Source organism: Simochromis diagramma, unplaced genomic scaffold, assembly GCF_900408965.1.
Source record: "Simochromis diagramma unplaced genomic scaffold, fSimDia1.1 OVJJ01000299.1, whole genome shotgun sequence".
Taxonomy (NCBI): Eukaryota; Metazoa; Chordata; class Actinopteri; order Cichliformes; family Cichlidae; genus Simochromis; species Simochromis diagramma.
In genome coordinates, this window is record NW_024386795.1 from 1 (window position 1) to 56488 (window position 56488).

General features: G+C 40.2%; 1 protein-coding gene across 3 annotated transcripts; it reads right to left on the minus strand.

Moving 5' to 3' along the window:
- Nucleotides 1-7214: 7214 nt before the first annotated feature.
- samd4a (sterile alpha motif domain containing 4A) lies at nucleotides 7215-55563 on the minus strand. Of its 3 annotated transcripts, XM_040024795.1 has the most exons (11): nucleotides 55379-55562; nucleotides 53728-54341; nucleotides 19578-20153; nucleotides 15026-15313; nucleotides 13585-13694; nucleotides 12717-12803; nucleotides 11308-11554; nucleotides 11124-11209; nucleotides 10495-10613; nucleotides 9716-9917; nucleotides 7215-7487 (listed from the first exon to the last, which is right to left on the minus strand). In XM_040024795.1, exons 2-11 carry the CDS (start codon nucleotides 53921-53923, stop codon nucleotides 7353-7355), a joined length of 2046 nt encoding a protein of 681 aa, XP_039880729.1. In that variant the 5' UTR covers nucleotides 53924-54341; nucleotides 55379-55562; the 3' UTR covers nucleotides 7215-7352. The 3 variants fall into 3 exon arrangements, with proteins under 3 accessions (XP_039880729.1, XP_039880731.1, XP_039880730.1); XM_040024797.1 differs by lacking the exon at nucleotides 15026-15313 and having other exon boundaries at nucleotides 55379-55563; XM_040024796.1 differs by lacking the exon at nucleotides 53728-54341.
- Nucleotides 55564-56488: the final 925 nt, after the last annotated feature.

Genomic DNA, 56488 nt, shown 5'->3' on the forward strand with positions numbered 1-56488 from the left:
TTTAAAAGGGTTATATGCTAAAAAAAATAAATAAATAAATAAATTAGGCGAGGATAAAATCTACTTACTTTTTCTGTGTTCCAGTCTCAGTAACTTTGACACAGTAATATCTGCTTCAATATTTACACCTCTGATGAAATTTCACAAGTGTTAGCTTTATTTTGATACCAAGATTATAAGCACAGAGTTTGTAATTGCAGAGAAATAATCAATTAAATTTGGGCATTGCATTTTCGAGCAGGAAGCTCAGAAACCCCTTGGGGCTTAAGAGGCTAGCTGAGTCTCCAACACAGACTGGGCAGTAAAAATCTCTTGTGGAAAGAGAGACAGAGTTAGGCCCAGTAGTCTGCACTGGGCTATTTATAGGGTCCAAATCCCTACCATCACCCCTTCTTCCCCCACACCCCACCAACCCCCCTGTGTACAAACTTACAGCTACACAAACACACGCTGGAAACAAGAAAAAATAAAAACATCCAATCATCTAACATACACTTGTTTCCTTATCCTCCACCACTTTTTTGTCATTTAATGAGGAACCTTATTCAAATGTCGGTAAAGAGAAAGGCACATCAGACAGTGTGTGGTTGGAGGGGTGAGGGACGTATAGCCTTTCACATCAGTTACCCTGGCCAGACACAGCTTTAATCACCCTTGAGAGCAACTTATGTGTGCATGACTCTGCAGAGTTGTCAAAGATGGAGAGAAGGGGGGAGGAGGGGAAAACAGAGAGAGGGGAAAAGAAAGAAATCTAAGAAAGAAAGTGAATGAGTGAGAGAGGGATGGAAAGCAGGCCAGGGAGCCCCGGACTCACTGCACAAAGAGCCTCATTGTGAGACTCCTTTGACTCTTTCCTCCCTCCCAGCCTCCATCTCTTCCTCTCTCACATAGCCTCAACTTCTCCCTCCACCTAATTTCGCTCCTCTCCTTTGGTCTTTTTAAGATCTGTTTTTCCTCTTCATTCTAAAATAGGGATATTTCTGTCACAGCTTGTCCATAGAAATGGTAAATACTCTGTACTTGGATAGTGCTTTTAAAGCTTAGCCATGGCCCTTCCTTTTACTGTCCACTGTTAGTGACAAGTAGCAATCAGCAGAGGCTACTACAGGTCACTTTGCTTGGCTCCCGTGGTTACAGTGACTGGTGCACACATGGACATTACAGGCGGGCCTTCAGGTCCCAGCTCAGATTGTTAACTTAGGTTAAAGCAGTGCTGGGGTACGACACACAGCTGAGGGGCACTGAGGGTTTGAGGTGTTAGGAGCATCATTTTATTGGATGAATTTGGAGTTGAACAAAATACCCTCTTTGTCTCACTCAGGAGTTTCTTGATGTGTTTGGTAACCCAGGGATAGTTCAGAAAACAGCGGATAGTTTGTACAACGACAGAGGTGTCCACAAGAAGATGGCATACACTAGGGGTCGGCAACCTTTTTGATGATTTTTGATTTTTGATTAGTGCCATCTAAAATTTTTGATGAGTGCCATCTAAAATTTCCTCAGAAGTCATATTAATTTATTGCTAATATGACTGTATTAGCAATAAATTTAATAACACTCTAAATTAACAGTTACACACTAAATAGAACAACTTTGTAGAATTATATTTGTTCGCAGATGTTGGCAGCTATCAGTGAATAGTTATCAGCTATTTTGAAACAAAAAAGACACTTTTCATCCATAACAAGAACTCCATAACAGCAAATTAACTGTACAACAAAAAATGCAAATGCTATTTATGGTCTCCTCACAACAATGATAAGAAAAATGAACTGGGCCAATATGGCATGTTTGTTAATACAGCGATACACATGTTAATGTGATCTCTGGTCTCCCACTCAGAGACACAGGTCTCTGAGTGTCCAGCATTCAGACGGCTACCTGAGGACACTCTTCGTGTGAGAGAAAATATGTAGAGATATGTAGAGCCAAATACTGTCAATAAGGCCTCTGCAATTTTCTGAAGACAGTTAAACTTGTCAGGTAGTGATGTCCAGCAGGTGAAAATGCAAGCACCATGAACACGCACAGCTGTGGATTCCAGCTGCGTTCTTAGTTCTGCAAACTTTGACCCCCACAGAGTCGAGGTTTTCATTTCTATCAGCTGCATTTCAATGTCGCATTAACTCAGCCAGTTAATGCGAGACAAATCCAGCTGCTCATTAAAGCTTTCTGGTTTGATCAGAAAAGAAAACATTGGTCCATACACCTGAAAGTCCCAAAAACGCATTGTGAATTCTGTCTTGAGTCTACGGATGTATCCATGTATTTCCGCGGTGCTGATGCTGCACTGAGCGGAGAGCTCCTGAAGCATTTGAAGTGTCGGAATGTGGAAAATTCAACATTGCTTGAAATAACTGCCAGCTAGCAATGTCGCTCTCACCGGTAGGCTAAGTGATTTTTAGCCAATTACAAGTTGAATCTGGTAGTTGGGGTTGTTAGCTAAGATACCGTCATTAAGAAGCGGCACAACTAATGTGTCTATGCGAGCTCATTTGCAATGTGCACCGCTGGCTCGGCCATTTATTTTTTAATGCACCCTCTCAGATTAACTCATTGCGTGTTGTGCCCAGGGCTGGACTGGGACAAAAAAATTGGCCCGGGCATTTTGACTAGAGACCGCCCCACCAGGTATTATAGGAAAAGCCATAAAGCCTTTGAATGAAAACAAACGCTGTTGTGACAGTGATGTACACTGTCTTGTTGGTATATGTATGAAATCATACATATACCAACATTTTACATCAGATAAAAACTTTGGTTGTAAGATTCAGATAATTATTTATTAAAAGCAAGACATTTTAAATGAGAATAAGAAAGTTATTCTCATGTTAATGCCCTACCTGGCCCCCTGGCCGCCCCTGCACAGTTACCAGCTGTCAGCTGCTTAGAAAAGGATCCTGGTGTTATTCGTCTCTCAGAAACAGTTCATAACTTCCCTTCAACTCATTCATGTCACCTAACAGGTAAACCTGTTTCTCCATCACCTGTTCAGCTCTGATGATTCAGTAAGGACATCTCCTGGTTTCATCTTCATGTTTCCCTCTCACTAGATATCCAAACCGGTATCATGACCAGCAGCTTTTACAGCTGTGGCTCCAGCAAACATCAGCTGATACTAGAAATTAATATTAAATAAATTCTAACAACAGCTGATCAAGCTTAAACGTGCTGCTGTTGTTTAACGCGGCATCTGCTGGTTTCCTCTTTCTGGCACAAAGTGGGCGATAAACAAACAAGAGAGAAAAGCCGATCAGCTGATCATTGATCAGTTTCATGATTGAAGTAGCAACAGGAGAGGGAGGGGGAGAGAATGAGAGAAGAAGAGGCAGCTGCAGTGTAAAGACACAGAATAACTCCAGCTTTGTGTCTTTTTTCATTCTAGCTGAAGTCCGGGACAAACTGTTTCTTTTCAGCTCAATACGAAACGCGTAATATTTTCTCTGAATATGGGACGATTCAGTTTTTTAACGGGACAGTTGGCAACTCTACTATCTAACCTTATGAATAAAATAAAGTTCACTATCAGTAACATCATAGCACCCACCCAGCTGTAGAAACTCCATCATGCTAGCTAGTACGCAGTACGAATTACTGTAACTGACTGTAAAAAGTCAGCACAACGAAAATAAACTACAACTAAACTTGGTTTATATCTGACCCAGATAGACTGCAGGTCATAACTTCTTACCTGAAGTTCAGTTCACCTGACACTCGGACTGGCGGCCGCCTCGGGTCTCTCCTCCTCCTGCCTCCCCTTCCCTCATCCACCTGCTGGCCTCTGTGGAAGCTCCGCCATAGCCACCACCAAACAACTGAGTTATTTTTACACATCGGCCAGCATCTGGCCAATCCACCACCTTTCATTGTTTATACCGTTACATGAAAGAAAATAAATAAATCATCGGCCCATAAAACTAAAAAAAAATAAATAAAATAAATCACCATCGACCCAGCGGGCAAATTCCCGGTACGCCCGATGGCCAGTCCAGCTATGGTCGTGCATTAAAAACAATTTTGCCAAAGAAACATATGGGCCTTCAGAGCACTTCTTCACAGTCTCAGCTGTGCCAAGTGAAAGCATTTACACTGGTCTGTGCCTGGGCTGATGGCGGACCAGGTTTTGCCTTGAGAGCTGCAAGCCTTAATGTCAGCACAGAGCAGGGACCCGTGTCCCTTGGTAGCGAAGTCCACAAACTGAGTGAAATTGGAACAAAGTCACTTCATTTCAGTCCCCAGAAGTCATGAGGAAAGTGCACAGGTGCAGAGAGTAGTCTTACAGTAACAGACTTGATGATATAAGCCATGTTTGACAAGCATGTGAAAGGAGAAATGTAATCAACCAGCAAAATAGCATACAAACTGCTTGGGTATGTAATATAATGCAACTCTGCTACTAACACTTCAATAAGTGGGCTGCAGAAATGATCCTTCATGGTAATGTGACCAGGGTGGCACCATTTGCTGTTAATAAATGCAGCAAGTGCTGCCCCTCCTTCCTTGCCCCTCTTAAATTTGGTTCTGTTTGCCAGGAAGCATCTGAAAACAGTGAGTGGTAATGATGAAATCCAGGGTCTTTCATGCAGCAGTGTTTTTGTGAAACCCATAATATTCGATGCTCAAGGAAAAAAATTACTTAGTTTCTCACTCAGTTTTATATTCTAGTAACCTCTGATACCCCATGAGGGAAAAACAAGAGATGCGTGTCCCCTCTTCAACAGCCTATGAGGTCTGGAGTCAGACAAATGCCTATACAGAGGAACCTGCCCGAACTTCTGCTGAGATGTTAGCTCTTGTTCTGCTCATACATATAATCTGCTGGTTTGTGGCATAAATAACTGAGTGTTGATTTGCTTGGCAACAGTATGATGTTTAAATGAAGACGGTAATAGCATCATTTAAAAAAACAAAAAAAACAAAAAACAAACAGCATAGGCATAGATGGCAAAGTTCCAGAAAGTCCTGAGCAGCAGCAACACTGTGGGGGAAAAAATAAATAAAAAGTAGGAAATGGCTAGGAAAAAAAAAAAATCTAACAGGCTGCATGTTCAGCTGTTTGGATCTACGACTGCATAAAGGCCAACATTCACCACTTAGCTGGCATGTTCAAAGCCTGAAGATGGTTATGTAGCTTCCCATATGGAAAAGAAATAGTAAAAACTTATATGTGATTACTCATGAAAGTGGCCACTTTCTCATTACTTTCATACATTGTTTTAGTAAGTATCCAAAACATACAAGTTTCATTATATAATTTTTCAAGGGATCTTATATCTGTTTTCACTCTTATATGCTTTTCATACAAGTTTCACACAAGACAGATACAAACTTTATAAGATTTATATATATCTTTTCCATATGGGTTTGTCTTGTTCTAACACACATATAATTTAGTTGGGGGATTCTACTTTATTCAGCCCGTCCCTGAAGTGTGACTTCTAGCTGCCCCACTGTCAGCAGATACCACGCTGATGTCAGCACCATCAATGCAGATGAATTAATGAGCCGGCATTCCTGCCAGTTCCAAGGTGTTAAAGCAAATGTTAGTGTTGTCAGGGCTTGCAAAATCGCTAGCCCGACGTCCCGGGGCTAGCGATTTTTCCAGTCGGGCTACCAAAAATCTATCTCTGCCCTCCCCGTCGGGCTATTGTAGGAAGGAAAAATATCTGTCAATGCTTTTGCATTCTTTCGGAAATGTAGCTGGGTAATTATGTCATTGGCATCGGTGAGCCACTGTCAATATGTGACATATTGAAATCGCGTTTGAATTTGCGCTTGTTTTTTGCTTTCACTTTGCAATTGCGCAAACTGTGTATAGAGAGCCACAGCACTGATTGGTGAGTGATGATAATTTGCGCACCAATTCCTCTGACATCGTCTCATCAGTTGTTAGCTTACTATGCAAACATGACAAGTGAAATCTCCCGCAGCAAGCTTAAACATGTGAGAGGTTGATCGCGCAGAGAATCGCTGAGCGTTATGTGTGCGTGTGTAAAAGCAGCAGGATATATATTTTAGTTCTGCTGAGCCAAATAAGACAGGTCAGGGTGAAGAAGTGACAGCCAAAGAAAAGCTTAACACAAAATGGAAAAGTTATGACAAATCAGACTATAAGGCAAAAAGAAAGTGCAGCTTTATGGTTTCATGGACAAAAGAATTTCTGTGGCTGCAATATGACGAGCTAAATAACCAGGGCTGCACATAAGTGGTCCGCAGGTGCGCATTCGCTGTCAAAATAAAAAACGCGCACAAGATAAGAAGTTGCAACGCGTGTTTGCATACATAAGATTTTCTGGAGGAGGACAGACATTTGTTTAGAACTCTTAAAGATGTCGAAGAAGCAAGCTCCTTTAAGCAATTACTTTGGTGTTCCTCCACCTCCAAAGAAATGTCAGGAGTCCGAACCACAAAAGAAGCGCGTATTCTCGGAAAAGTGGTTGCAGGAGGTGAGCTGGCTTCAAACAAATGATGAACGCACAGAGATGTGGTGCGGAATGTGCCGTGAAAATCCCACTCTAGCGGACAAAAACAGTGCTTTTTATATGGACACAAACGCGCGTTGCAACTTCTTATCTGGTGCGCGTCTTTTATTTTGACAGCGAATGCGCACATGCGGACCACTTATGTGCACCCGTGTAAATAACATAATGTTCTGCCAGGTGTGTTGTTGGTTTTCTCTCGATTTCTGAGTCGACAAGCGCCTTTGTTACTGGGACCAGTCATTTTAAGAAAGGCCCCAATTAGAACCCATGAGAAATGCAAGAAATGCATTATTGCTCAGTCTGCAATATCTTTCCCAGAACAAACACCTATTGCAAATAACATACTAAAAATAAACCTGAAAAATCTGTTTAGAACAGCGTACTATGTTGCAAAGAGTGATATACCACTGGCAAAATTTAGCAGTCTTTGCAAACTTCAAAAAGCAAATGGCCTAGATCTTGGTTCCACTTGCCTCTGACCCATGACTTCAGTGGAAATTTCAAATTCAGGATCTGACACAGACTGATTCATGTCCTACACAGTTCTTACAAGTTCACAGAAATTTCTGTTCAATTAGAACCAAGTATTTGAGTTGATGATTGTAATTTTTATACAATGTTGTAATTTGTTTTTCAACAATTTTTTGATTAATGTTTTGTTTCCTTTACAATATTATACTTTAATGTATAATATTGTAAAGGAAACAAAACATCAATCAAAAAATTGCTCTCTTTTTTTATTCGGGCTACTTAAATTTATTTTGGGCTACCAAAAACTGAAGAGTCCCTGCCCGAAGGGCTACCAGGGATTTTGAAATTTTGAGAGCCCTGGTTGTAATTAGTTAAAGTAAATGTAAGTGTGTCCCGGCATTACTTACCAGCTTGTTGGAACGTGACCACGGTTTGTGGTGTGGTGTGAACTGGTAGGGAACGTGTCCTCTGCACGGAACTGTGGGTACGACTGGGCATGCTGTTACTTCCTCCAGGATTAGCAAACCATGGACCCTGAGGAGGACATTTCAAGATTACATAGCAGAGAATGTGCAATGATATCCAAAGTCTCAGTCTTGGTGGAAATGGGTTTAAAATTTGTACAAAAGTTTTTGTTTCTGCTCTCAAAATGTAGTAAACTGAAATGTTCACCAAAACTCTGCTTGATCACTATCAGGACATTGCCAGAAAAAAAAAAAAAAAGGGGGAAAAAAATTTTTTTATAACTTCACATTATTACGAATGAATGTGGATCTGGGGTGCACGACAAATGTTTGTTGTTCTTTTTTTTCTTTTTGTGATACAAGGAAAGTTAATTTTGAGAAATTCCTGCTTTATTTGAAGTTAACAGTACCAGACCATAAGCATGGACTTCAGAACTCACACTGGCCTGTGGATTACGTAGTTAAGATTAAATAGAGAAATGTAATAGACAAAATCCCATTTCTTCATTATGATTCAATGCACAAATTACAAGACCAAAGATTCTGCTCCAACTTCCCTACCGTTCCCCACATCAGCGCTTTGGCTAAAACCTTCACTGACCAAAAACATGAATGCATGAAATGTGCAAGCTTGAAAAAACTCATGTAAGACCACAACTTCTTAAATACTTTCATTCCCCACACTCCTGTCTGAATGTCTAGCCCACACCTAATGACAGTCTCAGACGCTCACCACGTGAATTCCTCACTGTAACCTGCCCATTATACCCCCAACAGCACTGCCACATGCCCCTCCCCTCACCAATCCACCCCACCCACCCCCACCCCTCCAGCGCCGCAGGCCAGGGAAAAACAGGAAATGCCTGTGCACTGTTCTCACTGCCTCTGACTGGCCCCCTCTCTCTTACATATATATAGACACACACTTAAACACTCCCTCTCTCGCTTGTTGTCCCTCCTCCTTCAACGGCACGGCTACCTCTCCCAAAATATGACTCACACATTTCCCCACCCGCCCTCCTTCTCCTCTCACTGCACATTCACACACAAGAAGGTCCAGCGTGACGAGGAGGAACTGAGGTATTTCCTCCCATTGTAAAGGATGAGAGAGCGAGAGAGAAGGAGGGAAAGAGAAGGAGGGACAGAAAGTTTTCCAGTGAACTGGGTCAGCCCAGACACAAGCGTGCCAGGATGGGCCTGAAACAGCTCCACAGCTCCTCCTGTTTCAATGTTCTGCACTGACGCAGAGCCTCTGGTATGTGGGGTGACCTGCCTATGAGTTCCATCCACCTCACTTCATTTGCCAGACACCACCACCACTGTTACTCTTCCTCACCCTGCATTTCTTTGTCATGGAATAAAAAGACTATTTCAGGCAGAATACATGCTGAAGAAGGAATTCTGCTGCCCGAGGTACTGTAAACATCCTGGAATGTATTATTATGCACTACAAAATGTTCCTTTGTACAGTCACATACACCACTGCCATTCACCACAGTCCCTTTAAACACACAATTTAACTCCCATTTAGTACTTATTGAAGTCAGACTTAAGGAATCAGTACATGCTGTAGTATATTGTAAACATAAATATGACTGAATCTATATAAACCAAGTCTGCTAAAAAGAGGGAACACTGCGAGGGGCTGTGGGTCAGGTGGTAGTGCATGCTGAGGTTAGCGACTCAATCCCCTGTTGTTCAGTCCATGTCAAAGTATGCTTGGGCAAGATTGTCGCCCATCTATTGGAGTGGGAGTTTGTGTGAATGTTAGACAAAAAGGGCTTAGGAATACATAAAAGCATTGTAGGTGTTATATTGGGTGAATAAGAAGTGTAGTAGAAAGCGCTGTGATTGCTCAGAATAAGTAGAATAGTGCTATTTAAGTACCTCTCAGTTCAACAAAACATCCTCAACATGCCCAGTGTGTGGAAGTAATAAAAAAAAAAATTGCTTTGAAGAGTTTAGGGATAAGACAACTGATTAATATTTTGTTTAGTTTTTGAAACAAAAACATTAAACCTGCATTTTCTACATTTATAAAGAAAAAAAGCTTTCAAATATTTTAAACTGTAATAGCTAATCCACAATATAAGGACAGATTAACTGAAGATGATCAATACCCACAAATTAGCTGATAACCTTGCAGATTATACAATACTGGTAATACAAGTTGGTTATTATATGCTGGTCTTTCTGTATGTGTCCTTGTTATCCACTGGACATTCAAGCGTCCTGCTCTTCCTATGTGACGACTCATATCTGCTAACTGGTTCAAACAATCTGCTTATTTGAACTCACATGTCTTCCTTGCTTGGGACCGGTGGGTGTGCTGCTGGAGCTACGAGGTGTGGGTCCCAGCAGCCCCCCGCTGCCCAACAGGCCCAGCCTGGCACCCGGCAAACTCCGGGAGGGCATCTGGAACTGGTGAAGGCTCCTCCTGGCTGACACACTGCCCCCAACACAGCCAGTGGTAGGGAGAGAGTTGGACTGGCCAAAGCGGCTGCGACAGGACAAAACAAAAGTTGTACAGAGGCGAGCATTGTCTAAGGTGTTTGGATGTTAAAAAGAACAGCAGCTGTGCATTTAAATAATATGAAGCACAGAAGAATCTTTTTGTAAAATAATTATGCCAACTTTAATTTTCTTCCATTTTCAGGAAGCTGTGCTGCTGGATAGATAGAAAAAAACATATGCAAATTTCACTTGACTAAAGTAGTTTTAAATTGACATTTAATGCATATGCTAGTTTGAAAGTAATTTAGTCCAGTAGAGTATAATCATCCCAAAGCTACAACACTGCACATGAATACAGAACAGTTTTTCCTCAAACCTAACTGGCTTCTTTGTTGTCTAAATTAATTCTTTAACTGTTAGACGTAAATAAAGTAGTTTGTGTAAAAATTAGCCACTAAATTTTAACACATTTAACTTTTGCTTCCCACTTATTTAATAATTTTCACATAGAAGTCTGTCTTTTTAAAAAATTGTTTTAACAAAGTTCGTCAAACTTTTTCAACTGTCTTTATTACAGGAAATACCACTGGAAAATTAAGACTATTGCTCATCTGTGTGCGTACCTCCTCTGCGGCCGGTACCCTGCAATGTCAAGCAGGTTTTTCCTCGGAATGGACCGGAACAGCCTCTGGACCTGTTGTTTCCATGACAACAGTCTCTTCTTCTGCGTCTCAGTGAAGGACTGAGAACAAGGGAGAATGGGGATTATAAAATCTGGGGTGAAGTGAAGCATTACTGCTGAAGAACATGGCTCAGTGTGGCTCATGTCACACTGCACATTTACACCAAAGCACAATGATGCTAGGCAAAAACACAAGACATTTAACAGACAAAGAAAAAGAGTGGCTAGAAATGATCTGTTATTTATGGTAAGTAAATAACAGATCAGGGACTAATTGGACAACTGCATTTCATTTAATTAGACATATTATTACTAGTTAAACTGTCCTAAATTTCAAATGTATTAATATCAAATATATAATATCCTGTGCTGCTAATCCCTTTAAACAACATTAATATTGGTAATACACAAAATTAACTTCCATTATTTTAACTATCTGTGAACAACTATAAAATCTATTTGCTGATATATTTCATTGACTGACAATTTATTTGGTATTTGGGGGAAAAATGAATTGCATTGAACTGATACTACTATCAGATATAAACATCAAAAGGAGGGGGTGGCTACCTCATGGATAAGGCACTTGTCAATGAGTTGTAGGTAGGAGCTGATGTTGTCCTCGTCTGACCTTGACACCAGCAGCTGTGTGCAAACTGTGGACAGCACAGATATGAAAACACAGACATTAAATCCAACTCATCCCTTGGCCCCAGAAATCAATCTCAATTGCATGTTGTTGTGAGGAGCTCACCTTTGCCCATAACACGAGTGAACTGACCAGGTATATCCCCCTCAGCGATCACACTGGTGCCAGACTCAGCCTCTCCTCCACTTCCCCCACTCAGGTGGGAGCCAGGTGCGGCGCTTTTGCCTTCCGGGGTCAGCAGAGGGCGATGCAAAGAGGCCTCTTCGCCACCACTGAAAGCCTTAATAGGAGTCATGATCATTTGGTGGAGCTCCTGGAGTGGGGCACGAAGGTTACCGCCCTCCAACACATCCTGGTGGCAGCAAATGACATCAGGTAAAGATGGTTTTTACTTTACAGATGAGATCCTAAAATCTAATGAAGTGACAGAAGAATTGTATCATTGCGGGGACCACATCTATGTAAAAACATTTATGTAAAAGTGTGCCAATTCTAACCTAGATAATGAATATTTAAGGTGTAATGTGTGAAATTCAGAATCACAAGATGTTGCACAAGCAGATGAGCATCTCAAGCAAAAACAAAGAGACACACCTCCCTCCACGTTTCATTTAAGCTATTATCAGAACGCTTCTGACACGCTGGTCAGACCCAAGCACGCTGAAGAGATCACATCTCTCAGCTGAAGCCAGCTGAGAGAAGACAAGCTGGTGGAGATTGAGCAAACAGGGAGGTGCTGCTTAAAATCCTACCTACCCCAATGACCTAGATTTGGATAAATCAATTGACTAATAAGTGCTCTTCTTCTTCAGGAGCACTGACCAAATGCTCCAGATTGCACCCTGCCATTTCAGTTTTACTTTCACTTTCACTCTCTTCTTTTTAATGATAATTAGCCAACCGTTTCAAACAGAAGGACTCACATGCAACAACACGCACGCAAGGCGTGTCTGGCTTCAAATCACAGAAGCTCAGATTACAACACAGATAGAGGGAGTGTGACTTTATTCTCTGATAAGTATGCTTTACTCCACCATATCATCACACAACAAATTGTTCAAAATTGTACAAAAAAGGGAAAAATACAGCTTAATTTCCTTCACTTATGTCCACACACGTCATATCAGCCTACCTCCCACACTACACACTTCAAAGCAGTAGACAAGTCTGTGTGAACTCAAAATACCGAGCAGCAGGTGTCTTGTTTCCCAAGCTCTTCAAATGCACAGTAACATGCTTTTAAAATGATTCGTCATTGATGAAATCATTAATGGAAAGGTTAAGCCTGAATTTAGCTGCCTCAAGAAGTTGTGGCGTGCCCTTGAGCGTCATTGTCTTGCTCTGAAGGCTGAATGAAAGAGTGCAGGGGTGGGGGAGGCAGACTGGTTTAAATTAGGAGCCCAAAAGTCTCTTTCCTGGATTAGGTGTTCCCTTAGCTGTCATCTCAGATACATAACACCAACACCACAAACAAGCTTTGAGGTGGACTGGATGCAACATGTAGTCCTTCTGACCTTTTCCAGGCTCCGGAGTAGGTTCTGCCTCTCTTTGAGCTTCTGAATGCTGATAACAATCTTGTGCCGTGCTCCTTTAGTGACTTTCTGTTGGAGGAAACAGTTTGGCATCAAACATCTCTTCTCATTGACAATACAGGCCTAATGCAAATGATAGCTCTCTTACAAACACAGTGTGATAAGGTTTTTCCAAATGGAAAGAGGTTTTGTGCTTATTTTTTAAATAAACATGAGTTAGGCCTGTCTTTTTAGGACAGATTCTCATTACTTAAAACGCTCTGTTGGTTTAGACTACATTAGACTTTCATTTGGAGATTGGAAATTTTTGTTGATGATGACTCCTCTTGGACATTTTGTTCACAACATCTCAGTGAAAATGTGCACTTCATTAGGTTCAGCCTAAAAACGAATTAGCAGCACCTGGAGGAAGTACGCAACTTCCCAGTGGACGGAGTTGTGTTAATTTTAGCTACATCCGCTGTTTCAGAATAGCCTATCCATGTCCTTACACACAAGCATCAAGAACTAAATGTCTTGTACCATTTAATACAACATTATCAGGTTTCAACTTGAGTAGATCTGACGTAGACTACACTGATTTTGTAGTCCAGGATATTAACATGTTTCTCTTTTTGCAATTCTGGGCCCTATGTCCCAGAGGTACATGCTCATCTACGATTTGTTTTTTTGTTTGTTTTTAAACACAGACTTATTGCCTTGCATACAAATAGCAATTTCTGAATTACTGTGCAAATATAAAGTTGGTATCTGTATAAAATTTGTCCAGAATAAAATCTATACTAATTGTAGAAATTATTACTACATCAGCTCACTTTGTCTACAAGTACGTGGGTGCACATGTGTTTACCTGTGCTTCTAGTTGCTCTTCAGTCAGTGCCATCATCTCATCGTAGGTCATTGTGGAGAAGAGAGCGGCGTACTTATGGAGACGGAGACTCTTCAGCCAAGCAGGAACATCTGAGGGACAAAGACATATCACATAATCACTGCTGCAGACAACCAAACAAATGGGTCAAACTACAGAGGATGTTAAGCTTATTGCTGACACATCTTTGTACTAACGTAGAATAATAAGGGCTGCTGGCTTAGCTTTTTTTCTTTTCTAAAATATGCAATACTTTTTGCCTGTTTTGAGGACTGATTTGCAGAAGTTCAGAGACCAAAAAGGCACATCGAAAACCCACCCTCAATCTCCACCTACTCTGCCTGGTGTGATGTGGCTTGTGATTACACAAAGTTTGATGGTCTTTGAGAGCATTTGATCACTGGCACTTTTCGATTTAGCTGGATCATGAATAATGTGATAAAAGAGTCCAAAACCAAGTCTGTAATGCAGTATTTCATTGTTAGACTATGACAGCAACAACAACAGACAACTGAAAAATAAAACCCTCTAAAACAGATTTTACAAATGACAGTTTGTTCTCTTAGAACTATCAATGACAACTGTCAGAACTGCATTCCTATTTATCTGAATGACTGCATTTCAAAAAAAAAAAAGGGAAAAAAAAAAAAAAAGGAAAAAAAAAAAGACCCAGACGACCAGAAAGGGTTTCATGCTGTGCAGACAGTGATCGCCTCAGAGTAAGGTCAATAAGGTCATTAGTTCTGACCTCTGCTTCCTCTCACAAACTGCACGACTGGATTAACAACTTGCCACGCCCTTTTACTGAATGCTTGTAAAGCACAAACAGCAGATAGTCATAAGTTTCCTCATAGAAGTGGTCCATATCAGTGATGGAGGAACCAAAAGAAAATAAGTGATGTAAATAAAGAAAGTTTCTTTGCCAAAGACACTTTAATATTGTAATATAGTGGGACTGATTAGTGGACAACCTGCTCTTCCACCTGAATCACATCCAATTACCGGTAGTAGTGAATGTCTGAAAGCTCGGCTGACTATAGTATTGAACCTAGTCTGTCTCAATACTCATTCCCACCAAATCAGTCAACCTAGGAGAGTACTTTTGATCTAAATAGGGGAGCCTGTCATTACCCATTTAACCTCACTGATAAATTGTTTTCATGTTTCATTTTTGTGAAAGCAAGTGTGGACTTCAAAATCAGTGGTTAGTTCCGACATCTTAAAAAAATCTATAAAGTTATCTTAAAATCCAATATCTAGTGACTCTGTCCCAGAGTTGGCATTGCTATTTCGGGAGTTCTCCTTATTCCCTTGAAACTGTTATCCATCTATGCGCATTTTGACTGCGAGTCAGCCACCTCACTCCAATGTTTGCCATAATCCAGTGGGTCACGAATATTGAACAGGTCTCTTTCTTACTCACCCCTCATGCCACTGCCCTCTTCATGAAAGGAACTGCGATGCAGACCTGAACCTCCTCCTAAACCAGCATCCTCCAGATGCTCACTGCCTCCACTGCCAGAGGAGGCGATGCTGCTTTGTGGAGAGAGAGGTGCGTGGTCTGGGGCTGGGCCTCTAGCAGTCCGAAGATCTTCCTGGGAAAGCCATGCGTGACCCAGAGGCTGGTTGTTGGGGCCACTCATGGGGGGTGTGAGGGACACTGAGCGCTTTAAGGGACTGTGCTGTTGGCTGCCACCTCCACTTGTAAGGACTGTAAACCAACAACACCACTAGTCACTCAGACTGACTGGGAACATTATATAGTTCACGCACTCCTGTGTTCAAGAACACTGAACATGAAGTCATTTTCTTTACATTTTGGCGATCTATAGGCTTCTAATCCATATGTATTTGGACAATGACAATGACTGTGTACACCACCACAGTTGACTTGAATCAATATGTGACTTGAGCCCAGACCTTAAGGTTGGATCCAAGGGTTTGTTTGTTTTGTTCTTTGTTTGTTTTTTAAATATAAAAAAAACAATTAATGAACTGTTTAGGAATTACAGCTATTTTTGTACACAGTGCCTCAAATTAATTAGGCAAACTAACATTTTAAATGTTTATGTTTTGATGCTGCCTAGCTCGTGTGTGCATTCTTTTTTTTTTTTTTTTTTTTTAAATCAATGTATCAGATTACTGATTGGGCAACTCAAACTTTTTGCTGTCTCTGATTGGTTTATTTTGGTTTTTCAGCCTATTAATGGCCTCCTTCACTTGCATCAACATCTCTTTGGACCTCATATTGAGAGTTCCAGTAAATAGCTACCAAATAAAAGACCAACAACATGAAACCCCTCGGTCAGTCAATTGCCCAATTATGTCTTAGCTTCTAAAAATGGGGGACTGTGTATAAAAATAGCTGCAGATCCTGAACAGTTAATGCAGATAATTGTTAACTCTGCCACTGTCAAACAGTTTATTGTGCTATTGACCCTTCTTTGGTGTCGTTTATTCGAATGGATGATTGAAGTCTGAAGAAATGAGGCAATTTAAGAATTTATTCATGTAGCAACCAGGTGATTCAGTATAATGTGGAAGAACCATGAACAGCCACAACCCCATGGCACCTCCTCCTCATGCTGAGCAACAGCTTCTTTTCTAAGCTTTGCTTCTTAGTTCCAATTGTCTTAGGCAGAATTTGTACTCGTAGATGAACATAATATTCCTTGACACGTTAAGGTGCACATGTTGCCGACATCAGCGCTAATGGGTCCGACAGTGACAGATGGACTGATTGACCGCTTTTATACTCTCTTGGAGTACTCAAAGCGCTCTATACAACATGCCACACATACTCAATCTCACAAGCACTGACTCTAAACTGAGTGCTTTTCTAACGACATTCACACACATTCACACTCCGATGGATGAATCAGAGAGCAACTTGGGGTTAGTCTCTTGCCCAAGGATACTTGGCATGCAGACTAGAGGATCCAGGGATCAAACCACCAACCTTCCAATCAGTAGGTGATCTGCTCTACCTCCTGAGCTACAGCCACCCCAATAATGATCCTTCCGCAGGCTGGCTGTCATAGCAGGCCTCCTGACCACCCTATGAGACGGGCTGTGTGTAGTCTGTTCTAGATTATCTGGGTAGAGACCCATCGGCCATATCATCCTAACTGCAAATCTGTAGATGACTGCCATCTTCTTGGGACGCCCAATTTGCAGCCTGTCTCCAACATTTCCTATTATATGGAACTTCAATTGGGAGACGGTACTAGCTCTCACTTCAAATCGTGCTGCATCTTTGTTTTACAGAACATCAGCTTGAAGTTCCCCTATGGCACACCCTATCCAGATCAGTCAAATTTGGCATGCCTGGAGCAGACACCAATTTTCCACTGTAGCAAGGTCGAAGCTCACAGGTGCTGCTTATCAGGGACTAATTGGACACCTGTTTATCAGCACCTGGGATTCCAGAATCTCAAACCAACAGTCAATAGCTGAATAAGCTGTTTGGCAGTGGCAGAGAAGATTTGGCAAGTTTTTCCATTGGCACAACCCATGTACTCCACTCAATCGCCAAATGCATTTTCCTTACAAATATGACACCAGTTATTCCCAAGAAGCATTGTTACAACAAAGAAATAAGCGACCAAACACAAAGTAGTTCAGACATTAAAGTAAAATGAAGTGTTTTTTGTGCTATTGGAAGAATGCGGCTGCATTTGCAAAACAGAAAATACATACGACTCTCAGGTTTATCTCCCCTTTGTGCTGCGTCTCAAATGATGTTGTGCCTGTTTAATATATGCACTGCATTTTCTGCCTGGGATTTTCTGCAAGTGTACATTCTCAGTGTGTAAATTTATCCTCTATATAGAGCCCTCAAAAATTCCATAGCACACAACATGCCTCTTTAGGGCTTACATTAATCATAATCATCTTGTATTATTAGAGTACTCAAAATCAGAATTTCCTGCTCACTATAAACTACAGCTCATCTGTGACATAAGTAGTTATTTAGATTTAATATCTGAAGTTTCAACCTCCAAGCAACATACTAAACAATGCCTGTTCAATGACCTGAGGAAATATTTTTCCACTGTGTAAATAACTTAAGTAAATCCATCGACCAAGATATCCATTTGCTTGAAAAGCCTTTCCTCTTCATTTCTTTATCTTAGTAAGTGAAGTCTACTCTTACGGGGTCAAACCAAGGTTACCATTACTACTAAAATAGCAATACTTTCATCTCAAAACAGTTCTAGGATCACACATTTTCCTGAGACTGTTGAAGTGGATGAAGAGAATGAAAAGGTGGAGAAGAGCAAACAACTTTTTTGTGTCGACTGTCTGGCAGGGTAAACTGCCATCAATAGTCCAGGCTCTCTCTCCTCCTCCTATATGTGGTGCTCTTACTGTTGGCGCTATGTATAGGACTTCATGGGCTCCGTTTAAAATAGGTGCCCAGCTAACATTTCAAGTTCCAGTCCCTAAATATTAGCCATTTTCCCTAAATACAGTCTGCCACAAAGGCTGCCTTACAAGGGAAAGGATGGGTGGTATGTGCTGCTGTGGTTTGGACTAAAGCTTAGAGTATGGGTGGGGTGTCATCAGGGTGTTCTCTCAGTAGAACACAGGTTGAGGTGATTGGACCATTATACTCCTATAGCCTTTAATGTGACCAGATGAAGACATAACCACATGTTGACCAACAATGTAAAAATAATTTTTAATAACTCAAATTAAATACCTAAGCCAAACACTGACTTTTTCTGATGCCAGAACCACCTCCCCGTGATCATTCTATAACTCTAAATGCCAACACATAAATACCAATTTGCTTTGAGTGTGCCCAATGCTTCTATTCGTTTTACATTTATATTAAAAAAAAAAAAAAAAAAAAAAAAAAAACCACACACAAGAAAATATACCCATGCTCTCTGTCGCCACCAATCCTGTACTGGTAGCTGGGGAAACTCTAGTTTTATCAGTTGTGAAATCCTATGATCTTGTTTGGGACCCAAGCTGTTAGCAGTCTAACATACAAGAGGATCTTTCTTGGAGCAGCAAGCAGAGCTTTAAATGTGCCTTTATTTATAAACCTTCAGCTGTTTCTTTCATCTCCCAGGGGAAAAAAAGAAAAGAAAAGAAAAAAGAAAAAGAAAAAACAGAGCTCTTGCATTCTTGTCTGGAAATATCCTGCTCTGACCATAGTTATGTTCAATTCCAACAGCCCAGCCCTCCCTGTGTGTTGTCTTCCAGCCAACACTCAGCCTCTGTAGTTGCTGTGTGGGTTCTTCAGAGTGTACTCGGTCTGGTCAGGGTGTATTAACTGCTGTGACTATTTGCTCAGTACTTGTTTACGTTCAGTGTAGAGTGTTTCTTATACATTTGTTTAATTTATTTATAATGAAACAAGTATTTAAAAACACTGTTTTTAAATGTGGACTGCCTTTTTTGTGCCTTGTTATAGATGCTTTTGTGCTTTTTGTGCGATTTCTTTAGTGGGCCCTTATGAAACTACTCTGTTCATAAACTCTGAAAAAGAAAGCAATTTTAGCTCCCTTCCCCATCTTTTTAAACCAACTCTCTCGTGACTGGGCACTCCTAGCAAACAAGTGGTTTGGACAACAGGTGGGTGGGGCTTCTGTCTTCAGAGGAAAAGTGGATGCTCACATTGACCATATATCGGCACTTATTCTCAATAAAACTGTCAGGATTTAAATAGAGGGTTTAGACAAGCTTCAAACCTGAGTGTTTGGCTCATAGGAATATAAGCTGATCTCATAATTTTAAACTATTGCTGTATTTAATATGAACATCTATAATTTTAATAATTACCTGACAGATTACAAGGAAATGAATAATAAGTTATCAGTTGAAATCTGAAATTAGCAAAGATTTTACAGGATGTTGCAGAAATGTAACCCACTGTATTACAATATTTATTACATCATTAAATGCACCAGTCTGTGGCTCCTATGAAAGAAACAGGAAAGACAGGACAGGTTTTCACTTACTCGCGTTACTGCCTCCGCCAATTCCAACAGTATTGATGGTTGCAGGCACAGAGGATGATGGGTAGAGAGGGAGGTGTCCATTTTCACAGCCATGCTGATGCCAGCCTCCACCTATTCCTGAATCCCTGGAGCTCTGCCACCCATTGAGGCGGTCATCTGAGCCATAACGTTGGTGGTGATGCAAGTAGGGAATGCCTGATGAAGAGGTGTTGGTAGAAGAGCAAGATCCAGATGAGGTCAGGGTCGAAGGAGGTGTAGACTGGTGGTGATGGTGAGGCCCGGCAGGAGGAGGCCTTTCCAATGAGTCTCTCTCTCTCTCCTCCAGGTGGTTGAGCCAGAGTGCCAGAGCAGCGCGGTCTTCAGGGGAGGTGGCGGGGTGGATGAGGGCGTAGGAAAGGAGCTGCCGAGACTCCTCCAGGTGATGGCCGTGCTCGATCGTGTGGGCCAGGATGCGAGGCAGCAAGCGCATGTATTCTCCCTTAGCTTCAACGTTTCCCGGTTTGAGCAACGGAAGATGGGTAAGGACGAGGGAGATGACACGTTCCTTGGGCTCACTCTGCCATTGGCTAATTATACCTGCAGGACAAAATGAAGGAGAAAATTAAAAAAAGAAAGAAAAAAAAAAAGAAAACGAAAAAGTAGAGATGGACCGATCCGATATTATGTATCAGTCCGATACAGACCCAAATTACTGGATCGAATATCGGCGAGAAATAAAAAATTTAATCCGATCCATTAAATATCAAAAAAGCACCTCACAAAACTTGCTACACGGTGTAACTTGGCTCATAACCGTAGCACGTCGCAGCAGTATGCATCACGTGATAGAGCGGCTGTGTGTATTTGTAGCCTCACCAGCATTTCATCTCCGAGGAAGTTATCCCAGAGAGAAGTAAAGCAAGTGTGTAAGTTCATCTCTGAATGTCTGTAAAGCATTCCCACGTTAAGCTTAACAACAGATATATGGAGCGACTGCCTCTCTCTCTCTCTCCCTCTCCTGCTGCTACTTCAATCGTGAAACTGCTTAATGATCAGCTGATCGGCTTTTCTGTCACGAGTCCGTCTCTCTTCTTTGTTTTTGGCCCACTTCTCACCAGAAAGAGGAAACCAGCGGCTGAACAACAGCAGCACGTTTAACCTTGATAAGCTGTTGTTGGAATTTATTTAATATTACTTTCTACACCAGGATCCTTTTCTACGTAGCTGACGGCTGGTAACTGTGCAGGGGCGGATCTAGCAAAGTTTAGCCAGGGGGGCCGATAGGGCATTAACAGGGAAAAGGGGGCACAAAGACATACTTTTCTTTCTTATTCTCATTTAAAATGTCTAGCTTTTAATAAATAATTATCTGACTCTTACACCCAAAGTTTTAATCTGATGTAAAATATATAGAAGTCCATTACTGTATATAGTAACTGTTAAGTCTAATATACCTTAGTAAGCTATAGTACTTTTTCCTTTGGGAAAGTACCATCTGTGAATTCTGCAATTCTGTTGAAAGATGTTGAATCTATTTAATTATTCTTGAAAAATAATTTATGTCTGTGCATTTCCCCCCCGCATCAAATTAAATTTGATTACATCGATTAAGCATCATGAGGTGGAGGGTGGTTCCCTATTTTTTTTTTTTGCTGGGAGTTTGCAACCCTATTAGTTAGCAGAAATATTAAGCAACCCAAGTACTCTTTAAAATACCAGAATAGGGAGGATGGTGCAGGTTTAAGTTTATTAGATTGGTCAGTGTTGATGAACTATGAAATATTTTGGGTGCAGTGTATTTTTTTTTTTTTTTAAATAAACATACAGGTATAACAGAATAGCTTTATACTCAAGTTTAAATAAATAACAACACTAAACTTATATAAAATGCAGCAAGATATTAAAAAAATATTTTATTGATTTAAAAAAAAAAAAAAAAAACCCACTATATCGGATTCATATCGGTATCGGCAGATATCCAAATTTATGATATCGGTATCGTGCCATCTCTAGCTTAAAGTAAGATTTCTTTTATGATATCTAAAGGAGCAGCAGAGGGGAATATAATTTATAGCTAGACAGATGAATTAGTGAACACATGTATGACTGAAAATAGAAGACACCAAGATGATGTCAGACCCTGCACCCCACACCATCATCGTTCTATTTTGTTCCTTCTAAAAACACCCAGGTCTGTAGATTGCTAATGGAGGCCATACAGCTTTGGACATAACGTGGAGGTCATGGAGCTCTATTGTTGTCCCAGTCAGTAGGCCATAAGAGGTCCATTCCTATCATCTTGGACCAGGGCTATAGATACAAACAGGTCAGGGCAACAACTCTGACAGCCACACAAATAGAGATACGAGGCACTAAGAAGGCCGGCTTCACTTCCGGCTTGTGAGACACGTCTGTATGATCTGTCCACAGTAGTAATTCTTAACAAAACATGTCTTACTTTGAAATCCCACACATGAGCTTGGGGGGGGGGGGAGAAGAAGAAGAAGAAGAAAAAAATCCATCAGCTTATCCTCCTGTTCAAAGACATCCCAAAGTCTTACTGTGGTGATGTACAGCTCTCTCTGCCCTGTCAAGTGGACAGATGCAGCTCTGACTGGGCAGATGGAAGAACCGTAAACCCTGTAGCCCCCTAAACAAGGCTCATGTATACATCTCTGTGAAGTTGGACCCTTTACACACGTACAAGACACAGACGTGGTGACAGCAGTTCTTTATTTGAACAGTAAAAATACTGTGGTTTGCAATGGGACACAGACACTCCCGCTCCGCTATCACGTCCGCTCTCCTTTCTCCAACTGTCACTGTGAACATATAAAGAGTCACAATCACATTCACATCCCAGCACACCTGTTCACCCCGCCTCTGCGCCGCCCCAGGAGCTCACTGCGCCACCCCTCCTCTGCAGCCGGCCAGAGACCACACCCACGCCACCATCTAATGAAAGATGACCAGGTGAATACACACATTTACTCCAGGCTGGTATGTATTTTGACGATTTAGTTTGCTTTTAGACTGCCTTGTTGTTATTTAGAGAACAGGTTTATAAAAATTCTCTCATAATCTATAACCTTTCATTTTTACCTGATAATGAGACATTTAGTAGGATTTAAGGCAGAGCATCCAAAAAAGAGACACCAAATATAAGGTCACTGTTAATGTCGGCACCTTCACATTTCAAGTTAACAGTAACAGCAATGAACTCTTAAACACCACGTCCTTTGTGCCTGAACAGGCAAATATGCATGAGAGACAACTGTTCAGTTTATACTTTTAATTTGGACAGACATCTTTTCATCTAAGATTTGTTCTGAAAACTAAATCTGTGCTCTGTTGCCAAACTCAAATTAACAGAGTTCTGTAGGTGGCAAAAATTTCTCCCAACACAATGGTCAAAAGTTCTTTAGACTTTCCAATCCTGCAATCAATTGTTGACTGAGAGGAAATCCCACCTCTGCAACCCCTCAGTGACCTGTAGTCGCCACAGAAACACAATAATACCTTAAGGGATGTTTCTACAATAGAAAACAAATAGGCCACTGGCACTCTCTGAAAGAAAAAAAAAAAAAACCAACAAAAAACTGTCCCTATATCTATTAAAAGGCTAAAAGACAGGAGTCACGTGGGACCGCCGAGGAAGATGGCTGCTCCTAAAGCCTGTTGATTAATGTTCTGAATTTGGAAACGTACACTTCAGTTGTAGTCATAAAGTGGACGCCCCTTGTCGACTTTGAAGTTTTTCAAGGATTACAGCCTTTGAAGAAAGGAAAAAAAAAAAAAAAAAAAAAAAAAAAAAAAAAAAAAGGCAGGTAATAACAAAGCAAACATTTTCCAAAGGAGCTACCACGAGGAAGAAGCAAGCTAGCATTAGCCTCGTTCCGGAGCCGCCCGAAAACACACCTGCATCTGATGCCGCCTCTCCAGCAGCAGCGGAGGAAGGTATGGGGAGCGAGAGCTAAAAGGACAAAATTAAGAAAATGAATGCTACTCTTCAGGTCGTAGCAAAAGATGTCAACACTATTAAAGAAGCGACTAAAGAACTAAAAGATTCAGTGGAAGAGATAAAATTGAGGTTAGGAGAAGCGGAACAACGTATATTAGACATGGAAGATGCCAGCGTGCTTACTGAGGCAACAGTGGACAAATCTGAGAAAAGGTTGGAGGTGTTGTGGTCAAGAGTGGAGGACCTTGAAAACCGTAGTAGGAGAAACAAAGTACAGATTATTGGACTTAAAGGAGGCGTGGAGGAACCCGGGAAAGGGGATAAAAATGTAACAGAGTTTCTGGCCAAAGCACTTGAGCTTTCTGGAAGTGAATTTGAAATTGAACGTGCGCATTGTTCCCCTGTACCAATGCCGGAATCTAACGAGCCTCCCAGGGCCATACATGTCCGCTTTCTACGTTCATCTGCCACGGAGAAAGTACTACGGGTGGCCAGAGAGAAGCGTGGAATCGACTGGCAAGGCGCCAAGCTTTCCTTCTTTGAAGATGTTACAAGAGAGCTGGCGGAGAAGAGGAAAGCATTCAACCCAGTGAAGAAGAGTCTCCGAGAGCTACAAGTGAAGCATAGGCTGGTGTATCCTGCAACACTTATTTTTACGTGACAAAAGAAAACATTCAAAGACGGAAAGGAGGCTGAGAAATTTCTGCAGGAGTCGACTTAGGAGTGCAGGGCATAATGTAACAAATTGGAGAAATGTGTGTGAATTCAAAAAAAAAAAAAAAAAAAAAAAAAAAACTAAGGTAACAAATAAACAATGGGTAGAACGGGGCTGCGGCGGCTGTGCTGCTGTCGGGGACAGTTAACGTGTCTCACGGACCAAGGAAAGTTTAGTGACTCAAGTTAAAGTTAGTTAGGGTTGGGTAGAATGGGAGGGAGGGGTTGCTTAGCAACGTTGTTCTGGGTTGTTATGCAAAGGGTGTTTGTTTTGTTCAGGTTTGTCTTTTTTAAGACAGCTAGTTTGATGGTACCAGATGGGTTTTGTAATATTGAGTGCCTATGTATATATTTGTGTTGTGTTGTAAAGTGCACAGGGAGTGTCCTTCCCCCATTTTTTATTAGAAAGAGATGAGCAGGTATACTAAAATAATATCGTGGAACATAAAAGGATGTGGGGATCCAATTAAAGGAGGAAGGTTCTGACATAAACATACAGATATAGCGTTTATTCAGGAATCCCATAATGCTGGAGAAGAAGAGGCAAAAAAGTTTAAAAGAGACTGGGTGGGCTCCATTTTTCATAATTCATACGGTACTCAAGTAAACAAAATGGTGTTTTGAACCTTATTAATTTAAAATTAAGCTTTGTGTTGTTGAAAAAAATATAATGATAAAGAAGGGCACACTATATGCTTGGAAGCTTTAATCAATGGGGTTTGAATGGTTTTGTGTAATATCTATGCACCTAATAAAGAATAAACCAGATTTTTTTTTTTCCCCTCTTCTTCACAGAATTAACAAGATAATAGGTGATCGTGAGGGGCAGGTAATATTGGCCGGAGATATCAACCAGGTGATGGATGGGATAATTGATAAAAGCAAACCCAGGGGTAGGTCTACACCCAGGGACAGACAGGCTATTCAACTGCTGACGGAGGATCTTTGCCTAGTAGACATTTGGAGGTTAGTTAATCCTAGTTCAAGGAAATATACATTTTACTCCAATTGTCATAAAATGTATTCAAGGATAGATTTCGCCTTAATATCAAAATCTTTGGTAGATTCAGTTGTAGATTGTGAGATTGGTGCCATTGCGATTAGTGATCACGCCATGGTAGAGTTGCAAATTGATTTAAACACAGAGCAAAAAGGGATCGCTGGAGGCATAACACGATGTTGTTGCAAAACAAAAGTTTTAGTGAGGAATTAACAAAAGATCTTAAAATTTTCTTCAAAATCAATATGGGTTCCACACATAAAGTAGCCACAGTTTGGGAAGCGTCTAAAGCATACATAAGAGGAAATATAATTACATATGCGACAAAAGTTAAGAAAAGTGATTTAGAATGGGGAAAAACTTTATAAAGAAATGCAAAGATAAAGAAATGCATGAAATGGAGAAGGATTTAGCAAGACAATACTCAAATGATAAATACCAGACTATCTGTAAATTAAAATACCAGCTGAATGACACTTATAACAAAAAGGTGGAATATGCCGTATTTAGGCTTAAACCAAAATTTTATGAAGGTGGTAAAAAGAATGGTAGACTATTAGCGAGGCAACTGAAGCAGCAAGATAACTTAAATAATATATTATTTAAGTTAAGAAAGACAGCCAAGTGAAATAAATCTCCTCATCAAAATAAATAAATTTAATTTTCAAATCATTTTATCAAGATTTGTATACTTCTGCTGGTGCACTTAATGAGGAGGAGGTGAAGACATTTTTTTCAGGTCCACAATTATCTACTCTTTCTGATGAACAAAAAACAAGACTGGATGCGCCTATGAATGAAGAAGAGGTCAGAGCTGCAATCTCATCAATGAAAAATGGGAAATCGCCAAGTTTGGATGGCTTCCCGATATTGATATTTTAGCTCCAGTCTTGCATAAAATTGATCTTGAGGCACTAGAAATAGGCTCCTTACAGAGTACATTTAACGATGCACTAATCTCCCTTATTCCTAACAAGGATAGGGATATATCAGACCCAGCAAATTACCGGCCAGTAAGCCTTTTAGGAGTCGATTGCAAAATTTTGACAAAGGTTTTGGCCTTCCGCTTAGATCAAATATTACCAGATATCATCACTTCTTCATCTCATGCACAAAAGCAAATCTAGTCTAGCCCCTGTTGCGGCCTTCTCTCTTGATGCCGAGAAGGCTTTTGGCCGGGTAGAATGGGGCTTCCTTATGCCAACCCATGCAAAGTTTGGATTTGGGCCTATGATTTTGTAACTGGGTCAAACTGTGTATTCAAGCCCAAGGGCAGCAGTTTTGACAAATGGATTGGTGTCAGAGTTTTTCCCATCTCACTCACGGGACCCAGCAGGGGTGTTCTTTGTCCCCGCTGCTCTTCACAATATTTCTGGAACCACTGTCCTTAGCTATTCAAGCTAACAGGAATATCAGAGGTGTTCACGCAGGGGGTATGGAGCACAAGTTATTTCTATATGCTAATGACATCTTAGCAGTATTAACGGATCCCATTGAGTCTCTACCAGTGCTACACACATGAGTTGAGTCATTTTCAAGGTTGTCAGGTTATAAGAAACTGGTACAAATCAGAAGGCATGCCACTATCAGCATCATGTCATTCTAGATACTTAAAATTGAATGGAGTAATGCATTTACCTCAAGGTATGAAGTATTTAGGAATATTAAACCCAAAATTAGAGGATATTATGCTTTCAAATATCGAACCTCTCCTCCTAAAGATAAAAACAAATCTGGATAAATGGGGTAAATTGAATCTTACATTATGGGGTAAAATTAATGTGATTAAAATGATGGTGGCCCCACAGTTCAATTATGTTTCCATGATGTTACCTGTAAGAATTCCTTTACACATATTTAATCAATTTGAGAAGCTAATTAAAGATTTTTTGTGGAATAACAAGAAGCCAAGAGTGAATATAAAGTAAATGTGGGCTTCTAAAGACACTGGGGGAATGGCCCTTCCAAATGTGCAGTTGTATAATTTAGCATTTGAAATGTCAAGACTGGGCAAACACTGGACAGGATCAGACTGAGCTGAGCTGGATTAAAATCGAACAGGAACTAGTGAGCCCTTTTACACCCTTGGATGTTCTCTCACAGGGCTCAGCTATTAATGGACAAGACTTTCATGATAGCCTAGTGCTCAGGCATTCTAAGGCTGTCTGGGTAGAGGTGCACAAGATGTGTGGAGCAACTCATTTAAGACAACCTTATACCTCACAACACTGCTGTACAAATTAGGAAAAAAAACAGTGTACTGGAAGGAATCCAAAGTCAAAGGCATACACAGGATAAGTGATCTTTACTCAGGGGGAGCGTTTATGTCATTCGCTGAATTAACACAAAAATATGGTTTGATAAGAGAAAATAATTTTTGGAAATATTTACAAATAAGGGATTGTATTACCAAAGGAAAATTTACTCAAAGCACAAATACGGTGGTGGAATTTTTATAATTGTCCAGAACAGCACAGAGCAGCTGTTTTCTACAAACTGTTTAACAATCTAAAAAAAGGGATATGTGAAAACTTGAGGATTATATGGCAGAGAGATTTGAGTTGTGTAACTTCTAAAGAAGATTGGTGTAGAATTTTGTCATTCTCCAATAAATATATGAGAGAGGCCAGAGGTAAATTTACTCAGTACAAATTAATACACAGATGGTACTTAACTCCTTTAAACTTTATAGAATGGGGAATCAGTCCCAATAATATATGCTGGAAATGTAGCTCAGATCCAGAGACATTTATGCATGCTATTTGGGAATGTGGGAAAGTTTATCCCTTTTGGCAAAAAGTATTCGACAAAATAGAAAGGTGAATTGGTTTGACAATACCCTTGTCACCAAGACTGTGCTTATTGTTTGTTTTTTGTTGTTATTTTGTTTGGTTATATGTTAAAAACAAATAAAGACTTCAAGTACAAAAAAAAAGGCTAAAAGACATATGTTTCCGCAATAAGCCAACATCAGTGTAGTTTAAGACAAACGACAATCAAAACATAAAACCCAGGTGAGACTCCAGTGCCAGAGGGCATAATCACCATCATAATATACTGTCATAATTTAACAAAATAGTAACAACCAGCAGCATATCAAAACTACTAGAAACAGGAACATAGAAAAATATACACAGAACAAATAAAAGCTCTTTAAAGTGAAATAAATGTTTTATGACATATCACAAAAAGAAGCACATATAACAAAAAAAACAACAACAACAACTTCACATTCAAAACTTCAGAGTGTTCTGTATGTAGCACATAAATCCACCTTTTCCTCAAATTCTTTAGATAAAGGAGAAAATGTGGTGGCAAACAGTGTTTGAATCCTTCTTATATTGAGACTGCCATTTGATTAAATTACAGTCTGATGAGGGTGTGTTGTAGGGGTGGGCGATAAACGATATACAATAGAAACGATATAAATTTGGCCAACGATAGAGATTTGATGTCATCAAGCTGCGCCTGTTTTGGTCGAAAGCATTGCAGCGGCTAAAACCATTATCATCTGCAAATTATGGTGGGCGACAGTCATAGCAAAGAGATAAAGCACTGTTGAAATATGGGGAAAGCCAAAAACTGCGCTTCCTCCACTTCCGTAACATTGATTCATTAATGCTGAATTCTCTCGCAGCTGCTCTATTCCCATGTTGTTGCAGTATATTAATAACTAACCTCGTATTGTGGATTAATAATCTCAGTTGTTCTCCTGATTGAAGTTTGGCCCGTGTATAGCATCCTGCTATGCGATTGCATTTGTCCCTGACCACCAGAATCCCTCACATTAACTTTTATCGAGTGGAAAAAAAGTTGGTGTTCAGCCTCCAGCTTCACTGTGCTAATGTTATGCTAACATAGCTGTGTCGCTAGCAATCACGTAGCACAACATTATATACCAGGTAGTTGAACTTCAGTAACTCTACAAACGGCACTGCTGTTTAGTTTTCTGTCTTCATTTATGTTGGAAGTGGTAGCAGAGCTGTAAGTTTTAATTAGTTTCAAAGATCTCTCAGTCAAAACATGGTATGAAATGTTTAGGTGTAAACTAGCGAGCTAACTTCCTGTTTACTTCTAACTCCGTTAAATTTAATAAATTCTGTTTTCATGGATGCATGGATGTAAAACTTAATTGTTACACCCGATAAAGCAGCAACACTGATGATTTAATTAAAGACGAAAGAATTTAGACCGTTTTTAACTCTTGGTGAAAAGCTTCGGAGTAATCTGGGTCCAAAACTCCGTCCAATTCAGGTCCCAAAGTCAAATGAACACTAAGGCAGCCATAATGCTCCGACAATCCATCAAGCAGTGCGGCTTACCAAAGTTGTACTAAAACATTTTTTTAACAGATTTCTGCATGCAGAAATCGGTTCGAGGTCAGTAAGCACAACCAGAATTCATACATAAGGCACACTCTCAATTTTTGAGAAAATTAAAGGATTTTAAGTGTGCCTTATCTGATTGTTCAGTCTGACGTCACTAGCCGTGTCTGGACCTAAACTCCGCTGCAGGTCCATATATCAAACGATCACTATGGCATTACTGAGAGTTGAAAAACTGTCTAAAGTCTTTCATCTTTAATAAAATGATCAGCGTTCTGCTCTACCAGGTGTAACAATTGAGTTTAACATCCAGGCATCCATGAAAACGGAATTTATGACATTTAATGGATTAGAAGTTAGCAGGGAGTTAGCTCGCTAGCTTCTATCTAAATACAATATAGCATGTCCTGACTGTGGGGTTTTGGAAACAAATTAAAACGTACAGCTCTGTTATCACTTCCAACATAAATGAAGACAGAAAACTAAACAGCAGTGACGTTTGTAGGGTTACTGAAGTTTGGCTAGCTGGTATATAATGATGTGCTACGTGACCGCTAGCGACACAGCTATGTTAGCATAATATAAACAAGCTAACTTTTTTTCCCCACTCGATAAAAGTTAACGTGAGTGTTCTCGGTGGTCGGGAACAAATGTAATCGCATGGTAGGATGCTGTAAAAGGACCAAACTTCAGCCAGGAGAACAACTGAGATAATCCATCCACAATACGAGGTTAGTCATTCATATACTGCTGCATGGGCTGGGCTGTAGCTACATCCTAAGGTTTTAAAAACTGAGCTTAAATAAATGATTAGCGGTAATAAAAGCCGAGGGAGGTCAACAGTGATCACTGACTGTTTTAGGAGCTTTTTGAGATCAAATAGAAGAAAATACATAACATTAAACATGTTAACAACACAAAAGCCATATTAAACGGAGACTACTTTAGGCCCGGAAGTAGGATTCGTCGCGTCATCACTGAACAACCGGATAGTGTGGAAAATACGTTATACAGAAGAAAAGAATATATCGTGATATATATATCGTTACCGCACATGCTTCAAATTATATCGTGATATGAATTTTAGGCCATATCGCCCAGCCCTAGTGTGTTGGTCTTTTTGTCATGTAATAAATGTAGGTAAGCCAGTGCTCTTTCCTTTCCATATTCTCCTATACCGGCCACCCTATACGTTAGTGGTGCAACGGATCAAAAATCTCACGGTTCGGATCGGATCACGGTTTTAGGTCATGGATCGGATAAATTTTTGGATCAGCAAAAAAAGAAAAAAAAAGACAAAAATTTAACATTTACTTATTGAAGTATTTTTTGCCTGTTAAAAACATTCAACTCAAGACTCCATCCAGCCATTCGCTTCCGCTTATCCTTTTCAGGGTCGCGGGGGGCGCTGGACAACTCAAGACTCATTCCACGCAATTATTAAAAAAAAATTATGGTACAATATAGGGCAGTACAGTCTTTGTATCTACCACTCAATTCAATTTTATTTATAAAGCGCCAAATCACAACAACAGTCGCCTCAAGGCGCTTTATATTGTAAGGTAGACCCTACAATAATACATACCGCTCATTATATCGCACTCTGCTGTGATATAATGAGCTGTCACGGTCACGTAGCTTTCCGTTGCCCTGGAGGTCCACCCATTTGTAGTAGTTAGGGCAACAGAAGATGCCTGGGACAGTTCAGCCACAACTTAAATCCTTTCCTGCTCATACATGCTTGGAACAATCTTGCCACTAAAGTGGACGTGAACGTGATATCATAGCGTGGCTCAAGCAGGTTCATCATAGTTTAAACCCCTTGTTTTGCACAATGAAATATGGCCTCCCGTCTGCAGCTAAACACCCCAATAGCTTTTGTAATAGCTTTAGCCCGGTCGGAATGGGCAGCAAAGGGCTGCTTAAATACCACAAACTCCTCTGCTCCTCCACTTGGACCGCTAGCGCTGGCCATAACTATCACTTGACAGACCCACCACGCGCACCATACGCATACTTTTTTCCCCCCTTCTTTTTCGAATCTTCAGATCACATGCGTGCCAAACCGTGGAGTGGGATCGGTTCGGATTACGGATCAACCGTGATCCATTGCACCGCTACTATACGTCCTTTCAAGTTTTGAAGCCGAGTGCACTATCACTCTTTATTCTAAAAATTAATACAATGTTTTCAACAGCAGGAGAACTGCTGTGTGTGAATTACCTAATGTTTTGGTAGATCACCATCAGTATTCTAATCTATCAAAAATGAATGACTCTTCAGATTTTTCTGTTCCACTCATCAGACCAACCCCACCCACACTCTCTTTGCATCTGTGAGCAAAGCTGGCCCCACTCACTCACAAGTGCTTGATTTAGTGATTTGGGTTTCAGATGCCTTTAGTAAGGAGATCAGCTAATGTGAATGGATGCCATGAATGGAAATAAATACTGCACCAGACCAAACTGTCTAGAAACAGACAGCCTACACTTAGAGTAAGACAGCTAAGGGGGAGGAGGTAGGGTAAGAGGGAGGCAGAAACTTGGGATGGGGTGGGGGGATAGATGGAAGGAATGAGAGTGAGGTGTGTGAAGGGAGCCTTGGAGTTACTCCACTCTGCTCCGAGGATGATGTAATTTTTCATTCCTATGAATGAGACAAGCCTTACTCCATCTGGGAACAGGAATTGTTCCATGATTAAAACTCAGTTATATCCAAATGACTGGAAAACATTAAGATGTAAAGCAGAAATCCTGAATACTTTGGTTAAACTTACAGAAGTAGTAGTGCATAGCTATCTTAAAAAGTAATTATTACATAAATGTAATCTTTTGTCAAATATTTGAACTGACTCGGGCAGACTAAGAGAACCATCAAAATTTACATAACGAGTCCATAACAAGGCCTGACTAAGCAATACTAACCACCAGCAAGTAAAATGTGTCAAACAAACATGTCAAAGACAAATCAAAAATACTACATTGTTAGAGTAATTTTGTTGTGTTCCATGGCTAAAGAAGGAGACAAACACTGAGCAAAGCTTGGAAAACTTAACACCATGAAATCAGGATCCCACTTCAAGCTTACTGGGCAATTACTCCAAGGTTAAAAGGTCAAGAGGTCAGTTCCTCCCACAGTGAATCCACGCTCTCTCAGCACATGAGTCATTATAGAGTCACTGAGAGCTTCACTGGAACTATGACAAACTTCTTCACCTCTACAAACACACCTCAGACACCTGTTTCTGTAAATAGATGCAAGGGAGCTCCATGAATAACAACCTACTGTGTACTGTGTACTGTGTACTGTGTGTGTGTGTGTGTGTGTGTGTGTGGGGCGCCAAAATAAAAATGTGAGAGGCGTGAGACAATCAGAATGAGACAACCAATAAAAACAACACAAAACAAAGTGATAGAAGCGCATTGTGTCATTTTAAATGAGACATAGGTATGTTAGCTTTGCTCCTATACTAGTAGGCACAGTCGTGGGCATGCTGGGAGATGATGAATCATTGCGAAGAAATGCTGAAAAAGAAAGTCAGACACAAACACACAGGGAAAGCTCAGAGGGAGAGAGGCTGACACAGCATTTCCCAGATGTGAACAATGTGAACTCTGTGTGCCATCCCTGCCCTGGCACTGCCCTCTGACACCCTCTCTGGCAACAAGACAAAGGTGCTGCTTTCAACACAGCCCTGCTTCATAGTATAATTTCTCCACTGTCAACCTCATATCAAACTGCCCACCTTTCTCCCACAACACAGACACTGTGCTGGCACAGGAGGTACAACAGATACACAGAAAGGAAAAACAGGAGATCACTGTAACAAGATCACTGTCTACATACGCAACACCAGTTTTTATTTGTTAGCCTGCAATCACATTCTTGTTATTACATAAAAATCGTTAGTAATCATGCCACAAAGAAGTTGTTGCCATTCACAATATAGTACGTGAAGTTCTTGGTGATCCTGCTAGTGTTTTTTTAAATATGGCGGAACATGAAGACATTTGGCTGTCTTCATGTTTTAATGTGGCTGTTCCACCATATTTAAAGAATGGTAAACGAACAATAACCAGCAAATCGAAAGGCTGGAACCTGCATAAAAAATAAAGCAGTTTGGAGTAAGGGGTGTGACTCATTTTTCCCCCAAACATCTCCCTCAGCAAAGTCTATCAATACAACACTGTCCAGCTACAGCACAAATCTGAATGCAACAAGTTCTCTCTTGTTCTGAGACGACTGTTCAACTCCAATTCTGTGAGTAAATGTATCCACTTCAGAAACTTAAAGCCCCTTTTCACAAAATAAGACATGAACATGTTTCTCAACACAGCCACAGCCCTGGAAAACCCCACAGTAACACAAGAAAAAAAATCTTTGTGGAAAAGCAGAGCAGTCTCTTGTAGACATTTTAAATACAGACTGGCCTTTTAGAGAGATTTCAGTCTATTTAAATTGCACATTTTAACCAATGAAACATGACATTTATTTGTTAATAATTAATCAAATTAATTAATTAACCACTTATTTCACTCAAAATGTATTCGTTTCTTCTTTAGATAAATGCATGTCAGCCTATTCAATAGGGATGGGAATTAAGAACCAGTTCTTGTAGAAAACCGATTCCCAGTAGTCCAATTCCTTGGAATTGTTAGTCTGCCTGCCTATCAATCCCGCTTATCAGTTCTTGCACTCGCACTAAAATCAGCTGATTTTAGTTTGCGTGTCAGAGAAGGAAAATAGTGACAGTCTAGAGAATGGAATTGGGCATTTATTTTTATCGCACAAATGGACGAGATAAATGGTAAAGCGGAAAACTGCATCCAGGACAGAAACAACCGCATTATGCTGCTAACATCGCTTCGGTTCAGTTTGTCCAAATTAAAGGTATAAAACTGAACATCTGCACTACAAGTTTCAGCCCAGTGACTGAGTAGTTCACTACAGGATTCTAATCACTGACAAATAGGAAGGTAGTATTGGCTCATTACTTTGAGATGCACAGTTTTTCTGCTCTAAAAGAAAAGAAAATAACACTTCAAACAGCCAGGATAGCAACAACAACTACAGGAAGTCAGCTCAATTAATACCAATAAAACTGGCTCTCCTGGAAAGGGGAGTTTAACTCTGACCCTGGGCTGGACACAGTGTGTCCTCTTCACAACCAACTTTGATCACAAGACACAGGCAACAGTGATGGAAACAATGTGATTGATTTAGCTCATTTGTTACACATTGGTTATGTGCAAACACTCCCCCAATGAGCAAACACACACACACACACACACACACACACACACACACACACACACACACACACACACACACAGGCACATGATTCCACTCATTCTAAATATAGATGGGTCAACAGCATACAAAGCCACAACGAGGCAGCTAGCACAACAGATAAGCCTATATTAGTGGTTGGTAAAGGGACACAAAATCCCAATCATCCTTACAATGACACCAGCTTTGTATTTGTGCATTAACGGTGAGGAAAGGGAGGAAAAGAACATTGTGTATGAGTTGGTGGGTGTCTGATGATTTCTGTAATAAAAAGAGTCTGAGGTTTTAAATTAAAATTAGGATTACATTTAGGATGGAATGATAACACAGATACAGCTGATGTGTAAGCAATTAGGCTAGGGAATGCATCTAGTTTAAGAAAAATCCTACAAGCCTCACATTGTTAAAGACTTTATGTGCGAGTTTGGCCTCTAAACCTCCATCCTGTGCTTCTCCTGTTAGCAAAACAAACACAAGACTGGTTCACTTTGTCCCATTTCTGACAGCTTGCTATAGCTGCTGTTGATCCAACACGTAGTCTTGTTCGTCATGTTTCCTTAACCAACCAAGAGGACAGCAAACAAGAGAGCTTACCAACAATAAAAAGAACAGGAATTAGCTAGGAAAGGACCTACCAACAGGGCTAAAAACGAAACAATGGAAGAGACAAAAGATGGGAGGAGACGGAAATGTTTGAGTGAAAAGTCCTAGAGTAACTTTTTAAACCACACACACATGAAAAAATTAAATCCTGGACAGAAAACAACACATATGGATTCACAAAAATTTCCGTGTCCAGGGAAATAATCTGTATAAAACGCAGTCTTGAGAAAGGATCTAGTGGGGGTTACTTAAGGAGAATGATGTTAAGAAAGGCTGAGTAGTAGATATTGGAAGTAAGGGGTGGGGGGTATTGAGGAAAAGTTCCTGCTCCTGCTTTCCGGGTGGATTCTCCAGCTCAGCAGTGGGGAATGTGCTGGCATACCACAGGGCTTGCTGCTGAAGAATGCAGCAATTTCTAATGGATCTGAGTTCTCTCTCTTACAGACATGCAGACCGAGCCCCAGACCTCTCCCTACTCACACCAAAGCTTCCACTTTCTAGTCACTCGCAATATCACCATGTCCAGTCATTTACACAAAAGATCTACATAAGATATGGTCAGCACTACCACTACTGTACATGATAAAATCATAACTATGACACTTCACCGTGCTTCAGCACCAAAGCACATACAAGCATAAACAATGGGATTTTTGAAATACCAAGTGTCTACAAAAATATACAAACACATTAAAGTACTTGTGTCACTGTATACTTTCAGTGAAGCACAAAAATATGTATGAAATTCAATTAAAAAGCAATTATTCTCAATCTTAAAATAATGACAGAGTATGTCTATTAACACAAGCACAACCTAACCATAACCCAATTGTAACCCTGACAGTAAAACCAGATTTTGAGTCTCAAAAATGCCTTCAGAATCGTGGGGACTGGGATTTAGGTCCCAATAAGGGCTGCTGGTTCCCACAAGTATAATAAACTTCCAATTTTTGGTCCCCACAATGATACACACACACACACACACACACACACACACACACACACAGAGATATTGTAATGAGTCTTCTTTTCTTTTTCTATATATAAAATGAGTGAAAAAGCAGCCAAAGACCTTAAGAAATCCTGGAGAACTATCAATCAAGACCACTTTAAAAATGACAAGAAAATGCTCTTTGGAAGCAAAATACAACGAATTGGCTCAAGACATAAACACAGTACTGTATGCATTTATTTTCTTTTAAATTATAGAACTGACTCCCGCTATTATATTTCTAAATTGTATCATTGATGCCCCGGCAATATTGCTCACCTAAAATTAATGCAAATAAAGCAAAGTGAATTGCATGAGAGAGAGCGCATGTTGTGACAAAAAGAGCAGGCAAGCTCCCAAATCCTAAATCCAGACAGGATACGGGGAAAGAAAAGGAAGAGGGTGACAAATAGAGCACCAAGCTACCCAACCTGGTAACTGTGATAAACATCATGCCAAGTGCTGTACCACAACAGACAAGGAGACTACACAAAGAACATCCTGACACGTCAGTGACGTTCAAGCTAAAAGCAAGAAATCTTTCAAGAAGAATTTTTGGAAAGTCTGCGTAAGATACACTTTGTTCACACAGAGTAATTCACCAGCGAGCATCATGTGAGAATGTTTATATGATCAAAGGGGTGAGAGAAACAAAAGAACTGAGTGCAAATTTATAAAAAAAAAAATTTAAAAAAAAAAAAACTAGAACTAGGGATAAGTCAGGGGTTAGCCTGACCTACTGACATATATATGAATAAGGGCATCCTCTTACTGCAGTACCCACAATGGCTTTCATAACCCAAAAGGAAAGCCTCACAGCCCACATTCATGATGTATTACAGATTTTAAATCAACAGTAGGAAAAAACATCTTCCAGCTTTTAAAACTAATGATATGGTGAACTTTTTGCGGCCAAACTACCACTGAAAGGCTGGTGTATATGGATAAAGCTGCACCTGACAGCACACAGACTGATGCCATGGTTCAGGATAATCACTTATGGTTCAACTTCAGAACTGAAACCTAACAAGTCCACTGCTGAAACTGAGGAAGAAGAGAGCAGAGAGAGAAGATCTATCCCTGTCCGTCTAAATATCATTATCATCATTTATTTATATAGCACTTTAAAAACACACAAGGCTGAACAAAGTGCTGAACAATAGAAACATAATAGATACCATAAGAATAATAAATACGATAAAATATTAAACATAGCGAAAACAATAAAATAAAAGTAAATACAAGTCAGTTAACCACTGAGTCAAAAGCCAGTGAATAAAAATGCATTTTCAATCTGGATTTAAAAACCAGCACTGATGTCGATTGCCTTATATGAAGAGGAAGATTATTCCAAAGCTTAGGAGCCATGATAGAGAACACTCGGTCTCCTCTCAGTTTCAGCTGTGATTTGGGGACTAAATAATTGCTGCGCCTGACACGTAAGGCTCAATGAGAGGAAACAGGCAGTCAAACTGTCAGGAAACCAGTCGGCAGGTGATTTACACCGCTCTCACTGCTGACTCTCGCTTGCATACATGCTCCTCTGACCTGGGTATTTGAACAATAGACTGCTTTACAAAAAAACAAAAATACAAAACAAACAAAAAAAACAAAAAAACAAAAACATGACTGACATGCATCCGCTCCATGTTAACATGCAGCCTGGTTTCCATCAATCAGACACAAAAGGAGTGTTGGTTACTGTCAGCTTGGGCATTCTGCATTACATCTGCAATCCATGAGTGAATAGATGGTCTAACACTGTAAAAAGCAGTGATTACACACTATATTTAAATTGATGTAAGAAAAAAAAAAAAAAAGCAGATTTTTTTCCATTTACAAATAAAGACTGGTGATGAAATGATGACAAATGCATACTAAAGGATTAAAAAAAAAAAACTAACAAAAATAAAAAATTCTAAATTAAATTTTCCCTAAAAAAATAAGACTAATAAAAACAATAACAATAATTACACAGGCTAACTCTAGAAAACAGACCACAAGAAATACTTAGAGCTCCTGTCTTCAGATCACACAGGTCACTATTCCTGAATGAAAGATTATTCTCTCCCTCCAATGTGCTTCAACAATCAGAGAAAGAAGCTGTGACAGGTTCCTGTAACTCACAATAGAACAGGAAGAGCATCACCTTTGTAGCAGTCTTAAATTGACACAGCCAGGACACCTGGTCAAATTATAGAACATAATACAAAGCACTGCTCTCATCTGGTTATCACATAGCACATTGTGTGCGAGTCTCTGTGTGTGTGTATTCACTAGCACTGGAGTGCAGTAAGTGTAAAGTATGTCTTTTCCTCTCTGGTGCTTATTTATTTATACTGCTTAATGTTTTAAACAGTAGCTGATGTGAGTATGTGTGTATGTGCTTAAAGCGGGAAGCACCTGCCCGACTGTTGGTGTGCGTTTGCGTTTGTGCATGTGTCTGTGTGGGCGTGTGTGCGCTGTGACTCCTTTCCTCGGAAAAAGGAAAAGCATCATTGTGATTACTTCAGATGCAGACATCCTGCTTCATCGGCTTAATCAGAGAAGAGCAAAGCTCACATTGTCTGACATTATTTCACAGTCACGCTGACCCTCAATTAGAAAGTGTGCCAAGTAAAGAAAACCAAGTGGTGGCAGGACTGTAAGGTGCTCCTCGACCTCATTACAAGTTCAATTTATTCTTTATTCGGACAATTATTTTGGTAAAGACTAGTTTGTGATGATTTCTGTCCTCAGCAGTGGGGGAAATTTGGAAATAGAATGGCTGCTGTATGAATGGGAGACAATTCCTTGCCATCCTTTACTCCAACCCCCCTCCATTCACACTTCCTCTCAAGTCTTTCCCAACATGTATTAATTGGATATAGGTCTGGAGGAAGCAGGCTGGTGGCTGAAAGCAGGGCAAGTGATTTTTGAGTCTACCTGTAGATGTGTACGTAGCACTACAGTGTTGGGGAGGCTCTGAATGTGGCAGCCGCAGCTATGCTGGGAATGTGAGCCTCTGCTCTGCCAGGACTGGACTGGAGAAGCCCACAACTCTATTTAAGGAAATGGCAGTGAGGGGCCCATCAGCCGCTCTCTTTGCCTCTTCGTTTTTGTCTTTTCCGCTGGTCAATGCCACATTTCTTTCCTTATACAATTATTTTCCTTTGTGCAAGAAAGGTTTATATGTATACCTACTTGGAAGAAGTAGCACACATTTACACACACACACACACACACACACGCAGACAAGTGTATGTACCAACCACTCACTGGTGGTGTGGTTTGGGTAATTGTTTCCGGTACATTTGTGACCTTAATAGGGATGCAGCTTTGTAAAGTGCTTTAGTGCTGTGGTCTGTTAAACAACAGTGTACTTGCAGAGGGGGAAAAAAAGCCACCAGTTAAAGAAAGGTATTAAAGCTTAAAGGTTCTAAGCTGCAGTCACTGAAGGCAAAACTGAATGCACAGAGAACCTCAAACAAGCAGCAGGTGATAGTGGCTGCAGTAAAGCAAAGTATCTCAAGGGAAGAAGCCCAACATTTAGTGAGGTCCATGGGTTGTAGACTTCAGTTGGTGATTGATTTTCCTTTAAGTATTTTAAACAATCCTGATGTTTAAAATTGGCAGTTTGTTCAATTACTTCTAAACCTTTGAAAATGAGGCACTGTGCATGAAAATGCTAAACATTTATTGGAAAACCCATGTGAAAACTTAAAGTTTGCACTTTCTTTGGATACTATTTAGCATTCTGCCCTCAGGTTTATTGCTGACAACATATATTACAATCATCTTTGCATTTTATATGGAAAAGTTGTGTTGTATTCACTTGGTTGAAATATCAAAGGACGAGCACAGGTATAATTAACGTTATTGAAGGCTCAATTCCATTTAAATGACTCAGATCCAAGGTTTTATACTTGATGCACTGGATTGCTGGAGTGCCTTCCTGGGCTACGCAGTGGGACAGGACTATTATTAATGAAGCCGTTTCAAAAGGTTTTTCCTATTAGGATGAGTCAAAGTGAGTTTACCGTGACACCTGGACTGAGGTTGCAAATCTGGGAGATACAGCTTCCTGGAGGAATCTGGTTTGGGTGAGGTCATTTCCACCCACCAGAGACTTAAAAAGTCCTGTTGTATGGCCGTCACAGCAACTGTTGCCATGGTGGGCTCTCATGGCGACGGGTTCTGCTGATGTCACTCAGTCTTTCGCAGCCAACGGTGTGTCAACTAATTCAAAATAAATGGTTCAGCCGGCGGCGCCTTGCTGTGTCTCCACTGTCATCGTCCATTCATGTGAGGACAGAAAGGACAATCAGAGACACAGCTGAGACCGGAGTGGAGTCACACACTCAACTGCCCCTGGCTAGAAAACTAAAAATGTCTCTGGCAGTAATCACATATTAAGTTGTCTATGCCTTTCATTAATGCCGTTTTATGAGTAAGAGGAATTATTATGTTAAAAAAAAAAAAAAAAAAAAAAAAAAAAACTCTCAATCTAATGCTTATATCACAATGCTTACATTGCCTCATCACATATCTTTTTTTTCCCCTGTGGTAATAATTTGTCAAACACCACTTGACACCACATTGATTCACACACTGTGTATAGGTTTAAATTACTTATCTGGTACAAATAGAAAATTCGAAAAGTTCGAACTGTAAATAGACTGAAACCACTTAAGGTTTGCCAATCTAACAGAGATGAACTCTAAACAATAACCTTTTTCCTCATAGTAGTACATCTCTTAAGTTTGCAAGGTTGGATTACCTTTGCCATACATGAGACTGCTGCTTGCTGAGTACTATGTCTGCAATGAACAGACATAGTAATCAAATTTTGCCATTGTACTTTAATGAATTCAGTTTGAGGAGTCACAAGGACGTGAGTCAATATACACACAAGTACAAAGCAATCTGACTACACGTAAAACTATCTTATAAATGTGTATACTTAAACCTGCACACAATGATTATTTCCGCACAATTTATTAGTGCAAGAACTGGTAAATCTAAGTTTTGGAGTAGAGGGGTGATGAGCTGTTCTTTTATTTAGAAAAAGAAACACCTGCTTTATTTCAAATAAATAAATATTCTCCATCTATTATGTACTGCTTTGATAAGGTTAATTAAACCTTCCAAAGTCAAGAGATATGATTCCTTGACTAATCTAAGAATATTTTTTCCTCTGAAATATAACCCTTTAATCTCAGAGAATATTACATGTCTAAAGAAGTACTGATGCAGTATTTTTCTTTAGGTGTTTTTGTAAGCATCAACAAGAGTTGCTACATTTTAGGGCATGAATGAATTTATCTGAATCTATACCTTTTGTTTTTAACAGGAAAGAAAGTTCAGATGTTTCTAAGGAGAGTAAGAAACTGAACAACTAGAGCTACAACTGCTGTTAAAATGTAGAGTGAATTAACTGCACATATACCTTATACAAACACCTTGTAATTATTAGATAAACTAGTTAATACAGTGGGACAGTGTACAGTCTAAAAGCCAGTCAGTACACTTGAGACTGGGTGGCTCCCAACCTTAAACAGCCTCCATTAGAGCAGGGCGATATGACCAAAAATATTTATCACTGATATACATTTGAAATTTTGGGATAACGATATAACTGACGATATAATTGACAATAGACAAAATACTTTACAACTCCATAACTTTATTACTGAGAAAAAAAAAAAAAAAAAAAAAAAAAAACCACATCAATGTATTTTCACTTAAACAAGCAGCTGTTTATGTGCATTAAAGTTATATAAAAATTTAACAGTGCAAATGCAAATTCCTTGCTGACAGTTTAACCAAAAGACATTTCCAGTGGAAATTGGCCGACATATCAGCATAACCATGTATAATATCCACAAAACTTAAAAAGAGGTTATACACACACAATACGGTAATATTATGTTGAAGCACAGTACGTATCACTCCGCGAGGCTCCTGCCTACGATAGCCGTAATGCTCCGACAATCCATCAAGCGGTGTGGCTTCGTAGCTTAGCAAAGTCGTACTAAAACATTTGACAGATTTTCAAGCGCCGTGTACCACATAAAACCGTTTCAAGGTCAGTAAACACAACCAGAATTCATACATAAGGCACACGGGATTATAAGGGGCACTGTCGATTTTCAGAAAAATCAAAGGATTGATTTTAAGTGTGCCATATTTTCCAAACAACACGGTAATAACGACGGCCCGCTAGCATGCTCTACCAAAAATAGTGCTTTGTTGTGTATCTGACGGACACAAGGCAAACCAATGCCACACCACTGAAGTTGCAGCACTTTTACAAACCAATTCTGATTCATCATTTGAAAATTTGTGATAATGATATAACTGACGAGACAAAATACAACTCCACAACTTTACTAGCGCAAAAAAACCAAACAAACAAACAAACAAACAAAAAAAAAAACCCATCCATTTATTTAAACTTAAACAAGCAGCTGTTTTTTTTTTTTTTTATATGCATTAAAGCTATATAAAATTTTAACAGTGCAAATGCAAATTCCTTGCTGAAAGTTTAACCAAAAAACATTTCCAGTAGAAATGGGCTGACATATCCTGAGCATAACCATGTATAATATCCACTGAAGTTAAAAAGAGGTGCTTTGCAACATTAAACTGCAGTGTGCCAAATAAAAAAGTCAAATACGTATTTTTCGGACCATAAGGTGCACGGGATTATACACATTAAGTGAAAGAAAGCAGTCAGATAAATCAAACTTTATTCAACTCTTGCTTCCTCCACTTCTGTATCATTGATTCATTAATGCTGTATTCTATCACAGCTGCTCTATTCCCATGTTGTTGCAGTATATTAATGACAAACCTATTGTGGATGGATTATCTCAGTTGTTCTCCTGACTGAAGTTTGGTCCGAGTTCGGACATGAGAACCTGGAAGAGGTGTCTGAAAGGAGAATGCTTAGAAAAAAGTTTTTTTTATTTTTTTTTATCATGGACAACCCCTGTCACCCCATGCATGCCCCCATGGTGGACCATCGGAGCAAACGCAGCAAAAGACTCATTGCCCCAAAATGCAGAACTGACCGCCACAATAAATCCTTTGTGCCGGTGGCTATAAGACTGTATAATTCTTCCTCACTCTGTAGGTGATTTTCCTGAGACTATTACCAATGTTACTCTGTTCCCTTTCAGACCGTGCAATATTACCCAACAGTACCTTATTGAATATTTGTTTCATCTCCCCATCATATGCTGCTACTCCCTTTATTCTATTGCACAATACTATGTCACTTTCTAGAATCGCCTGCACTGATAGTCAAGTTATTTATTCTCCAGGATATAGTTATATATATTACTTTGTTAGTTATTTGATACTATGTCTTGCACTATCCTACTGTATATTACTGTATACTACTATTCTTATTGTATATCTTATTCATCTGTTCCTCTGTCTCTCCTGCTGCTTTGAGCATGTACATGACTAAAGAATTTCCCTCGGGATAAATAAAGTTATTCTTATTTAACCATCATTCTTAGCTAAGGTGGAAGTTAACTGCTCTAATTTCTTATGTGAACATGTGCAGGCAAAGGGGAAAATGTAAGCACTGATATCATGATCAGTTTGAATTTAAACCTAGAATTTAGGAGGACAGACTGTTTGTGGTAGATCTGCATGTGATCCCCAGCAGGGCATTTTAAATAAGCTAAATGGATCACGATTTAATTACACCACAGTTACACTGTATATACAGTTATGTGAAAAAGAAAGATTTCATAGACTCTGTGAAGTCCTGTGAAAAACTGAGTACACCCTTAATGATTCCATACAAACTAAGAGGAAAAGCAGCACGCCAGAACAACTAGAAACATACTCAATAAGTACAGCATGTTGGAAAAGGTTGCCGGGCAAAAGCCCATTTTCTCTGAAAAACAAAACAAAACTGGGTCATGGCAACACCTTGATTAAAGTCCAGACCTCAATCTGAGTGAAATGCTGTGATGGGTCCTTTACAAAGCTGTGTATAAATGAATGCCTGCAAACCTCAATGAACTAAAACAATGTTTATTTGAAATTATTGCTATTAAAAGGTGGCTCTACATGTCATGTCTACATGGGGTGTACTTCTCAGGTTTTCCTGACCCAATTTAAAACCTGGCATGAACTGGATAACATTTGTCCTGATATATAAAACCTTCAGACTGTATATACCACACACAGGCCACCTACCATTCCAAAAGGTTCAGCTGACAATGCATAACTTGTACTTTTATGCTACATAACAATTCAGGTTATTCATATTTTTAAATGACTGCATGACATCCCTCTCACACACACCAATTATGTTTCAGTCCACCTCATTGTTGCAACTTAGAGCCTTTATGAAGCGATCTGCTTGTTGCAATAACTTTGTTACTGATGCCTGGTCTCTCATGGACATACCTGGCTCTAGCTGCCTGTTGTGTTTACCATCCTGTCAAATATCGATCACCCTCATTGATAGTCATTTCCTTAACTTGACTGGAAGCCGAGAATCCCTCCTACTTTGTGTCAACGCTGTTTATTTCGCCTTCATTGTTTGAAGTTGCTGACTGTTATTGACTTTCTGTGGTCTCTGGTCACCACATCGTATCGCTGCTGCTTTGTTGCAGATTTTTTTTTCCAATCCAAAAAAGGATCAGAGACCTTGGTTCAGAGCATATTCTCTGCTTGGAGAGTGAGACATCTTCAACAGGTTTGGTGAGTAAGCATTCAAAAACACAAACAGTTGTTGTTAACTTTATTTCATAGTGTAATTGTACTAGGAAATATAGTAGAACTTGCAGGTTATTTAAACTTTATCATTTACAGAAGTTTGAATACCTGTCTTTAGACCAAAGTATATGTAAAAGTATTTATTTTCTAATCATCTAAGAAATGAATTCAGCACAAAACACTCAGCACTAACAGACTGGCTATTCAATCACATTCAACCACAATCAATCAGAGCATGTGCTTTAGGTTTGGGCTAGATGAACATAGATACACATATGGCACAATAATCCAACATGTTACAGAAGGTGAAGCTAAGATATCAAAGTTAGAAGCAAGCATAGAAGGGTGAGTGAGAAACTAAACCTTGAGCCTTTATGAAGCCCTTAATTGCATAATCCCTGCTATCACTGACACCACATCTGCCTCTCTCATAGAAAATATCAACAGGCTGACATGTCTGAGGCTAGTAGCAAACTAGCCACTGGAGTCTGTTTGGCAGTTGCAAATCCCCTTATTTTCACACACATACAGTAAAACGTAAACTATAAAAATACTAATTATACAAATAAACACACGCGCACACACACCCAACTGTACTCAAGCAACAAGGAAAAGCATTTGCTGTAGAGGTCTGGTGGAAAAGACTAATTTTATTTCCCCCTCTGGTCATTTTGGCAGGTTGTCTGTCCCCATTCCTGAGTTTCAGTACGAGTTCACAGAACACGCCGTCAACCTCCAGAAATAAACTGTTTGCTCATGCGTGGGTGCGATGAAATAGTTTGGCTCTCAAACCAGAGACAAGATTTTTCTCTCTCCCCTCTCCCTCTACAGACGTTCAAAAAGGCACAAAAGGCTGATGACAAACAGAGCTTCTATGGGTGTGTATTAAAAAAGAAAATTCCACTTTTAAGTTTTATCTCTGTGGGAGACCGTATTTATAGATACTCATGTGGCAGAACAGGCCAGCTACATTAGGCTTAAATTAGATTGACATCCATGTTTTTTTTGTTTTTAAAATGTATGCTATAGCTCTTACAAACATTACTCATCATCTTCATCTTACTCAGGCATGTTTTTTTAGATCTCGTCAACAAACCCTGAAAGGCTCCTTCAAAAAAACCCACAAAACTCCAAAACATCTTGGGCTGCTAAACTGTGTTGATCAACATATCTGTTCATTTCAACTGAGGCTGGAAGCCATAAGGTCTGTTAATATAAAGTTAATAACATAACTTTAAAAGCCTTTGGAAAGCCATATCAGACAGAGAAAGCAGTGAATGGCAGCTGTAAATGGCAGCAGTATTCCTGAGTCTTCATCTTCTCCCTTCTCTGCCCCACCCATCCCCTCCCCTCCTCCTCTCTTCCACACCATGGTGTACTTAGGAGACCTTAGCTCTAGTGAGAGTGGAATCACTTTTCTCTTTCCACTGTCCGTCCACACACACACACACACACACACACACACACACACACACACACACACACACACACACAAGTGTGCTCCTACGTGCCCACATTCCTAGACAGTATCCCCAACACCAGAACCGTTTACCGCCTCAGTCAGGAATGCTGATTTCCAGTACAGGTTTTCATCAGACCTAGTTTAGGCAGAGAGTGCAACAGGAATTCACTGAGTAATACTAGCCATTAAAAAAAAATAACAAATAAAAACGCAGACCCCCCCCCGTCACTCACCTTGCAGACAGACTGACAGCGACTCTGCTTTCCCTCTCTCTACAATAACAGATACAAGGCTAATGCCAGAAGCCATATTTTGACCTAGATTCAAACAGCTTTTTGAATTCAAATTCTTCACTGACGTTAAATCCCCTCATCCATTGTATAATTCTTACATTCTGCTGATCTAAGGCTCAAAGGTGTTAAGAAAAGTGCTTTTCCATTTGCTTCGCCTAATCGTTTCAAATTACCAAAAAGCCGCCAGAAACTCACGTCTCTTTCCATTTTGCACTTCTGCCATTCACAAACTAAACAGCAACTGAAAACTATCAAATGTAGGTATTTTTTCCATTTGGCTGGGAAAGTTCCTGTAATACTTTTACATCTTTTCTTTAATGGAAATTTAAATTCATATCCATACTACAACTCTGAGCATTTGCATCCCTCCAAATCTAACACAGGTAAACTTTAGGCTGTGACACAATGGCATGACCATCTAACCAATGTTCTACTCAGTCAGAGAGAGTAGGGCTGGGACATGATCAGCCATGTGACTTCTTAGAGTACTGTATATGCCGCTGTGGTTGGCTGGCTGTAGCAGGAACAGGTTTGAAAATCTCTGAGCTTTCACATACCTGATTTCAAGCTTGACTGGACTGATCAGCTCTCTATACCCGTCTTAGATAATGCTACATTAAAATTCAGAAAATAACAGAACACAGAAATTATTAAACACCTTTCATTCTTCTCGCAGCTGGTTACAAAAACAGCACAAACTGTACATTTGGATCTCCAAATAGTGCATAGAAGCTGACGGTGAAATCATTTATTTTGATAGGACTTGACTGTGACTTGACTGTGTTTGGCTGAGATTTTTTGATTGACATTGCCTTCCACACATATGAATGAATTTTCGTCTCTACTTCAAAGATAATATATGAAAACTGTTTAAAAAAAAAAAAAAATTAAAAAAAAAAAAACGGTGTCCATTGCTAACTCCCTTTACATTAATTTTAACGTGTGCAACAGTTTTTCTCCAGTTCCTTAAAAACAGTTCAGCTTAATAATCACAGATCACAAAGAGTGAGAAGCTCACAGGTGTTTTTAAAAAACAAACAAACCCCTACAGGGTATTTTATCTTGCAAACTGTAAATAAAGTGGTTAACTTTCCATTACACTTAACAGCTACTTTACATGTGCCATTACTGTGGTTACTATAGTCTGTGCTGTACTGTTCTGCTCAACCTTCAAATCACATTCATTTTGAGCAGTAAGAAAACAACCAGTGCAAAAGCATTAAAAAAACCAAAACAAAGACAGACTCCAAAACAAAGGAACTGCATATAAATACAGTGTCACCAAGTGCTTGCTGCTGCAACTCATCTCAAGTACAGAGTTCTACTTCTGTCCACCTCTCCAACACAGCTGCTGCTTGTATGTTCTCAATCCCCGGCGGCCTCCTTCCAGCTCAAACAGCCGTGCAGGCCAGGTCAGCAATACACCACACCACACAAAAATGAAGCTAGTCATTCAGAACACCAGGTCCACTGTCCTGCCCTAACCCCACTTCTTACACGACCCCTACACATGTGTGCATATGTCATCCTTCAGATAGCGCTCTGCACACTATTCAAGTCCTCTCAACTTAATCCAATATTGTCCCTCTTGAGGTTGCCTCAAAAGAAGTTTTGTTCTCTTTAGGAGGGGAGGAAAAACAGGAAGCTACATTCTTTCCTAATCACAACAAAAATGCAGCTGGCTGCTTATTAGCAGACAGCTAATAAAAACAGTAAAACCAGTATTCCAAATTCCCCTATGATTTCTGCACCAAAAGCCATCAAAGTTGCAAGGTGAAGTGATAAGAATGATTTGAATTGGCACTTCACTTGTTGACTTTTGTTAAGCTTGACTTGAAAACTCAGTGGATGCAGGACTCCTCCTTTTACACATCTGTGCTGGACTGTTAAAGTAAAGAGGCTGAGAAACACAAAAACCCTATAAAGTAACCAAAACCAGAGCGTGATAAAATCATGTTAATCCAATAACAAAGAGGAATAAATCATAAATCACATGTGATGCAATTCTGCAGGTCTCAGCGATCCCACTGACTGGGGCCACATCTCAAGTCACTTCCAGGGTCCCGAAAAAAGCCTGCCTCTGAGCCGCTTGGAGAAGTAGGTCACTGAGGATTCCATTCAGTTGTACAGCGCTTTCCAAATAGTTGCGCTTTTCCACTCAGCCCAAGACCTCCAGCTGTATGTTAACCCTTTAAGTGCCTGCAGGTCTCATTTCTGTATCAGCATAAAATCCCACTGTCCTGATTCACAAGCAGTCAGTAATTAGTGTTTTGACTCCGTTTAGGATTAGTGAATTTGCTTTTTATCCTGCCCACACTGTATGTATATAATAGCTTGTTTTAATTTCAAAAGTGTACTCTGTGTTTTAGTCAAATCCATGAAGGGGAAAAAAAGATCTCACAGAACTATGTGCTAAAACTCTTTTGGGGAAGCAGCTTTTAAGTCACTGAAAACAACTTTAAAACTGAGAAACTCAAAAACCAATAAACTGCCCATACCAACTCAGAAAAAAACAAAAAAACAAACAAAAAGAAAACAGCTAACTGATCTATGAGCCTTACCCTAGTACATAAGCACTCAAACAAGCTACCACAACATACCAGAGGGATCATGTAACCAGACAATCTTCCCAGTCTCCCTCTTTTCAGCTGCATGTGCTCTGACGCTAGGTCCACAGAGCTGAAATGGGCCACGGATTTCATGTTACCAAGCTGAATCAGCAGATTAGAAATGGCCACAAGATGATCGAGGTGTGACAAAACTGAGGGGCACGACGTCAAATTCCAGGATTTACAGAAGTTAGGAACTCATTTAATAACTTTAAAAGTATTCCAGTGAACTAGAGGTGCAAACTGAACACGCAGAGCTGACATATATCAAATTGATAACTTCTAACTATTCAGAATACTCTGATTCAGACCAAGGACTTTGTCAAGAAAGAAACTCCAAATTACCCAATTTTCCCCAAGTCTTTCCACAATAGTATGATATGTTTTCTTAATAAAAGCATCATTACCTTTAATGTTGACCGGAAAAGGGGTGAAAAATGATCTGTTTTGATAGAAATCCAAATAAAATGCAGCTGTTCTGACATGTTCTATACTAATAACTACAAACTTACTCCAACTGATCAGTTTAAAAGCATTACGAAAATTCTAGGAGACTTTTCTTGAGTTACTATTCAAATGCGTGTGCTTCTGTAAATGTAGCAAAACCACAGAGTTACTTCACTTTGTAAATTCCTGACCTGATGACAATGAGATAAACAGACTCAGTTTTGAATCACCAAACCTGAACAGTGCAATTGTCCCTGATCTGTCTAAGATGTCAGTAAAATTGAGGAAATCCTTCTTACATTTATAGGTGTGTGCCTCACTCTAAAGGAGACTTTGGTAACAATCAAACAAGTATTCTATACATTTCTTTTAAAAAATTATTATTATTATTATTATTATTATTATTATTATTATTATTATTATTAGTAGTAGTAGTAGTAGTAGTAGTAGTAGTAGTAGTAGTAGTAGTAGTAGTAGTAGTAGTAGTACAAATATTTGGGTACAGAGGTAGGTACCAACTCTCTTGAACTACGGTACTAGATTATAATTAGGCAGAAGCTGAGCGAGAGGTTTGTGTGACTGGTAGACAATTACTCCACAGAAGATGCCATCTCTTCTGTGGTTCACACCACCCTCACCCACCTGGAGCAGAAGAATTCCTACGTCCATTTGCTCTTCGTGGACTTCTCATCTGCTTTCAACACAATGATCCCACAGACACTTGTTGATAAATTACTGACTCTGGACTGAGCTCCTCTCTTTGTAACTGGTGTTCTGTGCTCCGGCATCAACGTGTGGCACGGAAACTGCACTGTGGCAGAGAGGAAAGCTCTACAGAGGGTGGTGAAGCCGCCCAACCGTCACAGACATATACAGCTCCAGATGCAGGAAGAGGGCAACCTGTATCATGAAGGACCCCACTCACCCAGCACACACACTCTTTGTCCCGCTCCCCTCAGGCAGAAGGCTGAGGAGCATTAAATGCAAAACCACCAGACTGAGAAACAGCTTCATTCCAGAAGCTGTGAGACTTCTCAATGCATAAATGGACAAGAACTGCTATTGTAGCACCTTAATCACTACTGACACTGACACTTTATCAATGCTGGTCATCATGCACTTTGCTGCTAAAGTATTTATTTATACCTACACTCTATATCCATACTGGTACTCAGGTTGTTGCACTCTAGTTATCATATTATTAATCATATTGTTTTATTACTTGTTATTCTGTTTGTTAAGAAAAAAACAACCCAAAAAACCCCAAATATTTATGTATTACTTTTTAAGAAAAAAAAGACTCTGTTTCTTCATTATTTTGTTTCTTTTCGCTCCAGGACCGCGTGTACATAATTTCGTTCCACCTCATGTTAACATGTGATGCGAATGACAATAAAGCTCCTTGAATCCTTACCGCCCTGCCTAGTTACACAAATTAGGGCTGTGTGACAGGACCAAAATCTCATATCCCGATATAAGGCAATTTATCATCCCAACAACGATATATATCACAAAAATTTTACATTTTCTGTAAATTCTGTGAATCTTGGGCAACTCGACTTGGGTTTAGTGTTTTGAGCTGGGCGTCATGAACCTGGAGTAGAATGTTTTGACCGATGCATGAAACTGCATTTTTAGACATAGGTTGTAACGGCCGCCATTTTCTTTGTGAGTATTTATTACACAACATGCTTCCTCTCAGCATCCCTCTCTCACACAGAGTATCTGTCGATACTGTTCACTAATCTGATATCAGTGCATACTGTGAGGAAGAAATTGGAGATGTTAACACTGTTAACTAATGACACTTTGCTGCTAGCTTCCTCAATGTTACACTGGTTCTCCTGCAACCTGCTCCTATCACTGTCAAGTGCTGAAGTAAAGAAAAAACTGATCTGAAAAGACTGGTTCATAGATCCACACTCTGTCACCAATATGCGTTTTAGTTTTTTCAATCAGCGGTTCGGGGATTTGAACCTGCAACTGTTTATACACAGACTTATTAAAAATTTGGGACATGACAATTCTCCAGATCAATGTTTTTTACTTCTACATCCATTTACCTCTGTTTTTGTATGGCTTTTATGTTTTGTTGAGAAAAACAAACAAATGAGAAATAAAATAAGTATCATCACTTGTTCTTAGCTGGGTCAGCTTCCATTAGATCTAGATGTTTTAACCAGGAATTAATAGCTCCACATGACCAATTAGGATAAGTCAGAGTCTCACAATACATAAAGACAGAGTCACAACACAATGCTGTGCACTTTTGTCACACCTCTAACAAATACCCGTATTTGGGGTAGCTCCTGTAGGGGTCTCCTGTCCAACACTCACAGACATGGATGAAGATTACTTGAAAACTACACTGGCTGGTAAATATAACAGATCATAATGCTAAACTGGACTAATTTTAAGAAAATTAATCAAATGAAAAATTCTCCAGCCTCCTTTGTTAGGAATTCAACTGTCCTGTGAGAATAAATAAATAAAATCAACATCTTGCTAGCTGTAAAATTAGGAGCCACACTTAACATAACTGACTTAAATATCACCACAAAGACCATAAGTCTATCTCACATGATGGAGCACATTCTGAAAAGTAAAAAAAATTAAAAAAAAATAAAAGAGGAACAGCTGATGAATTAGAAGACATCAGCCCTCCTCCATCGCTTCTGTCCTCATTTTGCTCTGATCTCTGACACTATAAACAAGCCTGACTTTGGGAGGGGTCGACCAAGAGAATTTCATAAACTGCACATTGATGTCTCCAGTTTTACTCAATAATAACAAAGACCAGCTTGTATTAACCGAAGCCCCTGACTGTGGTACACCCTGATAGAAACTCTGTAATATCTGTGAGTATCACTTCAGGCAGGTTTGCTGTGATGGCCCAGTGTTACTGCATACAGCTGTTGCCATAGGTGCACGGAGACGCTTTCACTCTGCTGCTGCAGCAGCAGCAGCACCGCTTCATTCTATTTTTCATGAGCTCAGTCGGTTGCCAGGGTTTTAGTTTCCATGGCCACACTGCAGTCTGATGGAACAAAAACCAAACCAGAATGCACGCCCGCTCCCCAACACCTCAGTTGTCTTGGCCCAGTACCCGCCCAGGGACCATCATGGCAATAAAGGCTGGCACACCAACCGACTGCCATCACCAACCACCCGTGGTGCCAGCTGAGGTAACGTGTGCGAGTTCTCAACCTCCTCTCACTCTCATCTACTGACCAGCCAGGGTGCAGCACAACACCATCAATGATTCAGCAATTTACCACTCCTGATGTATCTACAGGAACACCTCACACAGGAAGTTTATTCTAATGCCCTTGGGATGCCTGCACCATGATTGTCTAGTGTCTGTTACAAGATTGAGAACTACAATGGAACAATGGAAAAAACACATTTCGTTTTAAATAAGTGAAAAACCTGACCAGAAACAGCTAAACTGTCACAGTGACTGTGATAACTGCTGCATCAATGGATTCCAGCTCTGTAAGTGGAGAAGATGCATCACTCTTCTGTAATAACTGCTGGCAACTCCCAGATTTCAGAAATATGCCTGAATAAATCTAAAAGCACAAAATCTGCTTTGGGTTGTTTTGGTTTTTTTTCCAATTTTGCAGTTCACTCCTTTATGATAAGAAGAGTGAAGTTGCTGAAGGAGAAGAGTGCAGTGTGAAGAACAAACAAGTAATGGTAGTGTTTGTGAGTGCCTGTAAATGCATCTAACCAAGCATGTGGTAGTCCTACCTGGATTATTGGCCTCCCCCTCCAGGACCTGCAGCTCGGTGCACTCGGCAAGAGAGTGCTCCAGGCAGAGCTGCAAGAAGCGGGCCTGGGTTGGGCTCACCCTCTTCAGCAGGGACAGCAGGGCCACCGTCTGCTCGCACTCGTTCCACCCCTTGAACCAGCTGGCCAACACACCCACTTGATCACGAAACATCATGGTCTGCAAGATGGGGGGGTTGAAGGCTGGCGGATTGAAGCGTATCTGCTCTTAAGACTGAACGGTAGCTTTACAGCGGTTATTGGCGTCTCTGTTCAGCTGTGGCGCTGTATTACCATTCTAAGCTTTTTTATTATTATTATTATTATTATTATTATTAGTCAGGTCAGCGGTCTCTGCCAGTATTCCTGGTGGAGCCTTCTCCTGTATGATAATCTCTGGGTTGTAAGGGTGAAAGAAGATGGGAGGGGGGTGTTAGTTGCTCTTCTTGCTGGGCATTAGGTGAAACGAACTCCTGCTGCTGCTTAGTCACTCTCAGAGCGATTGATATTTGATGAGTCAGCTTTCTTCCAGCACAGGCTGTGTCACATCAGCTTCAGCCTCACAGGCATTTTTCTTCAGGGAATCCCTCTCAGCCCTGCAAGAGGGTGTCAGATGTTAAGTGAGGGAGGGGAATAAAGGGAACATTTAACCCACGCTGCTCTCAGCTTCTACTTAAGTAGGTCTCTCCCTTCTTATCAGACCTCTACGGTGACTTTTACAGCACACTGAGAGCATCGTTAGAAACGCGACGGTGTCCCTGTTGCTTCAGCCTTGCAGACTTGCTGCTGCAGTGGGGTAGTTTGAAAGAGAGGGAGAAAAAAGAGAAAAAAAAAAAACCTCATACTTTATAGGTCTCCTCCTCGCCGTCGCTATGCGAACAGGCTTGTGGCATTCACCACCGGGACAAAAATAAATAATTTGCGTTTTTTTGGTATCCACCCATTCCTTAAAAATACAGCTGTCGGTACTAGTGGCGCTACATCCCGGAATTTTCCAAAAAGGACGCCGGGTTACCGACGGCGGCCACTGGCACGCCTGTGTGCAGCACAGACGATAGCACCGACTTCCCTCCGTTATTCTAATGACAGGTTACTTCGTATCGGAGACCGAGATCCGGCAGTGAAGGCTAGCTTTCAGCTGTAAAAACCCTGCAGAGCAGGCTACGAGCCGACTCCAGGTTCCCGAGCTTTTACCGCTGTCTAAAACTGTCACTTTGCCTCATCAGCACACAGGGAATGACTGTCGGCGTGTGTTAGAGTGTACGAGGAGTTTGTAAAATGTTGTGAAACGGAAAACTAGGGAACAGATCCGTACATTTATCCACGTTCCTATCTAGAACGTTTCCATAGAATAACCGCGTAGCAGCTGTAAATTTAACTCAAGTTACCGTTAGCAAATTTCCCAACAGTGTTAGCTCCGCGAATAAAATTTAATGGCTGGGAATTCCACATTCCCCGCGACATTACTTGAAAAGTCCTTAGTCAACCGCTAAAACTGTGTAATTTTCATTTAAAGACTGGGGTAGAGTTGATAAAACAACGGAGGGAAACAGCTTAGCTAAAAACTTCAATTTGAGTGTTAATCATTGTGGGGAAAGCGGTTATTACACACACCGAACTTTAAGGTTCCTACCTGCTGGCGCTGTTCGCATCGTTGGGTTTGTCTCAGAACAGACGGCAGGCTCGGCTTTTTCGGGGAGCGGTGCCCCTTTACTCCCGGTCTGTGGGATTTGCCATCTTGACTAACTTTTCCTCTGTCTCTCCCCCAGCAGACGGGCTCCACTGCCCTAAAACTCCACGGTTAAGTGAGCAGTAAAGTTGTGACACCGACTTCCCTCAACACTTTTCAAAATAAAGCTAAGCAGTAGCGGTGAGCATTTTTTGGAAAACGTCACTGAACTACTACAGTAGTTTCAACTTAAAATCGTGTATTTTTTTTAGTGCATACTATGATTAACTATGAATATAGGTTTCACGAGGAAAGTCAGAATTCAAAGAGAAAAAGTAAGAATTTTTGGATTCTGTTTTTTCTCAAGATTTTTTCCCCAGAATTCTGATTCTTTTATTATCTCTTAGCTTATATCTTTTATTATTGCTTATTTTAGAAATCTGACGTTTATCCCCTCAAAAACTGATTTGTTTGCCAAAATCCTGACTTTAATTTTCATAATTATCAGATGTTTTTTCCATGCCAGTCAACCTGTTTTGTATGAATGTACTGGGATTAAAAGTTAAAAACTAGTGCTTCTGAAATGTAATTAAGGACAAGTATGAAGACGCAATACTCAGCTAAAGTACTCTCTGAAAGATGCTCCTGAATAGTATTTGATCAGTTTTTGTACTTAGTTACTTAGCACATTCGTGGACGCTTGTGATAGGCATTCTGTTTTTATTTTGAAGATCGGTGTAGTCGATATCCGGCCTTGTTTCGGCCGCCTTGACTTAAGGGGGGCTCGCTCTGCCTGTTTCCACATGCTAATCATTAACAGCAGAGCATTACGTCAGGGGTTTGGCAGCGCGAGGAAGCACCAAAATAGAGAGAGAGATATAGTCTAGTGGGCGACCAGCGACGAAACTACAAGAAAATGTAAGAAAAGGAAATGTTTCCAAAGCCACAGTTAATGAGGTCCACATCCACACAGGAACGATGCTGAATGTTTTAGTTCGTAGGTCAGGGAGACGTGGAAACTATTTTTAGGTGACAGACTCGACTCTATTAAGTGTCGGAATGTAACACGGTTCA

Coding starts and splice junctions, on each gene's coding strand:
- samd4a (XM_040024795.1), bottom strand. CDS start 53,923: ATGATGTTTCGTGATCAAGTGGGTGTGTTGGCCAGCTGGTTCAAGGGG. Junction 15,314..19,577: donor TGGCGGAGGCAGTAACGCGA/GTAAGTGAAAAC, acceptor GTTGGTTTACAG/TCCTTACAAGTGGAGGTGGC. Junction 10,614..11,123: donor ACAAGTGCCTTATCCATGAG/GTAGCCACCCCC, acceptor CCTTGTTCTCAG/TCCTTCACTGAGACGCAGAA.